The following is a 61,042-nucleotide window of genomic DNA, read 5'->3' on the forward strand; positions in this document are numbered from 1 at the left end:
CTGCGCGGAGGCAGTGGAGGGTCCCCTGGCGGAGGACCAGGGAGCGGAGCAGAAGAGGGCCCCAGTAGAAGCCCCCGCTCCTCCCTGGAGAGCCTCACCCAGGAGGACTCTTCATTCCTCCAGTTGTCCACCCGTCAGGAGCCCCAGGGCCAGGAGCACCATGGAGACTACCAGCACTCGGAGAGCAGCTACCAGCTCTACCAGCTCCACGGAGAGGAGCTGCCCACCTACGAGCAGGCCAAGGCCCACTCCCAGTACCTGGCTCAGCATTGGGCACCCGCCCCGGCCCCCCACAAGCAGCTCCGCGAGGGGACCCTCCTGCGTGATGCGGACTACCGTGCAGCGGAGGAGCTGATTGAGTTAAAGCGAGGGCACGTGCGGTCGCTCAGCGAGCGTCTCCTGCAGCTGTCTCTGGAGAGAAATTGTGCCATGGCGAAGTCGGAGGCGGCGAAGAGCTCCTCACAGAGCTACCCAGAGCTGGGTTACTACGCCCCCCCACAAGGCCTCCAGGACCAACACATCCCACACCCAGAATACTCATCGGTTACCATTATGTCCCAAGGTTATATGCCTATCCACGCTCAAGAGCCCCAGTGTGTGTACAGGGACATGCCCCAGTCACTCCAGATCCAGCAGCACAGGTACTAAGGCATTTCAGCAGTTGTGTGTGTGTGTGTGTGTTGGACATATAGAAAGATCATGCAAAGGTGTACCCACTGTTTGATTGTCATTGCCCTGAATCAACAGCCATCACACATTTCATAGTGTGTTAATTTCTGTGGGCAAAGCCGTGCGCATAATGGACTTCAAGCCGTGTGTCATTGGCTATATGTCATCGGTGCCTTGCATTCCAAACCTCCTAGCATGCGTTGTGAGTCATTACATGCGCAGGTTGGAATTCCAATTGCCTTTCTGAGAACACTTTGGAAGCCAACCTACCTAGGGTGGAGTTGATGTGTTCAGTCTAATATAGGGTGCTTGTAATACCTAGGATGCCTAACAAATGTAGGTTGCTCACGTAACCACGGTTCTATGAGCTAAGGGGCTATCTATATTAGTCACACTCATCGAAAGAATGTTGTAGTTGAAAATCTTTGGATATCTAGTGAACTCAACAACACACGTCCTTCCTCACAGGTATGCGGGCCCAGGCAGATTTGAGCCAAGGCAGATGGACCTGCTGGTGCTGGAGAACGAGAGGCTGAGACAGGAGCTGGAGGGCCACCGAGAGAAGGCCTGCCGCATCCACAAGGTGAGAACTGTTCTCCTTTTTTGTCCATCTCGAAGATGGCGACATGACATTGGAATGGTTTGTGCCGTTGTATGCGTGAAGGACTGATGTTAATTTTGGAGGACCTATTCACGAGATACAGGACAGGTGCATATCAGACTTTTTTTCACGTTTTCCTCAGTCATCAATGCATGATGAACTTTGAGTTACACAAAACACTTAACTTCCCAAGTTGGCATGCCCATACTGAATAACAACGTACTGAAGTCCACAACATGTGCCACTTAATGGAGGAAACACAAGCCAAGTAGCACTGTGCAGCGACCCCAGACACACTCCCCTATCTGTATATGGGAGATCATTACAACAGCTGCTACCATTGGCTGTACATAGAGACCCCATAGAGCCCAGAGGCTGTTACTGTATCCACACTCCCTGCATTGTTCTGCAGATGGGGGTCGTGCGTATGTGCTTGTGTGCCCTTTAGTTACAGAGAGGCCATAGATTTTCGGTCCTATCCAGGGAATGTCAGACAGCAGTCGATGGGTTTGTAACCCCTGGCACAGCTGACATGCTCAGAGTGCCGAGACAGAGACATTCTGCTAGCCGTGGCAGGTGGCAGGTCTGTGTGTGTCAACTGAAAGGACTCTATTGTACTTTGATCCCACTGCATTTTCACTTTTCATCAATCATCCTTTTTTTAATCCTCTTTTACTTTCATCCTCTTTCAACCCCATTTGTTTTTGTCACTTTTCGCGTCTCTTTTCGACCCTTTTTATTGACCAGCTCATAAAATGTTCCTGACAAAACTGTTTACTCCTCTTGACAACCCCATGTCAGTATGTTATTGTCTACTATTATGAATCAAGATGGTGGCAACAACACTGACTGATAAGACTTACCCCATTTATCTTGGTAGATAGAGCTAGATTGAGGACTCATCTTTAAAATGGTGGAAGCCCTCGATGGCCATGTCCATGCTAAAACGGGTTATATCCATCTTTCTATCTCTATGGTGAATGCATAAACTGCTGCTGGTCTCCTTTTGGAGTTACGTCACCCCGCCCCTCGTGCTCCCTCAGCCTTAAAGAATGATAATTAGCAGGGTTGGAAAGTTTCCCCGGACTGTCGGGCCACAGGCCTGAGTAGACATGCCCGAGTGGCTGCTGTAATGGTGGGCGTCTCTACTTTTCCACTTCTTTGCCTGTTTCGGTTTCCACAGGCACAGGCATGCACACCTTTCCCACACTGGCAACGTGCCCAGACCTCCATCTCTCTCTGTGTGAGTGAACTAGCCACACCTGGAAGGCAAGCGTGATTGTTAGATCCCAGGAATGCAGATATAAATCAGCCACACACACAGGGAGTAGTGTTTGCTCAAATTCCTCTGGATTATACTCGTATAGTGCTTGTACTGTGTATACACACAGTATGTAGACTATGTGCCCATATGTACAGAATGTGCTCCCAGGGATATTTATGTATATATGCCCATATGTATATACAGTTGAAGTTGGAAGTTTACATACACTTAGGATGGAGTCATTAAAAGTAATTTTTCAACCACTCCACAAATTTACTGTTAACAAACTATAGTTTTGGCAAGTCGGTTAGGACATCTACTTTGTGCATGACCCAAGTAATTTTTCCAACTATTGTTTACAGGCAGATTATTTCACTTATAATTCACTGTATCACAATTCCAATGGGTCAGAAGTTTACATACACTAAGTTGACTGTGCCTTTAAACAGCTTGGACAATTTCAGAAAATTATGTCATGTCTTTAGAAGCTTCTTATAGGCTCATTGACATCATTTTTAGTCAATTGGAGGTGTACCTGTGGATGTATTTCAAGGCCTACCTTCAAACTCGGTGCATCTTTGCTTGACATCATGAAAATCAAAAGAAATCAGCCAAGACCCAAGAAAAACAATTGTAGACCATAAGCCTGTTTCATCCTTGGGAGCAATTTCCAAACGCCTGAAGGTACCACGTTCATCTGAACAAACAATGGTATGCAAGTATAAACACCATGGGACCACGCAGCCGTCATCACTCAGGAAGGAGACGCGTTCTGTCTCCTAGAGATGAACGTGCTTTGGTGCGAAAAGTGCAAATCAATCCCAGAACAACAGCAAATGACCTTGTGAAGATGCTGGAGGAAACGGGTACAAAAGTATCTATATCCACAGTAAAACGAGTCCTATATCGACATAACCTGAAAGGCCGTTCGGCAAGGAAGAAGCCACTGCTCCAAAACTGCCATAAAAAAGCCAGACTACGGTTTTCAACTGCACATAGGAACAAAGATTGTACTTTTTGGAGTAATGTCCTCTGGTCTGATGAAACAAAAATGGAACTGTTTTGCCATAATGACCATTGAAAGGTTTCGAGGAAAAAGGGGGATGCTTGCAAGCCGAAGAACACCATCCCAACCGTGAAGCACGGGGGTGGCAGCGTCATGTTGTAGGGTTGCTTTGCTGCAGGAAGGACTGGTGTACTTCACAAAACAGATGCCATCATGAGAAAGGAAAAGTATGTGGATATATTGAAGCAACATCTCAAGACATCAGTCAGGAAGTTAAAGCTTGGTCGCAAATGGGTCTTCCAAATGGACAATGATCCCAGCATACTCCCAAAGTTGTGGCAAAATGGCTTAATGACAAAGTCAAGGATAAAGTCAAGGTATTGGAGTGGCCATCACAAAGCCCTGACCTCAATCCTATAGATAATTTGTGGGCAGAACTGAAAAAGTGCATGTGAGCAAGGAGGCCTACAAAGCTGACTCAGTTACACCAGCTCAGTCAGGAGGAATAGGCCAAAATTCACCCAACTTATTGTGGGAGCTTGTGGGAGGCTACCTGAAACATTTGACCCAAGTTAAGGCAATGCTACCAAATACTAATTGAGTGTATGTAAACTTCTGACCCACTGGGAATGTGTTGAAAAAATTCAAGCTGAAATAAATCCTTCTCTCTACTATTATTCAAACATTTCACATTCTTAAAATAAAGTGGTGATCCTAACTGACATAAGACGGAATTTTTACTAGGATTAATTGTCAGGAATTGTGAAACTGAGTTTAAATGTATTTGGCAAAGGTGTATGTTAACTTATTTCTACGCCTGAACCAACTCAGTTCTACGCCTGAACCAACACCCCCACCCCCTGCATCTCCAACGCATATAAAGATATTAAACCAACAAACAAGATGGCTGACCAAAAATGTCCTCCTTTCCCCTCTTCCTTCTATCTGTCCCTTCAGTTGGAGCAGGAGGTCCAGAGGGTATCCAAGGCCCATGAGACTCTGCTGCAGGGCAGCTGTAAGAGGGAGAGCCTGGAGCAGACCTTGAGGAGAAAACTGGTGGACGAGATCAGGAGGCTGCAGGAATTCAACAGAGACCTCCGAGGTAAGGACTACAAATAACACAAGCTCTCTGGTTTGTTAGACATTGACTGGCCAGGCTTGTTTGTATTTCGTTCATGCCCCAAAACTGGTCCAAAACCATTTTGGGGGATTATAATGGTTTATATTAGAGTGGGACTAGGGGCATAGAAATATTTTCACAAATCTGTTTTAGTGTAAGTGTATAGCAGTTTAGAAATGCTTCCAGTTTTCCTAAACTTTAAATATTTGCTTTACAGAAAGCCTGGAGAATGCGAGAACACACGCCGCCAAAGAAGTGGAAGCTGCCGACCACAACCAGCACATCATGACCAAACTGCTTGAGCAAAGTAAGTGTGTCATCCATTCCATCTCTCTCACACCACTCCAAGTCTTAGACCTTCAGCCATGTCACAGGATTGGAGCATAGCACGGCACCTTGTAGCCATGCTACATCCTCTATGCAGGAATTTTAGTTGTATAACCTCCGCTTATCTGGTGAGAACGCCTCAACAGTAAACACATGTAGCCTAGCGGTTAGAGCATTGGGCCAGTAACTGAAAGGTCGCTAGTTTGAATCCCAGAGCAGATGAGTGAATTGGTCCATGTACCTTTGAACAAGGCACTTAACCCTAATTGCTCTATCATCGCTGCTGATAATGGCTGACCCTAACCTTGACTCCCCTCTCCGAGGGTGTCTCGGGAGTTTGGATATGCAAAAAACAGGACAAATAGAAGCACCCACCAAATTATTATAATGTATTATCAGAAAAGGAATTATTAATGACAAAATACAGTTGACCTAACATCAGGTTCCTAGGGTTGTTGATTTACGTTGTCATTTTAAGCAGTGGGCCTTCCCCAAGGCTAGATGGGGTTGGAGGTGTACGGCCTTGGTTGGCGGAATGTTTCTTGTTAAGTGGGTCAAAGGGATAGGGGCTGCCCGCATCACTTCCTCTTCCTTTCCCCTTGACATTCCACGAGTGCTTGGGCAAATGAGGACCATCTGCCATGATGGGTGAATGCTGGGACGTATTAGCAGGGTTAAAGCGATGGTGGTGTGATGGCTTAAGACAGTCCAAGCTCTAATTTTCACCTTCGAAATAGCTCCATGTGGCCTTAGAATAAGACTGTTTTTCAGGTCTCGTGTTCAGCCCAGTACACAACACTAGCTTTTCATTGATGTATCTTCTAAATGTATCCTATGTGTGAATGTTGTACAGTTTGTAGCTTTTTGGCTATACCATATATAACCTTCTCTTCTCCTCTTTCTTCTCCTTCTCTTCTTCTCCCCTCTTCTTTCCTCCCATCAGACGAGGAGCAGCAGTTTGAGCGTGAGCGTGCAGAGCGAGAACTCCAGCGGCTCCGCAACTCCGCCGAGGAACAGTGCCTGAGGGCTGAGCAGCTGGAGGAGGCCCTGGAGGCCCAGCGGTGTAGGGGACGGCAGCTGGAGGAGGAGCTGCGCCTCAAGCGGGCCTACGTGGAGAAGGTGGAGCGGCTGCAGACCGCCCTGGCTCAGCTGCAGACCACCTGCGAGAAGCGCGAGGGCCTGGAGATGAGGTTGAGGACACGCCTGGAGCAAGAGCTGAAGAGCCTGAGGGCGCAGCAGAGGCAGTCTCACCCGCCGGGTGTGACGGTGGGCCCCCTGCACGAGCGTCTGAGGGAGAGAGAGGAGTGTATCTTAGCCCTGGAGGCAGACATGGTGCACTGGGAGCAGAAATACTTGGAGGAGAGCACCATGAGGCAGTTCGCCATGGACGTGGCCGCCAGCGCCGCTGCTCAGAGGTAAGGGTCAGAGGTTAAAAGTTAAGGGATTGATCCCTCAAAGGTTGTATTCTGTATGCACATACAGGAGAAAACATTTTCAAAACATGTAGGCTAAATGCGTTTTTATACTTTTTACCTGCATCCATTTCCTAAAAGAATGTATTTCCTCTGTTCCAGAGACACAACCATCATCAACCATTCCCCCTGCCACTCTTCCAACAACAGCTTCAATGAGGTCCTGCCTGTATCTGACTACAGAAACCAGGAGATGGAAAACCGGTATAAAGATTACACTTTTTTTTCTTTAAATCTATATTATTCAGAATGTATAATATTATTGCTGTTATGATACTTTGTATAATAAGTTTAATGTACTTTGTTGCATCAGATGGCGGCGATTGGAGATCTGACTCAATATTTCTCCTGTCAATAGGATCTGTGCTCTCTACACCCAAATTCTGGAGAAGGATGCTGTCCTCAATATCCTCCACCAGCATTTGCACCAGGAACAGATCAAGAAGGATGGGTCTTGTTTGCCTGCCACCACGTACACTACTGTCAGCACGGCCAAGTGCACCAGCATAAACAAAAGTAAGGATGAGGGTCAGAGACGAAAAAAACTTTTTAAAAAATCTATTACTTGTGCTTCTACATCTGCATTGCTTGCTATTTGGGGTTTTAGGCTGGGCTCTGTTCAGGGGCCACTGTTGTTCTCTACATACATGCAACATAATCAAATATTAAGTAAGGAGTTATTGTAAAATATAATTATAATAGTAATGAGCATTGAAGTGGATTGAGGTTAGAATGTCGGCACCTGTTTATCAATGAAATGCGTGCCAGTGGCTGATCTCTTTCATGTACTGCGTTGTAGGTAAGAGTTTGTCAGACGACCAGACTCTCTCTCTTCTCCGGTGCTCCTCCCCAGCTCACCCCAGCCAGAGCTGTGGATCAGAGGATGGCGCTAAGGCCAAGGAGCCAGCCACTGGTTCTAACCTCAGCATTGGTGAGTAGTCTATCTCTCTCTCACTCACACACGCACAGTCGCCCAAACACCCAAACCTTTCTCTGTAACTGCATCACATGCTGTGCCCTGGCAGTCATTGATTTACCAACCATACTCCCGTAGAAAGAGCCAATCGGCGATGGCTCTGTAGGTTAGAGGTCATTTGTGGGCTGCCGGAATGTGCTATGTTGTCGCACTTAGACCCGAGGATTGACTACACGTGTTTACCCGACTGGATCATCCCAATTTGGAAACGTCAGCATGTTTCTTTGGTTTCAGATAATGTACTGTAACTGTGGCTTATTTTTCCACTGTTTCCACTCCTCTAACACGTTTGCCCTCTTCTATTTTAAAGACAACGCTGCTGTGCAACAACATCGTGCCTCCTCCTTGAACACATTAAGAGGCCTGGATGACTTGGAGGCAGTGGAAATCTTCATTTGAGGAAGACTTTTGATCCTTGACAAGAGATTCACTCGAGGGTAGTGAACTCTCGGAAGCTGTGCAGAGCAACTGACTACGCCAATGGTCAGAGTTTCTCTGAAAAATGGACGGAAGACAAGAATGTTGAAGAATGAGAGGCGTATGTGTGGAATAAGGACGTGGGCTTTCACATTTAGAGGGGAGCGGTGCTCTTCCTCGATCTCTTTCTCTCTTAGCCAGGTGGCTGCAGGCTAGCTGTCTTGGTATATGAGACTGTGAAACTTTTGAGGTACTTGGGACAGTATTTCAGTTTTGTAACGGGAAACATCCCACTGTACTCTCAGTGTATGCCAAAGTATTTATATTTTCTGTGTACAACGAGTTCAGGAACTTATTCCCAAATATGAACTGAAGGCTTCACGCTTTTCCAAATAACCTTGTCTGTAGAATTTATCTTTGGACTTTTGACTGGCAAAAATGTGCCAATCTGGCCACATTCCTGTGCCATGGAATTCTTCAGAGTTAGGAGAACAACTCCCCCATCTCTATAATTGAATAAAAATGCCAAAATCTTAAATGTTCATATTTTCCTTGGCCATATTCCCTAAGCCCCAGTAGCTGTCTCTACCACAGGAAGTTGGTGGCACCTTAATTGGGGACTGTCATGGTAATGACTGGAGTGGAATGGAAAAAAAATACATATATGCATGGTTTCCATGGTTTCCATGTGTTTGATGCCATTCCGTTTGCTCTGTTCCAGACATTATTATGAGCCGTCCTCCCCTCAGCAGCCTCCACTAGTCTACAGATGTATAAATAGTTGTGATACAGTATGCAATGTATAGTCTGGTTTTTCTATTCCGACTTCTAAACATGAGGCCGGCGAGACCATTCTCAGCCTGGGGAGGGTGAAGAGTTTGTTTTGTTGCTTTTCACCGATAGTTTTTTTGTATTGTTCTTCATGTGTATTTTCTGATGTGGTGAATCCGCTGGTCAGATTCACCACATTGATTAAGCTGCAAACTCCACCAATTGGTTTTCGTTTACTGTGAGCCTTTTTCTGAACTAACAGGTTAATATATTTTATACAGACGTTTCTCTAATTATTTTAGATATGTTGTGCTATGAACAGAATGCCAAAGATTATTTTTTTTGTGTTTTGTAATTTATGTGCAGACAATCATGGTTATGTCCAGCTGTCCAACAGATAAAGCGTTGACCTCAAGCAAAGACATTTCTGTTAACTCCTAACAATATGAAGGTTGTGAATTTGAATTCAAACATTTCATGAAGCAATAAAATATTATAATATATAGCTCCTGTTTTACTTTGACATGTTTTATTCCTGAAAAAAACAACGATTTTGGTGAGTATGAATTTGAAAATTTGTTCTGTTGGCGGTTTTATTTTCTTCACACTTTTTATTTCCCTCACTTTACCTCTCATCTTCTCTTGTCACATTCATTCCTTCCAGAGAGTGAGAGAAAGAGAGAAATAATGAGGGCTCTCGTTAGTTAATGAAGGAAAACCTCTCTAAAAGGCCAAAACCTAGGAAGAAACCTAGAGAGGAACCAGGCTATGAGGGGTGGCCAGTCCTCTTCTGGCTGTGCCAGGTGCAGATTATAACAGAACATGGCCAAGATGTTCAAATGTTCATAAATGACCTGCATGGTCAAATAATAATAATCACAGTAGTTGTCGAGGGTGCAGCATGTCAGCACCTCAGGAGTAAATGTCAGTTGGCTTTTCATAGCCGATCATTAGGAGTATCTCTACCGCTCCTGCTGTCTCTAGAGAGTTGAAGACTGGTAGCACGTCCGGTGAACAGGTCAGGGTTCCATAGCCGCAGGCAGAACAGTTGAAACTGGTGCAGTAGCACGGCCAGGTGGACTGGGGACAGCAAGGAGTCATGCCAGGTAGTTCTGAGGCATGGTCCTAGGGCTCAGGTCCTCCAACAAGAGAGAGAATTAGAGAGCATACTTAAATTCACACAGGACACTGGAGAAGTACTCCAGATATAACAAACTGACCCTAGTCCCCCAACAGAAACTACTGCAGCATAAATACTGGAGGCTGAGACAGGAGGGGTCAGGAGACACTGGCCCCATCCGATGATACCCCCCGACAGGGCCAAACAGGAAGGATATAACCCCACTCACTTTGCCAAAGCACAGCCCCCACACCACTAGAGGGATAACTTCAACCACTAACTTACCATCCTGAGACGAGGCCGAGTATAGCCCACAAAGATCTCCGCCACGGCACAACCCAAGGGGGGGCGCCAACCCAGACAGGAAGATCACATCAGTGACTCAAGTGACGCACCCCTCCTAGGAAAGGCATGAAAGGGCACTAGTAAGCCAGTGACTCAGCCCCTGTAATAGGGTTAGAGGCAGAGAATCCCAATGGAGAGGGGAACCGGCCAGGCAGAGACAGTAAGGGCGGTTCGTTGCTCCAGAGCCTTTCCGTTCACCTTCACACTCCTGGGCCAGACTACACTCAATCATAGGACCTACTGAAGAGATGAGTCTTCAGTAAAGACTTAAAGGTTGAGACTGAGTCTGCGTCTCTCACATGGATAGGCAGACCATTCCATAAAAATGGAGCTATATAGGAGAAAGCCCTGCCTCCAGCTGTTTGTTTAGAAATTCGAGGGACAATTAGGAGGCCTTGTGACCGTAGCGTATGTGTAGGTATGTACGGCAGGACCAAATCGGAAAGATAGGTAGGAGCAAGCCATGTAATGCTTTGTAGGTTAGCAGCAAAACCTTGAAATCAGCCCTTGCCTTAACAGGAAGCCAGTGTAGGGAGGCTAGCACTAGAGTAATATGATCAGATTTTTTGGTTCTAGTCAGGATTTTAGCAGCCATATTTAGCATTAATTGAAGTTTATTTAGTGCTTTATCCGGGTAGCTGGAAAGTAGAGCATTGCAGTAGTCTAACCTAGAAGTAACAAAGCATGGATTAATTTTTCATTTTTGGACAGAAAGTTTCTGATTTTTGCAATGTTACGTAGATGGAAAAAAGCTGTCCTTGAAACAGTCTTGATATGTTCGTCAAAAGAGAAATCATGGTCCAGAGTAACGCAGAGGTCCTTCACAGTTTTATTTGAGACGACTGTACAACCATCAAAATTAATTGTCAGATTCAACAGAAGATCTCTTTGTTTCTTGGGACCTAGAACAAGCATCTCTGTTTTGTACGAGTTTAAAATTAGAACGTTTGCAGCCATCCACTTATGTCTGAAACACAGGCTTCTAGCGAGGGCAATTTTGGGGCTTCACCATGTTTCATTGAAATGTACAGCTGTGTGTCATCCGCATAGCAGTGAAAGTTAACATTATGTTTTTGAATGACATCCCCAAGAGGTAAAATATATAGTGAAAACAATAGTGGTCCTAAAACGGAACCTTTAGGAACACCGAAATTTACAGTTGATTTGTCAGAGGACAAACCATTCACAGAGACAAACTGATATCTTTCCGGCAGATAAGATCTAAACCAGGCCAGAACTTGTCCGTGTAGACCAATTTGGGTTTCCAATCTCTCCAAAAGAATGTGGTTATCGATGGTATCAAAAGCAGCACTAAGGTCCAGGAGCACGAGGACAGATGCGGAGCCTCGGTCTGACGCCATTAAAAGGTAATTTACCACTTTCACAAGTGCAGTCTCAGTGTTATTTTTTTTATATATATTTTTTATTTTATTTTATTTTTGCAGGAAATTAGATGGCAAGATCAGTCTGATTAGATAAGAGCAGGAAAGCTTCTATGGGAACTGGTGGTATGCGAGCGGCTATCAATCATATTTACGGACTGTGTGAGTTTTTCTTCCCCCTTGTACTGACAGTAGTTTGAGGAGGCGCCAACATTCCTTCTGTTTCACTGAGAGGCGGTTGGCATGTTTCAACAAAGGTTCTCTTTCCTGGATTTTTACATGATGAAGAAAGATCGTAATGTTGACGGGGTCACAGGTGAAATTCCGCAACGGGGCTAGCATGTCAGGAGATGTCAGAGCAAATGCATTTTGACATTCTTCTTCTGTTGCTCAACCACGTGAAAGCTCTTCTTCGGCCTCAACCAATTGTCTTTATAGGATCATATCGGTTGTGTTATACACGGAGATCATTTTTGTACACTTTTTGTTTTTGTAACATTTGTTTATTCTCTGAGCCCTTTACTGTTTTACAACATATTCCTAATAGTTCAGAAGATTCTTTGTAGTTTGAGGGCTTAGAATACTGATGGGAAACACTAATATAAGAGCAGTGAATTGAAAGGGAAGAGCTTTGGAAGTCAAACCGAGCTGAGCCAAGCCAAGCTGTACCAGGCTTGGCCTGGTTACGCCTCCACCATACTATAGTTCCTGGAACCATGCTAAAAGGACAATGTGTAAAGAAGATAACTGAGCCAGCACAGTATGGTTTGGGTCGTCGCTATGGTGTGAATCAGGCACTTGATATTAGATGTTTGTGAACAACTATAAATACCTAGGTGTCTGGCTAGACTGTAAACTCTCCTTCCAGACTCATATTAAACATCTCCAATTCAAAATTAAATCTAGAATCGGCTTCCTATTTCGCAACAAAGCCTCCTTCACTCACGCCGCCAAACATACCCTCGACTTCGGCGATGTCATATACCAAATAGCTTCCAATACTCTAGTCAGCATACTGGATGCAGTCTATCACAGTGCCATCCATTTTATCACCAGAGCCCCTTATACCACCTACCACTGCGACCTGTATGCTCTAATCGGTGGGCCTTGCAACATATTCGTTGCCAGACCCACTGGCTTTTCCCTCACTAACTTTAAACATCAGCTATCTGAGCAGCTAACCGATCGCTGCAGCTGTAGATAGCCCACCCAATCTACCTACCTCATCTCCATATTGTTTTTATTTACTTTTCTACATCAGTATTTGTACTTGCACATCATCATCTGATCATCTATCACTCCAGTGTTAATTTGCTAAACTATAATTACTTCGCTACTATGGCCTATTTATTGCCTTACCTCCTCATAACATTTGCACACACTGTATATAGACTTTCTTTTTTTTATTGTGTTATTGACTGTATGCTTGTTTATTCCATGTGTAACTCTGTGTTGTTGTTTGTGTCGTACTGCTCTGCTTTATCTTGGCTAGGTCGCAGTTGTAAATGAGAACTTGTTCTCAACAAGCCTACCTGGTTAAATAAAGGTGAACTAAAAACAAAATACAAAATTAGAGTACAATCTTTACATTGAGCTAATCAACATGTGTGTTTCCCTAACTGGCGGCCCGCGGGTGGTTTTATTTGGACCCCCAAGTTTTTTGAGCAACATTTTTTTAACAGAAATAAAACCTTCTGTACATAGAAACTTGCTACAATGGTCCAATTTGATACATCTTTAATACTGTTAAACAGAATGTTTCAGTGTAATTTGCCTCGAAGCTAGCATAGAAGTAGTTTAGCTCGTCTGGTAGGCTCGTGTCACTGGGCAGTTATTGGCTGTGCTTTCCTTTCTAGTCTGTAATGGTTTGCAAGCCCTGCCACATCCGGCGAGCATCAGAGCTGGTGTTGTACAATTTGATCTTAGTCCTGTATTGACGCTTTGGCTGTTTGATGGTTCGTCGGAGGGCATAGCTGGATTTCTTATAAGTCCCGCTCATTGAAAGCGGCAGCTCTAGCCTTTAGCTCAGTGCAGATGTTGCCTGTAATCCATGGCTTTTGGTTGGGGAATGTACGGTCACTCTGGGGATGATGTCATCAATGCACTTATTGATGAAGGCAATGGCTGTACTCCTCAATGCCATCGGAGGAACCCCGAAACATATTCCAGTCTGTGCTAGCAAAACAGTCCTGTAGTTTAGCATCTGCTTCATCTGACCACTTTTTTATTGATTTATTGATCTAGTCACTGGTGCTTCCTGCATCAGTGCACCAGCTGTTATTTACAAAAATACATAGCCCTCCGCCCCTTGTCTTACCAGATGCCCCTTTTCTGTCCTGCCGATACAGCGTATAACAAGCCAGCTGTATGTTGATAGTGTCGTCGTTCAGCCACGACTCCGTGAAGCATAAGATATTACAGTTTTGAATGTCCCGTTGGTAGTTTAATCTTCCGCGTAGGTCATCTATTTTATTCTCCAAAGATTGCACGTTTGCTAGCAGAATGGATGGAAGTGGAGGTTTATTCGATCGCCTACGAATTTTCAGAAGGCAGTCCGCCCTCTGCTCCCTTTATCCCACCTCCTCTTCACGCAAATCACGGGGATCTGGGCCTGTTCCCAAGAAAGCAGTATATCATTTGCGTCGGGCTCATCAGACTCGTTAAAGGAAAAAAAGGATTCTGCCAGTCCGTGGTAAGTAATCGCAGTCCTGATGTCCAGAAGTTATTTTTGGTCATAAGAGACGGTAGCGGCCACATTATGTACAAAATAAGTAAAAAAATAAGTTACAAACAACTAAACAAAATAAACGCAAATAAACAAACAAAAAAACACAATCGGTTGGGGACACGTAAAACGTCAGCCTTCTCTGACGCCATTGTTACTCTACTGTATATAAGGGAGATGGAGTTGACAGGTTATAATTGTAACCATGGTGAATTCAATAATGTTTGTAAATCTATCAAAAGTAGAGAACTTTTCAGACCGTGAGTGGTCTTCCCTGAGGGGAATATTTTCCCTTAGAAAATTCCACTAAATGTCATTTTTCCCCCCGTTAAATAATGAAACAACTATAAAAATGAAATTTCCCTGCCAGACAAGGATTGTCCCGACTTTCAAGGATCCCTGTATGACAAGAAGTGCTGTTAAAGTACAGTATAATCCTTGAAAGGGGAAAGCGATCCAAGAGAGAAAAAAGCATGCTTAATTGTTCATTCATTTATATTCCAAACATTAGCCAACACAAATAAATACGGAATATTTCAGCTAACTGCCTTTGTCAAAGGATGGGCTCACTGCTCTGTGCTGGTTGGAATGCTGTGAAGTGTAACAGTATAACTTTAGACCATCCCCTCGCCCATACCCGGGCGCGAACCAGGGACCCTCTGCACACATCAACAACAGTCACCCACGAAGCATCGTTACCCATCGCTCCACAAAAGCCACGGCCCTTGCAGAGCAAGGGGAACTACTACTTTCAAGGTCTCAGAGCAAGTGACATCACCGATTGAAACGCTATTTAGCGCGCACCACCGCTAACTAAGCTAGCCGTTTCACATCCGTTACAGAAGCAATATCATTTCCAGTCATCTCTGTTTTATGTATGCACAAACCAGTTAGAATGTGTAATATTTAGGTCTTCCAAACACAGATTGTGTCCAATAAAGTCCCCATGCAGTGCTCTGGTGGGGCTGAGTTAATAGAAGGTTGTTGTGGTACTTTCAGTGGTGAGATTGACTCACTTTCCCAAGGGCAGACATATCCATGTTGATTAATGGACATCTGGAACAACTTTCAGAGCCCAGGTCTGCTCCAGCAAATAGGGATTTCTAAAACACCCGAAGGAGAAATGGATTGACGTAGCCGCACGCCATTTGTCTTTCTTGTTGTCGAACCAAAACATATTTTGGACATTGGGTAATTAAGGTGTAATGTGTTATGGTGGCTTTAGAGCAGCAGGGAGGTAACACGCCCCACCTATTAGCCTACTAAAGCCAAAAGCTGTTAAAGAGCGACTGCCCCTAAAACCCAACTAATCCATTTGAAAACGGCCTGTGTGGCATTGATATGAGTCCGAAACATTTATTCTAGTGTCAAAATTGACTACATAGTCTAAATAGGATAATTTTGGTATAAAGTTAGTCTAATCCAGTCTCATTCAAAACAGAGTTTAGAACCTGTGAGTGTGTCACAATGGTAAATGAAGGTTGGGTTTGGATTACAATTATGTCAACAATTCATGCCCACGTTTGCCTATTAACACATAGTGGCACTGTGTTTTCTGGGAAAGGACTGGGCGAGTTTTCATTGCATGGCCCAGTGCCCCAGGCGGGCGGAAACTCCTCCTTAGGAGGAACAATTGAATGATTGAAAATGAGCAAACCCGGCCCACCAAAGGCACTGGGTCACACAAAACAAACTCTTCTAGAGACAAGACAGGTGTGTTTAGTACTTGCCCTTGCTCAGGAAATAACTACTGTAGTGAAAATGGGCTTTCCATAACCCTCATGAAACTACTCTAGATACACCAGTATAGTTTTGTAATGTTCGGTAGGAAAACAGTAGTGTTTCCAGTAATAATCAGGTAGTTTTTACTAATTGATGTTGATAGTAAATAAGTAGTCACAACACTATAGCCAGATTACACAGCTTTTTCGCAACAGTAGAAGAAGACAAAACAGGAAGTAGTTGGTTGTTGTTAGCTAGCAATTGTTGACAATCCCAAATGTAATTATCTTCCATCTTTCCTAGTCCTTATACAGGCACCATCTATAAATTGTTTTATGAATACCTTCATGTTGTTGATTAGCCGTTAATATAACTTTTTACCATGTCAAAAAGATTGCTAGTCAAATCAGTCTTGTGTGGAGCCTAGCTGTTTGCTAGCCCTATTGAAATGTAGCTATGTAGCCTCTGTTTTTGTTGTGCTAGCTAATAAGTATGTGTGTTTTTATGCAAATGTACAGTATGTTCATATTGGTATACTTCCCCATACTACTTACCTCTTTTGTACAGGAGGCTGCTAAAGGGAGAATGGCTCATAATAATGGCCTGAACAGAGCAAATGGAAAGGCATCAAACACTTGGAAATCATGTGTTTGATGTATTTGATACCATTCCACTGATTCCGCTCCAGTCATTACCACAAGCCCGTCCTCCCCAATTAAGGCGCCACCAACCTCCTGTGTGTTTTGACCATTTGACGAGGAGGTCCTCGACATAAGACTGGAAGCCATTGTTGGTAAGATTAACATTGTTTATCAAATGTTTTTCTGTGTTAGCCGATGATTGATATGGCTTATAATTGGTTGTCTCTTGTGCTTGCCTTTATTTTCTTAAAAGTTATGTGGTGGAGATATGTGGCTGCAACTAAAAAGAGGATCTGAAGATAGTTAAGTCAAAGCTGAATGAAGGCAAGGCCTCAAAGGGATTAACAAAAAAGTGTAAATATGTAATTTAATATGTGATTAATTTAATAAAGACTGAATGTGCAATTACATTTGTACAAGGCTTTAATTTACAGTTAGAAACTTGAGGAAATAACACGTGAATAGGCAAACAGTAGTAAATATGTCAGTTTTCAATAGCAATTTAAAAGGGTTTATGTAGGAAATGAAAGAGGATGTAAGAAGGGCTATATAAATACATTTGATTTGATTTGAAGAGGATCAGGAGCAATTCAGTAGTTGTCAGTAGTGACAACACTACACACACACAAATGGCAGTAGTAATTCAATAGGATTGATTAGGCATACAGCAGTAATATGTAAGCATTACGTAGTAATTCAATAGTGAACATGTAGGAATTGTCTAGGTATGTGTAGGTTTTAAGTAGTTGATACTCAAAAGCTCAGTAGTTACACAGTAGTCATTAATGGAGAATTCTGTAGTGATTTGAGTAGGAAATATGCAGTGTTCACCAGTAGTGAAACATCCTAATTTATCACTCATTACTACAGAAATCACAACGAGTAGTAAAAGCAGTAGGTTTTGTGTAGATCTTCCACAGTAACATGTATTTACATGACTTGTTGAAATTAAGCTACTTTCAAGGCAAGATGTTGTAGAACGAGTGTCTTATGAAACACATTCCAGACACTGTCTCTTGCCATCTTGCCATAACTGATTTGACAGAGCTAGCAGGCTTTGGCCTACACGTAGAACTGAATTAGCTGACCATCTTGACATGGCAAGTCAGTCGGGAGGGGAGAAGTCCTCAACTTCAAAACTTTGTTGTCTCCATGGCTAAGCTAGCTTAGCTTAATTCTTTGTACTCGCTACGGCCCTTGTTTGTTGTGATTGAATGGCAAAGACACACCCAGGAAACACCCACATGAAACCACATCCCCAAGTTAACTCTTGTTTGCCTTCAGTCATGGCCCTAAAGAATGAGCCATCGTGTATTTTCCTTGGACTTCTTTTTTTCCACTACACACCCACAGTGTAAACACAAGCAAAGTGTTATTTTACTTTGGGCCAAAATTCTGGTGTTTACCACCCTTCCTTAACACACAAATACTGTTCTGGGACCCACCTCTCACTGACATCATTTCCCCTCTCCACACAGTGAAACGTTGTCCAAACGTCCCTCAGTCAAGAGCGAATGAAGCTTAGCTTATGGCAAAGTATGTGTAATGTCTCTCAGCAGTATGGGGTATGCGGCCCAAAATCAATGACCACCAGTCTCTACGATTTAACCTTTTCAGGGAGCATAAACATTTTTTTTAAAGGGTGAAATCTATACCTCTACATTGTGCGAATGGTCCTCATCACTGTTCGTGCCCTTGACATGCAGTTCTACTGAAGATAAGTACTGCCACCTAGTGGCTCTGACCAGCTTGGTTCATAATGTTTATTTCATAAAGCCCTTTTTTGCATCAGCAGTTGTCACACAATGCTTTATAGATACCCAGCCTAAAACTCCAAAGAGAAAGCAATGCAGATGCAGAAGCACAGTGGCTAGAAAGAACTCCATATGTCATCCAATATAGTAAACTCTTTCTTGTATTTCAATACACATTTTATGTGCAGGTCTGGCTGTGGACCAGAATGACAACCCAAACTCTGAGGAGTTAGGCAGGGTTGTGTTCCAAATGGCAAATAGGGAATAGGGTGTCATTTGGGACACAGATCAGGTTATGTATATTTCCGACAGTCAAGAAACAGTAATTTTGTCCTGAAACCCTTTAGTTTTCACATTGACAACAAACCAACTAGTCTTTTGACACGTTTCTTTCTTGATGGCACTGAATACATTTTTGGTAAACAATTGCAGCATAAAAGACAGCTGCAATGCACGTAAGTAAACGTTGAAGGAGTTGTGGTCCTGCTCTCTCTCCTAATGAGCCTCCCTCCATATTTACTCCTAAGAGTGTTGTCCACATCCTGCTTTCTTATTCCCATCTTAGATATAATCTATTTTTGTCCTCTTTATTTTTTAAGTGTTCCTCCCATAGTTTATTTCATTGTGGGCGTTATTCACAAACTTCAGTAGGTCACCTTTCTGGGTGAATCTTCTACCACAGACAGAGCACCCATGTTGTTTCTCCTCTGTGTGAGTCAGTAACCATGGTTAAAGTCCCCTTCTGATGGAAACTTTTACCAAAACGTCTGTTTGGGTCCGAAACTGTTTTGGTCAGGTTCTCCTTGTCCTTAAAACTTTTCCCACAGTCACCAAAGCTAAAGGGGATTCTCCCCTGTGTGTCCGTATATGCGCGGTTAAGGTTCTCTTCTGATGGAAACTGCTGTCTCCACAGCTAAATGGTTTCTTGCCTGTGTGGATCCGTTCATGTGCTTTCAGGTTTTTCTTGCGATTGAAGCTTTTTCCACAATCACCACAGCTAAACAAGTTCTCCCCTGTGTGATTCATAATTTGCTTGGACAGATTTCCTTTGGGTTTGAAGACTTGCGACAAATGGGACATGGGTACGATTTCCCAAGAGTAACGTGCCTCAGCAGGTCAACTTTCGGAGCAAACGTTTTGCCAAAGCCACAGCAGCGATAGATTCCCTCCCCTGTGTGAATCCTTGTGTGCAGCAAGGACTGAAGTGGGTCCTCCTGCTCATATTTACGTTTCACTTGGGGAGAGCCAATTAATATTAACTCAATGATTTTAGCCTCCAGCCCTTGCACCTGCTCTCCCTCCTGAATGGTCTGGAGTTGCCTCTTTAATCTGTGTGGGCTCTGAGTCCTCCTGGTCCACCCTCCTGCTCACAGTGCTACTGCTGCCCAGAGGAAACAACCTTTTCAGAGACAGGGAGAGAGAGCTGCAGAGTTTCTGAAGGGAAATAGAGAGGAACAGAGGTATTTCTAGTATGTTACATCTTTAGACATTCCCTGGCCTAATGCTTAGTGGCATGACTTGCCATTTCAAACTGCTGACGCAGACAATTTTGCACACAGATCAAAAACGATTTCCTAAACAGTTTATTGAGTGCTTCTTAACAGCTTCTACCCCAAGCCATAAGACTCCTGAACAGCTAATCAAAGGGCTACCCAGACCCCTCTTTTACACTGCTGCTACTCTCTGTTTATTATCTATGCATGGTCACTTTAACTCTACCTACATGTACATATTACCTCAATTGCCTCGACTAATCGGTGCCCCTGCACATTGACTCTGTACCGGAACCCCCTGTAAATAGCATCGCTATTGTTATTTTACTGCTGCTGTTTTAATTTGTTACTTTTATTTTCTATTTTTTACTTAGGACTTAACTTCTTAAAGCATTGTTGATTAAAGGCTAGTAAGTAAACTTTTCACTGTAAGTATTCTGCGCATGTGACAAATGCAATTTGATTTGATTTGATAATTTTCCACCTGGTATTCCGCTTTTGCTTTTTCAAGTACCCCTTGTATATAGCCTCATTATTGTTATTACATTTTTTTACTTTAGTTAATTTAGTAAATATTGTCTTAACTCTTATTTTTCTTGGAACTTCAATGTTGGTTAAGGGCTTGTAAGCATTTCACGGTAAGGTCTACACGTTGTATTCGTGCATGTGGGGGGTTCCCCCAGTGATTTTTCTCACACACCACTAATGTCTCCTGTAGACCTCCACTCTCCCATAGACCTCCACTCTCCCATAGACCTCCACTCTCCCAGAGACACTATCTCACATGGACAAACAGTTGAAGTCGGAAGTTTACATACACCTTAGCCAAATACATTTCAACTCAGTTTTTCACACCTCTTGACATTTAATCCAAGTATAAATTCCTGTCTTAGGTCAGTTAGGATCACCACTTTATTTTAAGAATAATAGTAGAGAGAATGATTTATTTCAGCTTTTATTTATTTAATCATATTCCCAGTGGGTCAGAAGTGTACATACACTCAATTAGTATTTGGTAGCATTGCCTTTAAATTGTTTAACTTGGGTCAGACGTTTCAGGTAGCCTTCCACAAGCTTCCCACAATAAGTTGGGTGAATTGTGACCCATTCCTCCTGACAGAGCTGGTGTAACTGAGTCAGGTTTGTAGGCCTCCTTGCTCACACACACTTTTTCAGTTCTGCCCTCACATTTTCTATGGGATTTAGGTCAGGGCTTTGTGATGGCCACTCCAATACCTTGACTTTGTTGTCCTTAAGCCATTTTGCCACAACTTTGGAAGTATGCTTGGGGTCATTGTCCATTTGGAAGACCCATTTGCGACCAAGCTTTAACTTCCTGACTGAAGTCTTCAGATGTTGCTTCAATATATCCACATAATTGTCCTCCCTCATGATGCCATCTATTTTGTGAAGTGCACCAGTCCCTCCTGCAGGAAAGCAGCCTGGGATTTGCTTCGACCACAAGGAATGTTCAATTCTACTTTCTTCTTCAGATTTTATTGACAGTTGGAAAACAAATTCAACGTTGCATTATTTACCATTATTAATTGGGCTGGAGCATGGACCAGTGGCAGGGAAGATCTAAACCTTGTTGATATGCTTCTAGAACTCTTTGCCCACCTATCTCCAAGAAAACAAATTACAAATATATGAATCATCTCCGGTGGTTTACTAAGCATCTCTTTCATATCTGCCTCCTGAATGCTGTTAAACTTACCTGGAAACATTCTCTTTCCCTCCCATATTGCTGACATGTTCCACCATCTCAACCTCCTGCCAATAATCACACCTCCCTGTTGACTGCTACCTATAATATTCAATGTAGTATTCCTTCAACCTTGTATGCCCCAGTCTCAGCCTAGAAACTATGGTCTCCCTTCTGTCTACCCGAGGACCTCCCTGCCCTCGCCTTTCCCTGGATCTTAAAAAAGATGTAGGCCCTTTCCCTCCATTTCACACAGGGGCGGACTGGGATCAGAAATCGGCCCAAGCATTTCTAACGCACTGGCCCATTCCGTCCCTTGAGGCCCCCACACCGACCCATTATTTTTTGCCTACCCCATTATAAGCCAAATAATGATTTTGCGCAAAACCCCCAATTTAGACCGGCCAACTGGGCCAAAAATGAATCAGCCCATATAGCTTTTGCCTGAACTGCCCAATGGCCAGTCCGCCCCTGATTCCACATCTCCTGCCACTTCTTAATAACAATCACTTTCCTAAAGTTAGCCACTTGGCCTCTGCTTTACTGGGACAACATTAGTATGTCTAAGACCCACTGGACACACAATGGTTGAATCAATGTTGTTTCCACGTCATTACAATGAAATTACGCTGAAACAACGTGGAATAGACATTGAATTGACATCTGTGCCCAGTGGGGAGCTTTGTTGTTGGCCAAAAAATATCCATCTCTTCATTCCCATCTACTCCTTGAAATAATCCTTTCAATTCACACATACAGCATGAGCTGCCATCTTATATTTCAGACCTGCTTTAGTTTGAATTCAGTCATCCTTGTTGTTTGTATATAGGCCTACACATGACATTTTTGGGGGGTTTCACACTGTGGATACCGGTCATCAAAATTGCTATGAGAAATCTTTTACACACATACACACACAAACTGGTCGTGCTGCTGCTCCAGTTTCAACTGTTCTGCCTGCGGCTATGGAACCCAGACCTGTTCACCGGATGTGCTACCTGACATCAAGAGCGGTAGAGATACTCTGAATGATCGGCTATGAAAAGTCAATTGACATTTACTCCTGAGGTGCTGACATGCTGCACCCTCGACAACCACTGTGATTATTATTATTTGACCATGCTGGTCATTTATGAACATTTGAACATCTTGGCCATGTTCTGTTATAATCTCCACCCGGCACTGCCAGAAAAGGACTGGCCACCCTTCATAGCCTGGTTCCTCTCTAGGTTTCTTCCTAGGTTTAGGCCTTTCTAGGGAGTTCTTCCTAGCTAACGTGCTTCAACACCTGCATTGCTTGCTGTTTGGGGTTTTAGGCTGGGTTTCTGTACAGCACTTTGAGATATCAGCTGATGTAAGAAGGGCTATATAAATACATTTGATTTGATTTGAAACAAGGCACAGTGTCAATTCAATACAGCATTTTAATGACAAAGCTAGGCAAAAGGTTTTAGACCAACTGAAAAGCAATATAATAATTAAATTGCTCCATCAAATTACTAGTTCTATTAATTAAATGAATCTTCCTTGTCCTCCATATTTCCGTATTTCCCAGCATTCATTAGGTAGGGAACATGGAGTTATTTCTGGGTCGCACAGCCTGCCTCTGCATCTCGTACATGTTCACATAAGATGATAAGAGGTCATCCATTTTGTAACCCTGAAGAGCAGAGTCAAATAGAGTCGTTGGGGTATGAACATAGAGGCAAAGTCACATCACATTCTGGCTCTTGTGAATAAGTCACTACAATGCAAGTGTTTGTGAAGGTCATTTAGTACACCCTCAACAAACACTACTTTCGATTTACACAAAATTGTAATTTATTGGTTTAAAGAAGGAAACATCTTTAATTTTGCCTCAAGGACATAATGGCCACTCACCAATGAGGTCTCACAAAGTAAAGTGTTCCCTTTGACCAGGTTGCCAATGGTGATGTGGAAGTAAGTGCTCCCGCTGGACCAGTTGGTGATGCGGTTGAACGGGTGCATGACCAGAAACTCCTGAGGTTTAGGTAAAGGTCAAAAGGTCATGTTTGGTTAAACAGAAAAGGTAAATACTTTATAGTGCTGATGGTGGCAGAAGCATGATGTTGTCTTAATGTTGTGGTGCAGCATTTGGAGAACAAACGTGAGGGACAATGTTGTTGTCTGAAGAGATAGCATTGTATTGTACACAGCATCTCCTCTCTCTCCATCTTGGTTCGTGCAGGTGATTGTGACCTCCTCAGACCAATTGGCAGTACACCCAGAACATTGTTCTAGGAACCAAAAGGGATCTCAGTTTCAAGGTCTCAGCTTGGAGAGAAGAAGCCTCGTGAGGTATTGGTCGGTCACATGCAGGAACCAAATGTTAATGATGAATAATGTAAATCATGCAAATATAACTTGTCTGTGTAAGCAGTATATAAGAGAACTAACGGGACTGCCCCGGGAGAGCTCCCAACCGACGTGTACTATGGTGCATTAAGTTGTTGGACTCTCCCCAGCTTGCTGATAATACAGAATGATTACTTTAAGTTTGACTTTGAGTCCCTGGTGGTAATTTCCATGGCACACATGTAAGCATTCATATTTTTAGGAAACTGCACCTGATGTCAGCATAATTATATGACAATCTGTCAGTAAATGTACTATAGATTAAAGTAAATACTCTGAATGTTGATCAAATCAAAATAATCATATAAAAAACAATGGTACGTTTACCTTTGTTTTGGGGTTGATGAAGTTGACTCCTTGCTTGCTGATTGCAATCTGGATGATACTCGGGTAACTTGGCTCAGAGGTTTGCTGTGAAGGAAGAGCACACAGAAATTCACCAATGGGATGGTTGGTGTCTGTAGGTATCATTTTTGTATCGACTTGAGCTGTCTGCTAACGTACCTTAACTTCAAAGAAAGCACAGCCGAACGTTGGCCAGTGGCAGATGCCTTTTAGAAAGGCCACTTTAGCCTCGTCCAAGGTGATCCCGGCCTGCTTGTTGTAGGAGGCGATGATGTGCTATACGGGAAGAAGAAAACAGAAAGATTCAGAAATGTTGGTATTTCTTTATTATTATAGTACATACAGTTGAAGTCGGAAGTTTACATACACCTTAGCCAAATACATTTAAAATCAGTTTTTCACAATTCCTGACATTTAATCCTAATAAAAATTCCCCTTTAATCCTAGATGTCCTAACCAACTTGCCAAAACTATAGTTTGTTAACAAGAAATTTGTGGAGTGGTTGAAAAACAAGTTTTAATGACTCCAACCTAAGTGTATGTAAACTTCCGCCCAAATCTTTTGTCATAATGGTGCGCTATTAATTTACTAAGAACACTGTTTGGGTAGTGGCTGAATAACTTGTCTTGAGATCATGATGGCAGTTCTAATTGCAGAAATGATGCTTTATGGGAATGAGCCATCTGCTTTGTAATGGAGAGAGCAAGAGATGTCTGCCAAATATCATATAAAGCTCAATAATATGAGAAGGACTGACAGTGTACCATAGGTGTCTGTTATCTCCTCATCCTCCTCCTCCTTACCTTCTTCCAGTCCTCTGGGGACATGGTTTTCATCTCGTCAGCTGGCACCAGCTCCTTCAGCATCCTGGGAATCATGACAAACTGGGACCTGTCCGTGTCCACCTTGACCCGGAACAGCAGGCCAGCCAGGCTGGTCATTTCCTCCTTGGTACACTTGTGGTAGCCACGCAGGTACTTGGGCAACTCCTGAGAGGAGAGGTTTGTGTATGAGTTATGAGTAACTGGGTTCTGGGTTCACCATGCTTACTCACTATTTACAGCGGTTTGAATAACAGGTTGAGATGCGTAACTCTTTAGCGTAATCACTACCCATTGACGCACGCCGATGGGAGATCTGAATGATGAATAAAAACAAAATCTACTACTAGAAATGTACAGTAGTCTGTGTGTGTGCCTGTCTGTCTGTGTCTTTCATGTCCGACCTGTGGGAAATGGAAAGTGAGGTCAGCGGTCAGGTCTCTTCCTGGGGTCACGTTGAACCACAGCTTCCTCATGAATATAACCAGGTAGGGCATGGTGGCTGGACCTCCTGAAACACAAATGTTCATCAGTCCTTATAGCATAGCATAGTATAGTTTAGTATAGCATAGCTTAGTATAGCATAGTGTAGCATAACATAAGTTTCATCCACTGACAACTTGGTGGGAGTACTTTGACCTTTTGCTAAACATTATATGATGTTTTTGACTATTTTAGGGCAATATGGTGGATGCTAGATGTTATTGTACAGTGGTTCTTCCTTTAAAAGTCGTGGCGTACTGCAGCACAGCTTGCGAGGTGCCGTAGAGTTCTATGGCACGTTATTTAAGTATCAGCCATTGTTGCCTGAATGACGCAATCTGCCACAATCTGCCACAATCTGCCACAATCTGCCACCATCTACCACAAATGGTTGCGGCATGAGCTCAAAACTTTATCTGTTAAATTCAGGACTGCGCCTTACCCTCTGTTTTACCTCCTTTCTTCACCTCTCTGGCTCTCTTCGTTTTCTTAGGTTGGTCTGTCGTCTCCCTCAAACTGTCAAAGAAGTAGTTTTGGTCGTGTAAGCTCACCACCTGAAAGCAACAAAGAGAGAGAAAAAATAAACATACATTCACTTGCACTACCCGAACTAAACCAGTTAAATGAGCTTGAATTTAACCTTGTTTGGCGTTTTCATGAAGAGACTGTAACCGTCAGCTGAGGCCAGAATGAGCTTGTAGGCAATGCTACGAACAAGGTCACGAATCCTAGACGTTGATGTCACCTCGAAGAGCTAAATAAAGAATTGACACATTTCATTTATTTCATTAAATTTATTTCACACGGACAATGAGCATAATTAATCAACATTTCTGTGTTATTATATTTCTGTAGGTTTAGCCAGCCAGATAGTTTCCACTGTGACAAAAGGTCAGATACCATATGAAAGTGGATTTGAGAAATTCATAGTGATCATAGGGATCAGTGACCATAGGGATCCGTGACCATAGGGATCAGTGATCATATGGATCATAGGGATCAGTGATCACAGGGATCAGTGATCATAGGGATCATAAGGGTCAGTGATCAAAATAATCATAGTTATCAGTGATCATAGTGATCATATGAGGCAAAGAAGAAGCTATCTACCTCAGCTCTGTCGTTAGGGAAGTGGACTTTATGGAAGATCTGGTTGCTGTCCTGTTGAATGGCGTCCACCTCCACCTGATGGGGAGGCAGCTTCCTGGGCTCCATACTACAACAAGAGGACAGTATAGCGTTCATTTCCCCCCAATCATTTTAGTATTTAACATCTCAATACCATATTTTGTAGCGTCCTCAGCACAACTCCAGCAACCTCATCCAAGATATTCAGATTGAGACCTCTTGGTGTCATGGCTTTGGTGTTGGATTTGTAGGGACATTTAGTTCAAGACCTTTTCCCACTGCCTCCCAAATTCACTACAGTGTGCTTTGGAGCCCCACCTGACTAGCATTTGTAGCCGTTGCAGGCAGTCTGCAGCCAGGGGCTCTCTGGGCCGTGACTCTAGGAAACGCTGGGTGTACCTCAGCAAGATCTGACTGGGGGGGAAGAGGCCGGTACATAGCCAAAGGAGCTGCCAACCATAGTCTACACTCATTCTGTGAGAGGGAGGAGGAGAGAGGGAAGGTGAGATGGATATAATAGAGAGTAGAGAGAGATTAGAGTGAGGGGGGGAAGAGAGTAGAGCGAGAGAGGGAGAGAGGAGAGAGGGGGAGAGAGAGAGTAGAGCGAGGGAGAGAGAGAGGGCCAGGGGGAGAGTAGAGAGGGGGGAAGAGAGTAGAGGGGGGAAGAGAGTAGAGAGAGGGGGAAGAGAGTAGAGGGGGAAGAGAGTAGAGCAAAGAGAGGGAGAGAGGAGAGAGGGGGAGAGAGAGAGTAGAGCGAGGGAGAGAGAGAGGGCCAGGGGAGAGTAGAGAGGGGGGAAGAGAGTAGAGGGGGAAGAGAGTAGAGAGAGGGGGAAGAGAGTAGAGAGAGAGGGGGAGAGTGAGAGAGAGAGGGGAGAGTATTATAATTATAATACAAATATAATTATAATTAAAAATAGAACATCAGACATATACTGTACATCTCTGTGGTTATTTCCGAGTAATACATGAGAAATAGCTGACATGGCAGTATATTACCACACATACCTGCTGTTGTTACTGGTCATCTGCCTCATGATCTGGCAGTAGACCTCGTCCTGTAAAGGTACATGCTGAGTGGCCGCGCCAAAGATCTGGTCAGTCAGCTCTATGGGCTGGCGCACCTGTTTGATGGGGTAATCTCCCATGTACTTTAGGATAGGTGAGGGAAAGGCTAAAGACAATAGCAAACGTTTAGAAAACTCCACTTGGAGAGACATATTTATTAGGATAAGTCGGTAACTGCTACGCCATTGTAAAAAAAGTATTTTTATTTATCGTTTAAAGGTCTCCAGTAACAAAAAGTCCAGGTGTAATCCCTCCCTAGTGTCTTCAACACCTATTAAAAATCTTCCTTGTTGTTATCCAGTGTTCGCCTCAATATCAATATGAACATCAACCGTACATTAAAGTGGAAGTTCAGGATTTTACAACTTGATGTTAGATGGTTTCTCAACCTGAAAGTAGCTGAAGTTGGCTAAAGTTAACTGAAGTTTGTAGTGGCTGTTTAAAGAAAAAACCCGAACCAGTTTGTCGTGGCCCGTAGACTACTTCAGGGCGAGGAACCATCTAACATCAAGTTGTAAAATCCTGTACTTTCCCTTGAACAAATATTTATTTGATATAAGATAAGTATTTGAGTAAAGGATATCAGTGAAGGAGATGCAGGCCAGATGGCTGAGGTCGGTGTTGCCCACCAGACTCTTCAGTAGGGGCTGTTTAATGGGTTCTTTGGAGGCAGCCCAAAGTTTCTCCCTGCCTCTGGCCTGCGCCCCGCGGCCCCCTTCTTTACCAGGCTGCCTAAGGGAAACCAAGGAAATAGCTACGGTTAACTTGCTGTCTTGAGAATAGTATAACCAGAAAACATACTGTTAACCCTGCAAACTGTAGTAGTGAGATAACTGGTCAGATTACTGTCACATTGGAATACTCCTTTGTTAAATCGATGATTCATTTACAAATGTTTGTGGTAAATATTAAAGTTAAAGTGGTTATTGGTGTCATTGAAATAGTAGTGAGAGTGGATTCTACCTGAAGTAGTCATAGGCAAACTCTTTCAGTGAGACGGGGGACACTGCCTCTTCCCTGGCGGGTGCGTTCTGAGCCACTGTCCTCTGATCTGGGCTCAGATTCAGCAGACTCTTGTGGTTCAACCAAAGAAAAACACAATGTTAAAACGACCACAAGATGGTAGTCTTCCCCTTCCACAATCCCTCGAAGAATAGGGACTTGATGTCGACTTGCCCCACGGTCTAACAATGCTCACAAGTCCGCCCAACATATGGGCAGCATTCCAACTGGTTAGGTGTAAGGAATAAATCCAATAAAAGGGACCATTTCGTTGTTTCCCGTAGGGACAACTATCTGTAACGGAATGCATCCATGTTCACTTATTAGCTTATAAGAATCGTATCATAACTAAGGCACTACATCGCAGTGCTAGCTGTGTCACTAAAGATCCTGGTTCGAGTCCATGTTCTGTCGCAGCCGGCCGCAACCGTGAGACCCATGGGGCGGCACACAATTATCACAGTGTTGTCCATGTTAGAGGAGGGTTTGGCCGGCATTGATGTCCTTGTCCTATCGCGCACTAGATGTTTCCTCCGACACATTGGTGCGGCTGGCTTCCGGGTTTAAGCGGGTATTCTGTCAAGTAGCAGTGCGGCTTGGCTGGGTTGTGTTTTGGAGGACACATGGCTCTCGACCTTCGCCTCTCCCGAGTCCGTACGGGAGTTGCAGCGATGGGACAAGACTGTAACTACCAATTGGATACCACGAAATCGGAAAGAAAAAGGGGGAAGAAATTAAAAATCTAATCAAATAAAGAATCTTATCATGCACAATCCCATTTGTATCACCCTCTTATTTGTACTATGTGTGCACGGTTTAATTAGCCTAGTCCCAGACAACACAAACAGATCTGGGACCAGACTATTATTCTATGACCTGTTCTTCTAACCATATGAATTGAAACATCACTCAAGTGAAGTTTTCAATAAGTCTTTTAAGTCTAGAACATTCTGTTAGAGTCTAGAACCGTCTTACCAGTGTGGTATCGCTGGGCTTGTCAAGGGTTGGCAGAACCAGGACGGTATCCGTGGAGACGGCGCCGGTGTTCCCGGTGCGCTCGTTAGTGCCTTTGATCCAGCCCCGGTCAGAGGAGTACTCTCCGTCCTTCAGGATGACCAGCATGTCCCCTCGCTTGTAGCTCAGGAACGTGGGGTCGTCTGCAGTTTGAGAGAGAGAGAGAGAGAGAGACACAGAGAGACACAGAGAGAGAGACAGACAGACAGAGACACACAGACAGAGAGAGAGACAGAGAGAGAGACAGAGAGAGCGAGAGAGAGAGAGAGAAAGAGAGAGACACAGGGCGAGAGAGAGATAGAGAGAGAGACACACAGAGAGAGAGAGAGAGAGAGAGAGACACACACACACACACACAGAGAGAGAGAGAGAGACAGAGAGACAGACACACAGACAGACACACAGACACAAACTCATGAGAGACAATACAGCCACATTACCATAATCATGTTTATACATGAGTCTCCGTTATGAGGCTTACATCTAATGGTTGTATAAAATGAATGAGTAAAGATGAAACTATTTGTGAAATTATGTAATGTGATTTTAGACTGTTTAACTTCTTCGAGATAGGGGGCGCTCTTTTAATTTTGGGATAAAAAAACGTTCCCGTTTTAAACAAGATATTTTGTCACGAAAAGATGCTCGACTATGCATGTAATTGACAGCTTTGGAAAGAAAAAACTCTGACGTTTCCAAAACTGCAAAGATATTATCTGTGAGTGCCCCAGAACTAATGCTACAGGCGAAACCAAGATTAAATTTCATACAGGAAATGGTCCAGATTTTGAATGCCCTGTGTTCCAATGTCTCCTTATATGGCTGTGAATGCGCCAGGAATGAGCCTGCACTTTCTGTCATTTCCCCAAGGTGTCTGCAGCATTGTGACGTATTTGTAGGCATATCATTGGAAGATTGACCATAAGAGACTACATTTACCAGGTGTCCGCCCGGTGTCCTCCGTCGAAATTATTGCGTAATCTCCAGGTCCATGCGTGTTCCATTTCTTCAGAGGAGAAACCAAACTGCCACGAATGATTTATCATCGATAGATATGTGAAAAACACCTTGAGGATTGATTCTAGACAACGTTTGCCATGTTTCTGTCGATATTATGGAGTTAATTTGGAAAAAAGTTTGCGTTGTAATGACTTAATTTTCGGGTTTTTTCTTACCCAAACGTGATGAACAAAACGGAGCGATTTGTCCTACACAAATAATATTTTTGGAAAAACGGAACATTTGCTATCTAACTGAGAGTCTCCTCATTGAAAACATCTGAAGTTCTTCAAAGGTAAATGATTTTATTTGAATGCTTTTCTTGTTTTTGTGAAAATGTTGCATGCTGAATGCCAGGCTTAACGCTATGCTAGGCTATCAATACTCTTACACAAATGCTTGTTTAGCTACGGTTCAAAAGCATATTTTGAAAATCTGAGATGACAGTGTTGTTAACAAAAGGCTAAGCTTGAGAGCAAATATATTTATTTCATTTCATTTGCGATTTTCATGAATAGTTAACGTTGCGTTATGGTAATGAGCTTGAGGCTATAAATAGGATCCCGGATACGGGATTGCTCGTCGCAACAGGTTAATGAAGGAAACTCCAATTCCCATTGAAGTTTAACTAAATCAGAGGACCGCCCCCTTGAGCACAGTTAGGACCCGACGTCATGGGACAGCCCTTTTCTATGTTCCGAATAAAACCCCCACCTGGGTTTTCCCACCTTAGACCAGCTTACCTCGATAACTACGAGAGTCCTAAGGTTTGAGTAGAGACCAGCCTACCTCGATTTCCACGAGAGGGCTAAGGTTTGAGACCAGACCATAAAACCTGAGTATAAGCTAAGGTTGTAATGGTTGTTGAAACTCTAGGACTATCGATACTGACAGAATAAGAACAAGTCTTTGACATTAATTACTAGTCTGCAGCTAGGAATTCGGTATCATTGAACGCAAAGACCGACAACACCAAAACATATAACGATATGAATGAATGTTACTCTGAACTATCCATTCTAACCACAGCAGAGAGAGAGAGAGAGATAGAGGGCGGGCAAACTCTCCAACAGAAATTAACTTTTCAACAGAGATCCCGACAACACACTGAGTGTAAATGTACATACAGTGCCTTGCGAAAGTATTCGGCCCCCTTGAACTTTGCGACCTTTTGCCACATTTCAGGCTTCAAACATAAAGATATAAAACTGTATTTTTTTGTGAAGAATCAACAACAAGTGGGACACAATCATGAAGTGGAATGACATTTATTGGATATTTCAAACTTTTTTAACAAATCAAAAACTGAAAAATTGGGCGTGCAAAATGATTCAGCCCCCTTAAGTTAATACTTTGTAGCGCCACCTTTTGCTGCGATTACAGCTGTAAGTCGCTTGGGGTATGTCTCTATCAGTTTTGCACATCGAGAGACTGAAATTTTTTCCCATTCCTCCTTGCAAAACAGCTCGAGCTCAGTGAGGTTGGATGGAGAGCATTTGTGAACAGCAGTTTTCAGTTCTTTCCACAGATTCTCGATTGGATTCAGGTCTGGACTTTGACTTGGCCATTCTAACACCTGGATATGTTTATTTTTGAACCATTGCATTGTAGAGTTTGCTTTATGTTTTGGATCATTGTCTTGTTGGAAGACAAATCTCCGTCCCAGTCTCAGGTCTTTTGCAGACTCCATCAGGTTTTCTTCCAGAATGGTCCTGTATTTGGCTCCATCCATCTTCCCATCAATTTTAACCATATTCCCTGTCCCTGCTGAAGAAAAGCAGGCCCAAACCATGATGCTGCCACCACCATGTTTGACAGTGGGGATAGTGTGTTCAGGGTGATGGGCTGTGTTGCTTTTACGCCAAACATAACGTTTTGCATTGTTGACAAAAAGTTCAATTTTGGTTTCATCTGACCAGAGCACCTTCTTCCACATGTTTGGTGTGTCTCCCAGGTGGCTTGTGGCAAACTTTAAACGACACTTGTTATGGATATATTTAAGAAATGGCTTTCTTCTTGCCACTCTTCCATAAAGGCCAGATTTGTGCAATATACGACTGATTGTTGTCCTATGGACAGAGTCTCCCACCTCAGCTGTAGATCTCTGCAGTTCATCCAGAGTGATCATGGGCCTCTTGGCTGCATCTCTGATCAGTCTTCTCCTTGTATGAGCTGAAAGTTTAGAGGGACGGCCAGGTCTTGATAGATTTGCAGTGGTCTGATACTCCTTCCATTTCAATATTATCTCTTGCACAGTGCTCCTTGGGATGTTTAAAGCTTGGGAAATCTTTTTGTATCCAAATCCGGCTTTAAACTTCTTCACAACAGTATCTCGGACCTGCCTGGTGTGTTCCATGTTCTTCATGATGCTCTCTGCGCTTTTAACGGACCTCTGAGACTATCACAGTGCAGGTGCTTTTATACGGAGACTTGATTACACACAGGTGGATTGTATTTATCATCATTAGTCATTTAGGTCAACATTGGATCATTCAGAGATCCTCACTGAACTTCTGGAGAGAGTTTGCTGCACTGAAAGTAAAGGGGCTGAATAATTTTGCACGCCCAATTTTTCAGTTTTTGATTTGTTAAAAAAGTTTGAAATATCCAATAAATGTCGTTCCACTTCATGATTGTGTCCCACTTGTTGTTGATTCTTCACAAAAAAATACAGTTTCATATCTTTATGTTTGAAGCCTGAAATGTGGCAAAAGGTTGCAAAGTTCAAGGGGGCCGAATACTTTCGCAAGGCACTATATATTGATTGCAATTATTCCCAAATGAGTGAGCGTTCATGTGCAAAGGATTAGCATTTCAATTGTTATAATTGTCAACTTTGTAGTGTCTCATCTCAGTAGACCCGCTCTTCCCTTTTGTCTAACAAGCCGCGATGCCAGTTTAGCCCACTAGGGCACATTCCCCTATCATTTCCTTGTAACCATATCTACTGTTTGTTTATGCATTTCTGTGAATTACTTAGTTAGTAAATAAAGGATTTAAGACAATTGATGTATGGATGACTCATAGTGAAGACTGGGTTCGTGTGGATAACCAACTATTTACGACGTTTGGAATGAAACTAACGTGAGGTAAATAATAATTCATTAAATCAAAGACTAATTGATCAGATGTTAAAATATCTGAAAGTTATATTAGGAAAATTATAACTTTGTAATCTGAATATTTTCCTTGATGTGTTGTCGGACTTCCTAGTTAATTACAGTTACATGATTAATCAGTTTAATTGCGTAATAATAATTACAGAGAGTTATTTGATAAATAAGTCTTCAGTTTTAATGACGCCAAAGACACGACAAGAGACTTGTCCCGAAGCCACTCCTGCATTGTCTTGGCTTTCTGCTTGGGGCCGTTGTCCTGTTGGAAGGTGAACCTTCGCCACAGTCTGAGGTTCTGAGCAGGTTTTCATCAAGTATCCCTCTGTACTTTGCTCCGTTCACCTTTCCCTTGATCCTTACTAGTCTACCAGTCAATACCGCTGAAAAACATCCCCACAGCATGATGCTGCCACCACCATGCTTCCCCGTAGGGATGGTGCCAGGTTTCCTCTAGACGTGATGCTTAGCATAATAGCCAAAGAGATCAATCTTTGTTTCATCAGACCAGAGAATCTTGTTTATCATGGTCTGAGAGTCTTTAGGTGCCTTTTGGCAAACTCCATGCGGGATGTCATGTGCCTTTTACTGAGGAATGGCTTCCGTCTGGCCACTCTACCATAAAGGCCTGATTCATGGAGTGCTGCAGAGATGGTCGTCCTTCTGGAAGGTTCTCCCATCTCCACAGAGGAACTCTGGAGCTCTGTCAGAGTGATCATCGGATTCTTGGTCACCTCAACGAAAAAGGCCCTTCTCCCCCGATTGCTCAGTTAGGCCGGGCGGCCAGCTCTAGGAAGAGTCTTGGTGGTTCCAAACTCTTTCGATTTATGAATGATGGAGGCCATTGTGTTCTTGGGGACCTTCAATGCTACAGAAATGTTTTGGTAACCTTCCTCGCATCTGTGCCTTGACACAATCCTGTCTCGGAGCTCTATGGACAATTCCTTCGACCCCATGGCTTGGTTTTTGCTCTGCCACGCACTGTCAACTGTGGGACCTTATACAGACAGGTGTGTGGTTTTCCAAATCCTGTCCAATCAATTGAATTTACCACAGGTGGACTCAATTTCGAGTCTCATAGCAAAGGTTGTGAATACTTATGTAAATAAGGTATTTCTGTTGTTTTTTTATATACATTTGCCAAAATGTCTGTTTTCACTTTGTCGTTGTGTGGTATTGTGTATAGCTTGATGAGGAAAACATTTTCATTTAATCCATTTCAGATTAAGGCTGAAACAAAATGTGGAAAATGTCAAGGGGTCTGAATACTTTCCGAATGCTCTGTATATAACAGAAACCATATTAGGTCATGCATGATCCCCAGCCAAAAACACTTGCTGTATATGAAGGGTTCTTTTATTGTTTTCTGTTAAACACTGACTACCTACTACCTGTTGTTATCTGATGGGGACAATTATATTGTTTTCCACTCCAATTTACAGCATTAGAATTCAATGGAAAACATCCAGATACCCACCCCTCTTAAGCAGTGCTACGCAGCATGGCCTTCACCCATCTCATCCAAATGGATGAACCTCAGTTATGAAGTGTCTGCTGATATACTAGTAAGTATTATGATTCTGACAAATACATCCATCTACTGTAACTTACCCTCTGTAGCTCAGAGATACAAAGCTTAACCCTAAAAAAATCAGTGAACCTCACCTGTGAGGTGAGTGATCAAGTGATTTATTGTCATATTCTTACCCTGTCTGTTGATGTCCTGCAGGGCCACTGCATAGACGGAGCGCTCCCTCAGGCCCTCCAGGTACCACTGGATCAGGTCAGCCATCTCGCCTGCCTCCACAGACTGCAATAGGAACTGCCCTCTCAGCGTGGCCAGGCTCACAGACTGACTGTTGTCGATCCTGCCGTCATCACTGATGAACATATGAAACGTATGTGAAATGTATGTAATAACTTCATGGTGGATTGAATGTCAGTATCAGGGAGTATGTGAACCATGACGACCACCGCTACCTGACAGCTGATCAATAAACAGCCAGTGTATAAAACTAGTTTCTGGCTATGAATTCTGGGCCCTGTTGGAATACTTAAGAAATGCATCTTTCCTTGTTTCCTTGAGGTAAACAGACCTATAAGTGATTGGATAGCTGTGAGTAAGGTTATCACTCCATTACCTCAAAACCCACCAATTCAGATCAGTGATCACTTCGAAGGGGAGAAGGAAGGAGGGATGCATTTCTGAAATATGTAAACAGGGCCTTGGAATAGCCTGTTCATACCTGGACTTGTTCACCCCAGTCACCTCTGGGTAGGGCAGCTCGAGGAGCTTCTTCTCCTTCTCGTCCTGAAAGGAGATCCCATTCCAGTTGATGGCCACAATAAAATTGCTTTTTGATAGAGGAGGTCCTGTGAGTATACAAATACCTTAGTTATAAAAATCGTCTTTGACAAATAAAATAAATATTTTGCCTGATTTAAAACCAACTAAAAGCTTCATCGTGAAAAATGATAGAAACTTCACTTGGTACATTATGCGGACATATTCCTGTTAGACTTACCTGACATTTGCGTAACCTCGTAGAACTTGGAGAAGAAGATGGGCCATTTCTGACGAGCGTAGTCAACCACGTCCCCCTTCACGCTGTCTGTGCTCCTTCTGCTGTTTATGTAAGGACCCTGTGAGAATGATTAGGATCATTATTAGTTGAATAATTTAGATGGCATTATTAACTTTCCTTTATTCTACTTAACTTAACTTTTCAATGTAATTATTTATTTAACTTTGCTTTACTTTACTTGATAGGGATAGCACACTGAATAGCAGGATTTTTAGAACAGAATATACGACAGGTGGTCTGGCCATTACTTATTGCACCAGTGAGTAGCAGTACCTGTGTATGTGCTGCGGTGACCAGCTGAATCCATTTTCCTTGTGACTTGGTCTCAATAAGTTCAGTAGTGATGCATTCCCCCACCACATTCTTGGCACTTTCTACACTGTTGGTCGACCCAAACGTCACATAGTAGTACATCGCTGCCAGCTGGACAAAGTCATCCTCCTGGATGACAAAAACAAATAAACACAAAGTCTGTTTAGGTCCAATTAATAAAGAAAACAGTTTAGTTGTTTAGTTAATATAATTTCCACTTCAAACATATGCAGTCTTTATATCTTTTCTTTTTTTCAACAATAGTGGTAATTGATTTTTATTATTTTATGATTTCTTACATAGAGTTCAGTGAGACATTGTGACTCCTAAGATTCATGCTTGGTTCATGGTCAACCTACCCTCGAGAGTAGTGGAGGCTACTTTCACAATGTCACCTTCAGTGATATGATATCCACATTGTCTGGGTGGGTGGAGTCTTAGGTGTTGTACTGTTTTTTACGATTGTGTTTTGCTTTCCATGTATTGTATAATAATGTTTATTTTAATGTGTATATGTGTGCATTGTATTTTGATGTGTATTGTTGTGCTAAACAGGGCTCATCTGGAAAAGAGACCTTGGTCTCAGCATTAACTCCCTGTCAAAATAAAGGTTCAATCAAATAAATAAAACAACGACGCACCTTCTCAGAATGGTACTCACCTTCTCAGAATGGTACGCACCTTCTCAGAATGGTACGCACCTTCTCAGAATGGTACGCACCTTCTCAGAATGGTACGCACCTTCTCAGAATGTTACGCACCTTCTCAGAATGTTACGCACCTTCTCAGAATGTTACGCACCTTCTCAGAATGTTACGCACCTTCTCAGAATGTTACGCACCTTCTCAGAATGGTACTCACCTTCTCAGAATGGTACTCACCTTCTCAGAATGGTACTCCCCAGACTTGAGGCCTCTGATGACCTGTCTGTAGATGAGATCTGTGCTGACGGCATCTATCGAGGAATCGTGCCAGGGCGTAAACAACTCCTTGCGGAAGTAGAGTCTCCAGGAGGCATGCTGCTCCTCCAGAATGGTACGCCCTTCCGCCTCACTTCCAGAATGGTACTCCCCAGACTTGAGGCACTCTGTAGATGAGATCTGTGAGATAGTAGAGTCTCCAGGAGGCATGCTGCTCCTCCTCGCCCTTCCGCCTCACTTCCTGCTCGCACTGCGAGATAGCGTCCATCACGTGCTTCCCGCCACTGCCCAGGGACCACACCTGGAAACAGCAGTGTCAAAACATGTCAGAGCTAGTCAAAACATGTAACAAGCCTAGTCAAAACATGTCACACGGCTAGTCAAAATATGCCAGGGCTAGTCAAAACATGCCAGGGCTAGTCAAAACATGCCAAGGCTAGTCAAAACATGTCACAGGGCTAGTCAAAACATGTCAGACCTAGTCAAAACATGTCACAGGCCTAGTCAAAACATGTCACAGGCCTAGTCAAAACATGTCACAGGCCTAGTCAAAACATGCCACAGGGCTAGTCAAAACATGTCACAGGCCTAGTCAAAACATGTCACAGGGCTAGTCAAAACATGTCACAGGGCTAGTCAATGCAAGTCAATGTTAGTAAATGGTAGTCAAATGCTATCAAGTCAATGTTGTCTGACACTGAGCAACTTCAATTTCTCAAAAATGGCTCAAATTAAGATCCTAAGAAGAGTACCTATTGACACTGTATTTATTATATCTTCTTTGTCAAAACAGATGTAGGACCTTAATTTTAGTTGCATGGCTAGGAAAAATATATCAACCCCTACAAAAATATCCATTCATTATAATCCACCCAATAATTCACATTTTCCTGTTGCTGCAGGATTATTTTCCTGCTGGAGCAAAATGGCTCAAATTAAGATCCTACGGCTGTATGTACTCGTTTTAGTTGCATGGCTAGGTATCCCCAAAACCCTTGGGGGTTTCCTTCACCTTCTCATAGAAGCCGATGTAAAGAGAGAATCCGTAGGTATCCTTGATGTTGACTTTCTTGGCCAAAGCCTGGCACACCTCAGCAGAGGTACAGGCTGAGTCAACAGGCAGGCTGACACTAAGGCCGTCCATCAGGGCCACAGATACTTGTGTGGGCTTCTTGGTCTTGACGGCCTACATGTGGGAAGGTGGACACATGGGAATAATTAGTCCTTGCAGTATGGTTGGACAGGTTGGAACAGGGGGCTAACACACTGGGCCCCCGTGGAGCAATTGTTGTGTGGGGTTTAAATGCCATGCTCAAGGGCACAACGGCAGGCACTAGCATCTAATATTTGATACCAGCAACACTCTGGTTGCCAGCTCACTTCCCAACAGATTTTTCCAGGCAGATCCAGGATTCGAACAGGAAATCCTCCGGTTGCTGGCTCATCTCTCTAACAGCTAGGCTACCTGCCGCCATAAAGATATGTCCGCAGAGCAAAAACAGAGAATCGATTTCATATGTTGGAGTAGGTGGGATATTAGCAGTGGTTGGCACATGTAGCTGTAGTTTAGCAACGGTCTCTCACATAACTCTGATGCGACCTCTCATCAATTAACATGAGTGCCAGTCTGTTTCTGATCAGTCAATGTATTGTTGTCTGACCAAACCTGCTCTGATGGTGATTTCAAGACAACTGGGAACTCAGAAAAATACGAGGTCAAATCATGACGTCAGTTGTAAAGTCGGAGCTCTAGAAAGAGACCTAAGTTCCTGAGTTGGAATTCCGAGTTGGATGCCCGTTCGAAACGATTTTTCCTAATCTGAGCACTTTTTTTCAGAGTTCTCAGTTGTCTTGAACGCACTGAAGTCGGAAGTCAGAGATTTCCCAGTTCCCAGTTCTGAGTTCCCAGTTGTTTTGAATGCGACATTTGTCATGAATACTGTCCATGACCTGTAGTGTTGATACTGCTTAACAGCAGCAGTAGTCGACACCTAGCAACATCGTCAAGAGATTCTTTGGCTAGGGTGTTGGACCCGGGTTTGAGTCCTGACAGGCCTACCCCCCAATTCTGTTGCATTGTGTCAGAAGGGAGATGGCACCCAGATGAGTATGTCTCTGTCATGGATCTTACCTGGAGCTCTATCCAACAAGGCAGTTCGCCTCGCTCCCCATTGGCCACGATGCGACGGAGGCGCTCAGCACAGTACGGACAATAGCTACTTGGCCCTCTGCGCAGGAAGCTCTCCAGATACTGTGGAATAGAATAGAATTACAGTGTATGTAATTGATTGAGTGGGGCCTGGGTTATAAATTCAGTACAACTATACGTAAAAACACAGCGCCTTAAGACATACAGCCACAGGTGAAACAATGTCCACTTTAGCCTGACCTGTATAAGGAGTTCTGTTGGGGGGAAGATACCAAGACAGATGGACAGAAGGACCCAGCCTCTGAGGGAACTCTTCTGGTTCTTATTGTTCACCAGCTGTTTAATGATCTGACAATAGATCTCATCCCTACACGGACAAACAAGGACAGACAAGGCTCAAGTAGATATCCATCAGTTTTGATTGGATCCAATTCATTTGCATTGCAACTGTAGCTGTAATCCTTTATTAGTTCTGAATGAAACAGTTGTGAGATGACAAACAAATTATTTTTGTAGACATCAATTAATCTGGGTAATATTGTTTACGTGTTGTAATTCGGTTTGTTACCTTATATCTCGTCTGGATAGGGCGTATCCAACAATAATGTGCAGTTTTTCCAGGTCGGATATTGGCCGATCCAAAGTGCGCCCCTCTCCAATTAGAATGTCTTTCTCCTCCTCCGTCATATTCTCCGGCTGGAGGAGATGAGGAGCACAACGAGACAATTAGCCGGTTTTGTCTGGAGCGGATACAGCTTCTGTCATATTTGCCTTTTCATGGCAGGTTAGGAAAACTTAGGCAGCATGTTAGGAGAAAGGCAGTTTAGGAGAATTAGATTAAGGTTAGGAAAAGAGTAGGGTTAGCTAAAATGCACAACAACAAAAAAAATCTACTTTTGACATCAATTTGACATAAACTGTATCCCATCTGGACAATTAGCCTGCGTTGTTACATCATGGATATTCAGACTAATTTTAGTTCTGAGGACAAAATAATGTGTATGTAACATACCTCATCTACAATGGTCGAAGCTTTTCTGTTCCCCATTCCTTCTTTCTTTCTATTTTTCCTTAGTATTTTCTGATGGAAAAATGTATAGGACGAATTAGACATCTGACAAACTGTTTAGTGGGTGAATTCAGTCAGCAAAAACTCAGTACAACAGTAAACTATTAGAAACACACAAAATGACACAAGTGTCTATTGTCATCACATTAAGGGAATCAGTGAGTAGCGATATTTTTCCTGCTGCCCGTAAGGGATGAATAAAGTCCTATTGAACTTAGTTGAATGTAAGGTTAAGTCCCAGTAAGGCCTTATGTTCAGTACCTGATCCAGGCCCACTAGATTGCTGAGCCTCCTGTTCTGCCTCTGGCCAAGGTTCTTCTGGATGATGGTGGAGGGCTCCTGGTTGATCTGTTTAGGCTCAGCGATGTCCCCCATGAACCTCAAGATGATCCACCACACTGTCAGACAGGCCTGGAGAGGAGCAGAGAGCAGCGCAGAGGAGAGGAACGGAGAGGAGAGGAACGGAGAGGAATGGAGAGGAATGGAGAGGAGAGGAACGGAGAGGAATGGAGAGGAATGGAGAGGAGAGGAACGGAGAGGAGAGGAGAGGAGAGGAACGGAGAGGAGAGGAACGGAGGAGAGGAACGGAGAGGAGAGGAACGGAGGAGAGGAACGGAGAGGAGAGGAACGAGAGAGGAGAGGAACGGAGAGGAGAGAACGGAGAGGAATGGAGAGGAGAGGAATGGAGAGGAGAGGAACGGAGAGGAGAGGAATGGAGAGGAGAGGAACGGAGAGGAGAGGAATGGAGAGGAGAGAGAGGAACGGAGAGGAGAGGAACGGAGGAAGAGAGGAGAGGAATGGAGAGGAGAGGAACGGAGAGGAGAGGGAATGGAGAGGAGAGGAACGGAGAGGAGAGGAATGGAGAGGAGAGAAGAGAGGAGAGGAGAGGAACGGAGAGGAGAGGAATGGAATGGAGAGGAGAGGAACGCAGAGAGAGGAGAGGAATGCAGAGGAGAGGAGAGGAACAGAGGAGAGGAGAGGAAGGAGAGGAGAGGAATGGAGAGAGAGGAGAGGAGAGGAACGGAGAGGAGAGGAGGAGAGGAAGGGAGAGGAGAGGAATGAGAGGAAGGAGAGGAACGGAGAGGAGAGGAATGGAGAGGAGAGGAACGGAGAGGAGAGAAGGAGAGGAGAGGAACGGAGAGGAGAGGAACGGAGAGGAGAGGAACGGAGAGGAGAGAAGGAGAGGAGAGGAGAGGAGAAGGAGAGAGAGAACGGAGAGGAGAGGAACGGAGAGGAGAGGAACGGAGAGGAGAGGAACGGAGAGGAGAGGAATGGAGAGGAGAGGAACGGAGAGGAGAGGAACGGAGAGGAGAGGAACGGAGAGGAGAGGAACGGAGAGGAGAGGAACGGAGAGGAGAGGAACGGAGAGGAGAGGAGAGAGAGGACGGAGAGTAGAGGAAGGAGAGGAGAGGAACGGAGAGGAGAACGGAGAGAGAGAACGGAGAGGAGAGGAACGGAGAGGAGAGGAACGGAGAGGAGAGGAACGGAGAGGAGAGGAACGGAGAGTAGAGGAACGGGAGGAGAGGAACGGAGAGGAGAGGAACGGAGAGGAGAGGAACGGAGAGGAGAGGAACGGAGAGGAGAGGAATGGAGAGGAGAGGAATGGAGAGGAGAAAGAAAGTGGGGAATTTAAGGGAAAAGAAAATAATGGGGTGAAGTGAGGAACAAAACAAAAACAGCAGGGGGAAAATGAAGAAGGAGGAGAGGAGAAAGTACAGTAGAAAAAGAGAAAAGAAGAATTAAGAAATAAGGCCCATGGGGGTGTGGTATATGGCCAATATATTATGGCTGGACTGTTCTCATGCACGACGCAACGCAGAGTACCTGGATACAGCTCTTACCCATGGTATATTGGTCATGTACCACAAACCCCAGAGGTGCCTTATTGCTATTATAAACTGGTTACCAATGTAAATAGAGCAGTAAAAAGACATGTTGTGTTATACCCGTGGTATATGGTCTGATATGCCACGGCTTTCAGCCAATCAGCACTCAGGGTTCGAACCACCCAGTTTATAATGTCGCATATGTGACAGAGGAAGAAAAATTCCATCCTTGCTTTGGATCCCTCTGAGAGACACAGAAGCCTGATGTTGACTTCTCACCAGTGTGTCCCCCTCGTCCTCGTGGTGGAGCAGGGGCTGCCGCAGCCTTTGGGTGATGTGACTGTGGGTAGCAGAGCCCTGGAAGTGCAAAGCACTGAACTTGATGAAGGAGAACTCCTCATCCTCATCATCGTACTCCACCACTGGTAGTTCCACTGGTACTGGCGCTGGTGCAGGAGTTGGTTCAGTCCGAGCTAGTACTGGTACTGGTACTTGTACTACTACCGGAGCTGGGGTTTCTACTGGGCTCTCATCTCTGCTCTCATCTCGACTCTCCTCTCGGCTCTCCTCAGTCACCTCTGGGATTGTTCGCGTTCTCTCCAAGTCCTGAGGATGAATAGGGAGAGTGCAGTTGGATACTCAGTTAGATACTTTCTTCTTGGAGTTGGAGAGAATAGTAGAATATTATAATGCTTCTTCAATGAGAAGATTAGATGGATGTGGTCATTCTGTTAGCAGTGTTCATCACTGAGGTATTAAGACATATAAGACTATAGCAAATGGAAACCTATGTTAACATGACATTAAGATCCACCATTGGTTGTGAGCATCACCTCAAAGCCCTCTGGAGCCGGGCCCTCCCGCCCTCCTACTGACACTTTGTGGGGCAGGAATTCAAACATTGTTTCCACCATTTCCTGCTCACTGACTGGCTCTGGCTCGGCAGCAGCCTGTTGTGATTGGTTGAGGACCTCCTCTAGCCTACGCTGGAGCTCTGCGGCTGTCTGCTCTCTCGCCTCCCGCTCCTGGGCCGATAGGAATGCCTAACACAGACACACACACACAAACACACACACAGATATATTGAATTTGCACACAGTTGGCAAAACAGGCTTGCAATCACACACACACACTTTTCTCAAATGTCAGAACTCACATCTGTCCTCATCTTGTTGGTGGTCTTCCTAGCCAGCATGCCTCTGGTGTGTGCCTGCAGGACAGTCACAGCTTCTCTCTTGCTCTTATAACTCTTCCTGGCCAGGTACCCGCGCACCTGGGACTGCAGAGTGACGGCTGCCGCCAGCTCCTTCAGGTAATGCAGCCGGGATAGACGACCACGGATCGTAGACTGCAGACGCTGAAAGCCGTGCTGGAGCTAGTCGAACGAGACGGAGAGGAGGATCAATTATGTTTGTAGAAGGTAAATGTGAGCAGCAGAGAGAAAACCGAAAGATATGTTAAAAGCTGATCCAGCCTATAAAAAAAAAGAAAATGGGAAAATCTCTATCAGCACAATAATGTGCACTCCTTAGCTAGGGCATTTAATCAATATCACCTCAGTTTGTCTACACCTCAGTTTGTCTACAGATACACAAAAGTGTATCTGAGTTGACTCCTTACCAGTGTTGTGGTGTAGTGAACTATATGTAGTTCAACTAGTAATTTAATAGCATTTTGCTGTAGCTTGGACTCAATTCAAATATTGGTAGTGTTTTCAGTATTTAATTACTTTTTTACCATGTAGTGGTGTAGCTAAATACTAGAACTTCACACAAATTTTTTGGCAAAAAGAGGAACAAATATTGGTAAAGTAGACAAGAATTGTCTTTCTTTTTCGGCAGTAGACCTCCCTAATTGCCACTTGAAACTGAGCCAGTAACTTACCTTTCTATATTGATTCTTGTCTTTGTAACCTCTCCAATGCTTCTGTACCACCACAGCGGCTCTCCTTTTCTTTACAAAGCTCTTCCTACAAGAGGAATACATTTCAACAAAACATCAATAGCGCAGACTGTAAGAACTACTGTATTAAAACAATAGTAACAACTGTATGTAACTCTGTGGTAAACCTTTAGATTGGGGTATTAGAGAGAATAACAGATAAACCCATGTCAGTGACCACTGCCAGTGTGCTATTTAAAATATATATATATATTTCACCTTTATTTAACCAAGTTGAGAACAAGTTCTCATTTACAATTGCGACCTGGCCAAGATAAAGCAAAGCAGTTCGACACATACAACAACACAGAGTTACACATGGAGTAAAACAAACATACAGTCAATAATACAGTAGAAAATAAGTCTATATACAATGTGAGCAAATGAGGTGAGATAAGCGAGGTAAAGGCAAAACAAAGGCCATGGTGGCAAAGTAAATACAATATAGCAAGTAAAACACAGGAATGGTAGGTTTGCAGTGGAAGAATGTGCAAAGTAGAGATAGAAATAATGGGGTGCAAAGGAGCAAAATAAATAAATACAGTAGGAGGAGAGGTAGTTGTTTGGGCTAAATTATAGATGGGCTATATACAGCTGCAGTAATCTGTGAGCAGCTCTGACAGCTGGTGCTTAAAGCTAGTGAGGGAGATAAGTGTTTCCAGTTTCAGAGATTTTTGTAGTTCGTTCCAGTCATTGGCAGCAGAGAACTGGAAGGAGAGGCGGCCAAAGGAATCATTTGTTTTGGGGGTGACCAGAGAGATATACCTGCTGGTGCGCGTGCTACAGGTGGGTGCTGCTATGGTGACCAGCGAGCTGAGATAAGGAGGGACTTTACCTAGCAGGGTCTTGGAGATGACCTAGAGCCAGTGGGTTTGGCGACGAGTATGAAGCGAGGGCCAGCCAACAAGGGTGTAAAGGTCGCAGTGGTGGGTAGTGTATGGGGCTTTGGTGACAAAACGGATGGCACTGTGAGAGACTGCATCCAATTTATTGAGTAGGGTATTTGAGGCTATTTTTAAATGACATTGGCGAAGTCGAGGATCGGTAGGATGGTCAGGTTTTCAAGGGTATGTTTGGCAGCATGAGTGAAGGATGCTTTGTTGCGAAATAGGAAGCCAATTCTAGATTTAACTTTGGATTGGAGATGTTTGATGTGAGTCTGGAAGGAGAGTTTACAGTCTAACCAGACACCTACTTATTTGTAGTTGTCCACATAATCTAAGTCAGAACCGTCCAGAGTAGTGATGTTGGACAGGCGGGCAGGTGCAGGCAGCGATCGGTTGAAGAGCATGCATTTAGTTTAACTTGTATTTAAGAGCAATTGGAGGCCACGGAAGGAGAGTTGTATGGCATTGAAGCTTGCCTGGAGGGTTGTTAACACAGTGTCCAAAGGGCCAGAAGTATACAGAATAGTGTCGTCTGTGTAGAGGTGGATCAGAGACTCACCAGCAGCAAGAGCGACATCATTGATGAATACAGAGAAGAGAGTCGATCCAAGAATTGAACCCTGTGGCACCCCCATAAAGACTGCCAGAGGCCTGGACAACAGGCCCTCCAATTTGACACACTGAACTATCAGAGAAGTAGTTGGTGAACCAGGCAAGGCACTTATTTGAGAAACCAAGGCTATAGAGTCTGCCGATGAGGATGTGGTGATTGACAGAGACGAAAGCCTTGGCCAGGTCAATGAGTACAGCTGCACAGTATTGTTTCTTATCGATGGTGGTTAAGATATAGTTTAGGACCTTGAGCGTGGCTGAGGTGCACCCATGACCAGCCCTGAAACCAGATTGCATAGCGGAGAAGGTATTGTGGGATTCGAAATGGTCGGTAATCTGTTTGTTGACTTGGCTTTCGAAGACCTTAGAAAGGCAGGGTAGGATAGATATAGGTCTGTAGCAGTTTGGGTCAAGAGTGTCCCCCCTTTGAAGAGGGGGATGACCGCAGCTGCTTTCCAATCTTTGGGAATCTCAGACGACACAAAAGAGAGGTTGAACAGGCTAGTAATAGGGGTTGCAACAATTTCGGCAGATAATTTTAGAATTTTTGTAGGGATCCAGATTTTGCAGCTCTTTCAGAACATCAGCTGACTGGATTTGGGAGAAGGAGAAATGGGGAAGGCTTGGGCAAGTTGCTGTGGGGGGGTGCAGTGCTATTGACCGGGGCAGGGGTAGCCAGGTGGATAGCATGGCCAGCCGTAGAAAAATGCTTATTGAAATTCTCAATTATAGTGGATTTATCGGTGGTGACAGTGTTTCCTATCTTCAGTGCAGTGGGCAGCTGGGAGGAGGTGTTCTTATTCTCCATGGACTTTACAGTGTCCCAGAACCTTTTTGAGTTTGTGATGCAGTAAGCAAATTTCTGCTTGAAAAAGCTAGCCTTGGCTTTTCTAACTGCCTGTGTATATTGGTTTCTAGCTTCCCTGAAAAGCTGCATTTCACAGGGGCTGTTCGATGCTAATGCAGAACGCCATAGGATGTTTTTGTGTTGGTTAAGGGCAGTCAGGTCTGGAGAGAACCAAGGGCTATATCTGTTCCTGGTTCTAAATTTCTTGAATGGGGCATGCTTATTTAAGATGGTGAGGAAGGCATTTAAAAAAAAACAGGCATCCTCTACTGACGGGAATAGGTCAATATCCTTCCAGGATACCCCGGCCAGGTCGATTAGAAAGGCCTGCTCGCTGAAGTGTTTCAGGGAGCGTTTGACAGTGATGAGTGGAGGTCGTTTGACCGCTGACCCATTACGGATGCAGGCAATGAGGCAGTGATCACTGAGATCTTGGTTGAAAACAGCAGAGGTGTATTTAGAGGGCAAGTTGGTTAGGATGATATCTATGAGGGTGCCCGTGTTTACGGCTTTGGGGTGGTACCTGGTAGGTTCCTTGATAATTTGTGTGAGATTGAGGGCCTCACGCTTAGATTGTAGGATGGCTAGGGTGTTAAGCATGTTCCAGTTTAGGTCGCCTAGCAGCACGAGCTCTGAAGATAGATGAGGGGCAATCAGTTCACATATGATGTCCAGAGCACAGCTTGGAGCAGAGGGTGGTCTATAGCAGGCGGCAACGGTGAGAGACTTGTTTTTAGAGAGGAAGATTTTTAAAAGTAGAAGTTCAAATTGTTTGGGTACAGACCTGGATAGTAGGACAGAACTCTGCTATGTAATGTCAACATCCCAAACATTACACCATCCCAAACATTGAAGTCCCTGTGTAAGGTATGACATGTCGCATGCCATTTTATATCCTGTGTTCCCTCCAAGCTGTGTGTCTCAGTGTTCCTCATTTACCTGTCTCTGTGGCCAAGAATGACCCTCTGGATGATGAGGGCTTTCCTGTTGAGCTCTCGCTCTCTTTCCCACTCCAGTAGGGAGTCATGGGCATCCTGAATGGGAAGAGGGTGGAGACAGGTTACAGAGGATTCATCTGGACCTTTTCAAAAACATAGACCAACATCATTGTAACATATTCTAATTGCTTTAAGTGACATTTGGGATTCCATCACTGCTGTTACAACATGACCAATGTTTGTGGTTGTCTAGTGTGGTAGGCTTTAACTTAGCTAAAACTTAGTCAAAACAATTTTAAGCCGTAATGTGGACACCACCCAGCCGGGGAGGGATATGGCTTGAAAACGTACCTCAATCCAGGGGTGGAAGATGACGCTGTACTCCTAGTTATGCCATTATCCGAACAGACAAATGGAGAAGATTGAAATACTGCTAGTCTCTGCTAGCCTTTGGTTTAGTCTCTGCTAGCCTTTGGTTTAGTCTTTGCTAGCCTTTGGTTTAGTCTTTGCTAGCCTTTAGTTTAGTCTTTGCTAGCCTTTAGTTTAGTCTCGCTAGCCTAGCATGAGGATGAAAAAGGGCCATTTAATTCAAAACTAGCAATCTTCTCCATTTGTCAGTTCGGATACTGGCATAACTAGGAGTACAGTGTCATATTCCACCCCTGGTTTGAGGTACGTTTTCAAGCCATATCCCTCCCCGGCTGGGTGGTGTCCACATTACGACTTAGAATCATTTTGACTTGGATGGGAAAATCCAGGTTTAACTGCACCTTTAGGAAGATCTTAGTCGTGCCGATCTTCCAGTCGTTATGTCCTGTGATCACGGCCTTGCAAATGGCAATACAGCAGGCTGATGCTGACTCCTGGGTTAGGAGAGAGAGGAGGATATTGGAACCATAACCATAAAACTAAAAGCAACGACAACTTTGGAGATTTCAATGCTAACAAATGTCATTATCTCTGTCATCTTTATCATCATCATCATCATCATCATATTCTAAATAATAATGTCTTACAGTTTTGGGGTCACAGACGGTTGTCTTTAGGAGCACTCTGTACCGCTGCAGGAACTGCTTGAACGTGTGACGGATTGGATATCCCAGTTTCCGGATTCTGATGGTATCAATCATTCCAGAATACCGCAGCTGACGTATGCACAGGTCTCTGTCAAAACACTGAGGAAGACAGAGACATTCATTCGCTTGTTTTAGTAGAGTGGAGTCCACTGTAGGATGGAAAAAGGGGACTTCAGTGGAATTGTAAAATGTTTATGGTGTGAAACTGCCATTCTGTTTTGTGTGAGTTGGACCTCCTATGATTGTGATATTGCACCATCAATGAATCCTGTCTGGCTGTATCTGGCCCAGTGCTACAAATGGCTGTCTTGTTCACCATGGATTTCTTGTTGTCATTGGGCTTGAAGCAGCGGATAAAGTGTGGCTGGCAGATGGACAAGGCCTTCATGAGGGAGTCCAGGGACTGGCGGAACTGACCGCTCAGCGTGGACACCTGTTTCCTGCCGTCCGTCTGGGCCGCCTTTGGGGAGAAAAATCACAATGTCATCTGTGTGGAATTTTGGACCGTTGTCAGTGACCATATATATAGGAAAACCATGTGGAGAAACTGGAATTCCCCCAGTGCAATACTTTTTAGATGACCCCAAATCTAACCATTGGATATTACCAAAGCACAGATTACTTGATGAATAATGGATAGAAAATGTATGAATAATTAATAATACTGCTAATCTACATGACATACGGCCAAATATATGACAAAGGGCCTCCCGGGTGGTGCAGTGGTTAAGGGTGCTGTACTGCAGCGCTAGCTGTGCCATTAGAAACTCTGGGTTCACGCCCAGGCTCTGTCGTGACCGGGAGGTCCGTGAGGTGCCGTCGTTAGGGAGGGCTTGGCCGGTAGGGAAATCCTGCTAGGATATGCATATACTTGGTAACATTGGATAGAAAACACTCTGGAATATTTCTTTGAGGTCACAGGCTGTGTGCTTGCCTTTGGGAAATAGAAATAGATAGGACCCATATTGCAGTTCCTATGGCTTCCACTAGATATCAACTGTCTTTAGAAAGGGTTTCAGGCTTGTTTTTTGAAAAATGAACAACTAGTTGGAAGAACTACAAGGTGTCTCTCATTAGAAAAGTGGTCTTGTTGGAGCGTGAATGAGGTGTGCACTCTTCGTTATTTATCTTCCCTATTGAACATACTATTCTCCGTCTTAAATATTATAGTTTATTTAGATATTAGAGTACATGAGGATTAATTAGAAACATTGTTTGACTTGTTTGGACGAACTTTACTAGTAACTTTTTGGATTAGTTTTGTATGCATGTTGAAAGAGTGGATTACTGAGATCATTGCCGCCAACTAAACTGACTTTTTTGGATATAAAGAATGACTTAATCGAACAAAATTACCATTCATTTTGTAGCTGGGACCCTTGGGATTGAAAACAGAGGAAGATCTTCAAAGGTAAGGGATTTATTAAATCGCTATTTGTGATTTTGTGAAGCCTGTGCTGGTTGAAACGGTATTTTGATGTGGGGCGCTGTCCTCAGATAATTGCATGGTATGCTTTCACCATAAAGCCTTTTTGAAATCTGACAAAGCGGTTGGATTAACAAGAAGTTAAGCTTTTAAATGATGTATGACGCTTCTATTTTCATGAATGTTTAATATTACGATTTTTGTTTTTGAATTTCATGCTCTGCAATTTCACTGTTGTTTCGTTGCTGTCCCGCTAGCGGTTCATGTGCCAAAAGAGGTTAAACATGTACACCTTGTGCTGGGGACAATTAAAGGCCACTCTAACATTTGCAGTTTTGTCACACAACATAATGCCACAGATGTCTCAAGTTTTGAGGGAGCGTGCAATTGGTATGCAGACTCCAGGAATGTCCACCAGAGCTGATGCCAGAGAATTGAATGTTCATTTGTCTACGATATGCCCCCTCCAACATTGTTTTAGAGAATTTGGCAGTACGTCCAACCGGCCTCACAACTACAGACAACGTGTAACCACCCCAGCCCAGGACCTCCACGTCCAGCTTCTTCACCTGCGGGATCATCTAAGACCAGCCCCCCTGACAGCTGATGAAACTGTGGGTTTGCACAACCAATTAATTTCTGTACAAACTGTCAGAAATTGTCTCAGGGAAGCTCATCTGCGTGCTCGCCGTCCTCACCAGGGTGTTTATCTGACTGCAGCTCGGCGTCGTCACCAACTTCAGTGAGCAAATACACACCTTCGATGGCCACTGGCATGCTGGAGAAGTGTGCTCTTCATGGATGAATCCTGGTTTTAACTGTACCAGGCAGATGGCAGACAGCCTCTATGGCGTTGTGTGGGCGAGCGGTTTGCTGATGTCAATGTTGCGAACAGAGTGCCCCATGGTGGCGGTGGGGTTATGGTATGGGCAGGCATCAGCTACGGACAATGAACACAATTGCATTTTAAAGATGGACATTTGAATGCACAGAGATACCGTGACGAGACACTGAGGCCCATTGTCACGCCATTCAGCCGCCACCATCGCCTCATGTTTCAGCATGGTAATGCATGGCCCCATGTCACAAGGATCTGTACACAATTCCTGGAAGCTGAAAATGTCCCAGCCTGCGTACTCACCAGACATGTCACCCATTGACCATGTTTGGAATGCTCTGTATCGACCTGTACGACAGCATGTTCCAGTTCCTGCCAATATCCAGCAACTTCGCACAACCATTGAAAGGGAGTGGGACAATATTCTACAGGCCACAATCAACAGCCCAATAAACTCTATGTGAAGGAGATGTACCTCTCTGCATGAGGCAAATGGTGGTCACACCAGATACTAACTGGTTTTCTGATCCAAGCCCCTACCTTTTTTTAAGTATCTGTTACCAACAGATGCATATCGGTACTCATATTCATGTGAATTCCATAGATTAGGGCCTAAGTTATTTATTTCAATTGACTGATTTTCTTATATGAATTGTAACTCAGTAAAATCTTTGAAATTGTTGCATGTTGCGTTTTATATTTTTGTTCAGCGTAGCTAACGGGAGTTGGATATTCAGAATCCAAATAATAACAGCTGCTACAAACCCGTAGAGAGCTCTTGGGTGTCATAACGACCCTGTTGTTGCTGGCAGGGTTCTTCACGACATTAGCACTGAGCTGCGTCTCAAAGATCTGCCTCAGCAGCTTGTTGGTTGTCGTGTCAATCAACTTGATAATGTCAGAGCTGAGAGTATCTCTGTTCTTCTCCAGGAATCCTGAATGAAAAACATACAGGATCAAATGGTGAGTAAAAAAACACATATTCCTGTGTCCCAGCAAATCAACTAATATTTTATGTGATCTCTTTTTCTTCTGGTTACCTCTTGAGTCGTAGTAAACAACCCCAGCAAAATGGCGGATCCCAAACTCCATGTCGTGGGTGTTCTTAGACGGAATGTAGATGTTGCACTTGGCATGAACCTGGTTCATCTTGTTCAACATGGTGACATCTGTGCCCTGGAAGAAACATTCAAGGTTGTCACAAACCTCACCAATTCAGATTGCCTCCACAGCAGGGTTTATTAGAGACATTTGAGATAGTTTACCTTGGGAAAGTGGCTCTCCTCATCAATCAGAGCCAACACATTGAGGGGCTTCCCAACCAGGAGATCAAGGGTTTGCGTGTTGTCATTGAAGGTGATGTTTTTCCAGACAATGTCCTCCTTAGTGTACTCCTCCTGCTCCAGCTTGAACACATGACGCACAAAGAACTGCTGCAGCTGCTCATTGGCAAAGTTGATGCACAGCTGTTCAAAGCTGTGAAAAAAGCATGTGGAAAAAGCTTATGTTATTGACCAGTTGGTTACATAGGATCGGGGAGAGAGCATGAAGGACATACAAGCCTGTATTTAACTACCTGTGTGTCGACTGTTGCAAACAACAAGGGAAATTAGTATTTGATATTGACTGGAATACCTGTTTGAGGCAAAGTTCTCAAACCCAAAGATGTCCAGCAAGCCAATGGAGTTCTGGACGTATTTGGGACCGTTGGTGGGAGTCTTATGGATGACACTGTTGATTCTCCCAACAATCCAGATAAATAGTTTACCATATATTGCCTGAAGAAATCATGACACAAACAACACACATACTCTTGAATAGAATATGGACCAAAACCTAGAGCGTTTAACTCAACAATCAAGTAAATCGTGCACTGATGACAATGGAAGACTCCAGTTACGTCCATTCACCCACGGATCTTAAGTAAGGATTAAGGTTTATGTGCCTTTGTGAATATGTATGTTGTCTTCCCTCTTCTTTCAGGTGGTAGCCTACTGTATATCTTTCCTTGGCACCTTCAAACAGGTGTGGCATCATTACCTTAACGAAGGCGTCCCTGCAGTCGGCTGCCTGTTCAGAGCTGAGGGGTTTGGATACTCGCTCTCTGTTGGTCATGAAGGAGCGGTAAGTCAAGCTCACACCCAGAGACGCAGGCTGCACCTGTAAGGAAGATATGAAGATATATGTATATCATGTAAACTGTACTGTATATTCATAATAATAATATATATATATATTAATAATATGTTATTAAATATTTAGTTATTATATATATATATTCATAATATGTTATTAAATATTTAGTTATTATATATATATATTAATAATATGTTATTAAATATTTAGTTATTATATATATATATTAATAATATGTTATTAAATATTTAGTTATTATATATATATATTCATAATATGTTATTAAATATTTAGTTATTATATATATATATATATTAGTAATATGTTATTAAATATTTAGTTATTATATATATATTAGTAATATGTTATTAAATATTTAGTTATTATATATATATATTCATAATATGTTATTAAATATTTAGTTATTATATATATATATTCATAATATGTTATTAAATATTTAGTTATTATATATATATATATATTAGTAATATGTTATTAAATATTTAGTTATTATATATATATATTAATAATATGTTATTAAATATTTAGTTATTATATATATATATTCATAATATGTTATATTTAGTTATTATTAAATATTTTAGTTATTAAATATTTAGTTATTATATATATATATTCATAATATGTTATTAAATATTTAGTTATTATATATATATATTAATAATATGTTATTAAATATTTAGTTATATATATATATATATATATTGGTAATATGTTATTAAATATTTAGTTATTATATATATATATATATTAGTAATATGTTATTAAATATTTAGTTATTATATATATATATTAGTAATATGTTATTAAATATTTAGTTATTATATATATATATTCATAATATATTAAATGTTATTATTAAATATTTTATGTTATTAAATATTTATTATATATATATATTCATAATATGTTATTAATATTTAGTTATTATATTAATATATTATGTAATTAAATATTTAGTTATTATATATATATATTTATAATATGTTATTAAATATTTAGTTATTATATATATATATTAATAATATGTTATTAAATATTTAGTTATTATATATATATATTCATAATATGTTATTAAATATTTAGTTATTATATATATATATTAATAATATGTTATTAAATATTTAGTTATTATATATATATATATTAATAATATGCTATTAAATATTTAGTTATTATATATATATATTCATAATATGTTATTAAATATTTAGTTATTATATATATATATTAATAATATGTTATTAAATATTTAGTTATTATATATATATATTAATAATATGTTATTAAAAAACATCCCAGAAAAAAATGTCATGGAAACAAATATGCCTACCTCCAGCAATTTGGCTGCAATTGTAAAGTGATCCGATGAACTGACATCAGAGCTCTCCATGTTATCCAAGATGGAGGCTGTAAGGCAAATAACAAAAGAAAACTTGGTCAATCAGAGCTTTCAACATAACAAAAAAAGAATAACAACAACAAAAACACATCAACATTCAAGTATTTTAGGATCTGAAGAAATATGGCCATTTGGGTTGGGGGGGATTGGGTAAGGACAAGGCCCAGGTCATATTCCCCAAGAACACACTCAGACATCAGGTCATAGACCCAGAGAGGACTCCACCTTCGAAGCTGACATTGCCCAGGTGGAGTAGTGCAGCAAGCAGCTTGAGGATCTCCCAGCAGTGGGTCTCGGTAAAGGTGAGGATCTTCAGGGCCGTGCGGATACGTGTGTAGTCCTTAGCATCGTCACGTCCATCGCAGACAATACAGTCCCCCTTTAGAACACAGGGTCTAAGGTTATACAGTTTCCTTCAAAAAGTATTCAATCCCCTTGACCTACTTCACATTTTGTTGTGTTATAACCTACATTTAAAATGGATTAAATTGAGATTTTATTTCACTGGCCTAAAAAACAATACACTATTATGTCAAAGTGGAATTATGTTTTTAAAAATGTTTACAAATTAATTTAAAAAGGAAATGCTGACATTTCATGAGTCAATAAGTATTCAATCCCTTTGTTGTGGCAAGCCTAAATAAGTTCAGGAGGAACAAGTGCTTAACAAGTTACACAATAAGTTGCACAGACTCTCTCTGTGGGCAATAATAGTGTTTAACATGATGTTTGAATGACTACCTTATCTCTGTACCCTGCACATATAATTATCTGTAAGGTACCTCAGTCGAGCAGTAAATGTCAAACACAGATTCAACCACAAATACCAGGGAGGTTTTCCAATGCCTTGCAAAGGGAACCTATTGGTAGATGGGTACAATGAATATATTATTATTTGCACTTCGGATGGTGTATCAATACACACAGTCACTACAAAGATACAGTCTTCTATCCTAACTCAGTTGCCGGAGAGCAAGGAAACCGCTCAGGAATTTCACCATGAGGCCAATGGTGACTTTAAAACAGTTACAGAGTTTAATGGCTGTGAACAACATAGTAGTTACTCCACAATACTAACTAAATGACAGAGAGAAAAGAAGGAAGCCGGTACAGAATATAAATATTCCAAAACATGCATCCTGTTTGCAATAAAGCACTGAAGTAAAACTACAAAATTAACTTCATGTCCTGAACACAAAGTGTTGTGTTAGGTGCAAATCCAACAAACCACATCACTACCACTCTTCATATTTTCAAGCATGGTTGTGGCTGTATCATGTTATGGGTATGCTTGTCATCGGCAAGAACTAGGGAGTTTTTGTTGGATAAAAATAAACGGAATAGAGCTAATCCTAGAGGAAATCCTGGTTCAGTCTGCTTTCCAACAGACACCGGAAGACAAATTCACCTTTCAGCAGGACAACAACCTAAAACACAAGGCCAAATATACACTGGAGTTGCTTACCAAGACATCATTAAATATTCCTGAGTGGTCTAGTTACAGTTTTGAATTAAATCGGCTTGAAAATCTATGGCAAGACTTGAAAATGGCTGTCTGCAATGATCAAGAACCAAGATATTTCTGTATTTCATTTTCAATAAATTTGCCCAAAGTTCTAAAAATTTGTTTTCACTTTGTCAATATGGGGTATTGTGTGTATATGGGCGAGGAAAACAACCACAATTTAATCAATTTTGAATTCAAGCTGTAACACAAGAAAATGTGGAATAAGTGAAGGGGTATGAATACTTTCTGAAGGCACTGTCAATCAAAACTAGACGTTGAACTGACATCTGTGCCCAGTGGACAGTTACTTAGTTGTACCCAGTAAAAATGTAATGTATTAATGAGCTAGATGTATACATGTGAGTAGGAAAACCTGTAAGTGGTCGGGTTGTAGCAGTCTAGTGATATTACCCTCTTGAGGTAGTTGAATTCAGAGGCATCTCCCAAACACAGATTTTTTTTCTGTTCTGTTGTCATCCCCGTTAACATGCAGTAGAATATGTGGTAGTTCCGTTCCTCCATGGCCTAGGGTTAGTTAGTCAAAATTATAACAGTAGTGTTGCATATATCAATATATCAAAATCTCATGACATTAAAACTTTTTGCCTTGATACTGGAAAATCCAACAATGAATTTTGTCCTCTTCCAAGTACAGACACAAAAACAATTATCTTAAATTAGACAAACCTGTTGTTTACCAGAGATAGTTTCGATGGTGTTGGAATCAATTCCCTTTATGAAGCAATTAGCTATGATATTACCTCATGTTCTACATATTATTAAACAATACTGCCTTTGCTGCCCTACCTGATGGCAGACACGAGACTTCTCCAGTAAGTACTGTTCCAATCGAGCCCCTTCGATGACGCCATCTTTGTTGAAGAAGATTTCCACGTATTTCCCAAAGCGACTGGAGTTGTCGTTGCGAATTGTTTTGGCATTCCCAAATGCTGGGGGAACGCAGGAATGGGAAGGTTGTCATGAGTAACAACAAGTGTGTGTGTCTGTGTAAAAACACACAGACCCCTCTTAGTCTCATGTGTGTGTATGTATGTGTGTGCATGTGTCCGTGTGTGTGTTCGTGTGTGAGAGGTAGCACGAGAGAGAGACAGAGAGAGACATAGATAGAGAGACAGAGAGGGGCATAGAGAGAGAGAAAGAGAGGGAGAGAGAGAGAGAGTACAGAGCCTACCTTCTAGTATAGGGTTAGCCTCCAGTATCTGCTGCTCTATCCAGGAGTGCTGTCCACTTACTGCAGCCAGGAACTGAAGTACCAGCTTGGTACTCTCAGTCTTCCCTGCACCCGACTCCCCACTGACAGAGAAAAGAGAGAGACAGTCCATCAGTTCTTGGATTTCAGGTGTATATCCAATGTAAATGTCAATGTAAAAAGTAGGACTGAACCCCTCCAAAGAGCATCTTCAAATAAAATACAATTTAAAAAAACATATTCCACAATAATAATAATAAAAAAGTGACACTTCTGCTTTGGTTTCCTATTGCTCAACCGAATGACTTGAGTGTCTGATAAGTGGAATGCTGCCAGTCTAACCTGATGATACAGCACTGGTCTCGGTTGTGGCGGCGCATGTTGAAGTAGCAGGTATCTGCGATGGCAAAGACGTGTGGGGGTAGTTCTCCCAGCCTACGCCCGTGGTACAGCCTCACCTGGTCGGCGGTGTAGAGAGGAAGCTCCTGGTAAGGGTTGACTGCCACCAGCACAGAGCCTGTGTAGGTCTGTGCGCAAGACATTAACAGAGGTTTAGGTTTAGGCTTGCGCAGCCCACTTTTTTGGGGGGCACCACATTAATAATTCTGTGAACGTCTTTCATGAACCTTTCATATTTTTCTGCTTGTTTCCAACATAAACTAAATAGTCCAACATCCATAGCGTAGAAAGGGTCTGAATGTACAGCAAGCATGTGTAGGATGGGTGTATTGGTACGGAGATGGGTTACGCTTCAAAAGATTCAAAACATCAAGACCAAACCTTTTATTGTTACACCAAGCATTATGGGTAGTGTAGTACAATAGGGGACTCACATAGATAATGCCTTGTCTGTGTCGGACCAGCAGGTTCCTGAGGAGCCCGGCCTCGTTGAGGTCCCCCAGGCGGATCATGTCGTCCACCCCCTCCACCGAGGTGGGGTGCATCACCCTTATGGAGTCCTCCTTCTGGGAGAGCTTGTGTTCCTGGGAACAATACAGGGACAATACACAGAACTTTAGGCACAGATTGACATCAATTTTTTATTTATTTTTTATTTTTTACCTTTATTTAACTAGGCAAGTCAGTTAATTAAGAACAAATTCTTATTTTCAATGACGGCCTGGATTCAATACCTGATTTGTTCGATATCTTAAGTTACATAATGTCACATTTTGAGGTCTGAAGGTCTGAAAACTTTAGCTTTGTTTTTAAACTGTCTCTTTAAGTTTTTGGTTTAGGCTTTACATCATTTTATAACAGAGCAGTGCAGAATGCAAAAATAAAAAAACAATAATGCAAAAATAAAAAGACAATAATGCAAAAATAAAAAGACAATAATGCAAAAATAAAAAGACAATAATAAACAAATGTTTTTAATGTTCTAAATTATGTCATTTGTAAATGAGATAGTAGTTCGATAGATTATTCCCTGAAGTGATTGATTTATATCTTGAGCTAATTTGAGACCAGCAGTACATTAAAATACCAGAGTCATACAATTCAATACAATACAAGTATAATGAAGTACCACGGTCACCTTTCCTTCATCGTCCACCAGGAGCTGGTGTCCAGTGTCGGTCACTTTGACCCGGGCTCCGATGGGCACCCCGGTACCAGAGTCCATCCACACCCACTCACCCTGGGAGCAAGAAGCTTAGTGGTTCACAATCATACATTTGAAAGAACGCAGATTTTGCCCTTACATTCAAAGGCTTGTTACTCTATTGATAAAAAAAAGGATAGTGTGCAAAGACCTATTGCAAGAAACTCCATCACACTGGTGACCGTAGGATCATTGTGTAAGATCTAATAAATTGTTTGTGGAGCATCTAAGATTGCCAGTGTGCTAAAGCTTACAATTCAACATAGGTATTTTCTAGCACAGATCTGTTTACACTGTCTTCCCAACTCCATGACAATGACAATAGGAGATTTAAGAAATGACCGTAAGGCGCTACAGAGGGTAGTGTGAACGGCCCAGTACATCACTGGGGCAAAGCTTCCTGCCATCCAGGACCTATATAATAGGCGGTGTCAGAGGAAAGCCCATAAAATTGTCAGAGACTCCAGTCATGCAAGTCATAGACTGTTTTCTCTGCTACCACACACGGCAAGCGGTACCGGAGGGCCAAGTCTAGGACCGACGCCATACACTGCAAACAGATTTGATACCAAAATAGGGATTTTCCCATTTCAAGCCATTTTCTGAATTGAATGGCAATGGCATTGTCCCAGACCCCTAGATAGATCACATTCAGACATAATGCCAGAGCGAATTCCTTGTCCGGTATCACATTTGTTTGCACTGTATAGTCATCTCCAATGGTCATTTTCAGGCCCAAAGGAGTTGGAATGACTAGGCAATGGAAGTGCTGATCACATAACACTATTCTATTTCAAAAACCTTTATAACCAAAGGATGGCATCCGGGTTACATTGATCAAATAGTCAACATAGATCATATCGAGGATTACCTTTCTCAACATCACCATGATAGAACCCTCCTATTTCCTAAATTCAAGAAACAAGAAAGACAGGAGTCATGCATTTTTTTCAAGAAATATATGTGGATTGTATAATGTAAACCGGGAGATACTGTGATCTCGATGTCTGTGATCTCCATTTTGTAAGAAAAGATTCCAATGGTGATTATATGGAGATAATGGTGCTCAATAACTACAATCATCCATTCTAACAACATATTATACAAGACGAACAATACAGAACTCAAGACCTTTTATCGCCTTCTAGAAGGACAGCTGAAATGACAGCAAATCGTTACTCTACACCATTCAGCCTACCCACTGGGCACACACTGGTTGAAGCAATGTTGTTTTTGCGTCAGTTCAATTAAATTACATTGAACCAACGTGGAATAGATATAGAATTGATGTTTGTACCCAGTGGGTAATGGCTATTGCCACATTTCATAACTCCACAAAAAAATACCACAAAAACACACATCTGCCAACTTACTCGTAGCAACTCAGGTGATGGTCCTCATTGAAATCCCAGTTCTTCAGTTAGTCCTGTACAGTAGATGTGGAGCTCATATGTTTGTTAGATGATGTTAACACAACCCTACCAGGATAGCACAAGGAACGAGGAAACGACTGAAACTCCTGGCCCTGACACATCTCCTTTATGGCACTTTGACTTTGACCTGACATGTTGCAGACTCACTGCTCAAGAAGACAGGAGCAAAGTCAGCTCCTACCCACTCACTCTCCTAGTGCGTTTGGACCAATACGCCCTTCAATTCTGGGCCTGCTTCCAGACGTTAACCTGTAACCTAAATAATCCATATCAAAATCTACAAATTGAATCACAGAACATGTTAGAAAGAGTTTATGAGCTGGGAGCTCTTATGAAACTATAGTAGTGCTCTTTGGACCTGTGTTAATGGCAGCAGACACTGGTCTGGTTTCTGTATTGATACAAAATCAAATAACATTTTATTGGTTGCATACAAATATTTAG

At 42.7% G+C, this 61,042-nt stretch overlaps 2 protein-coding genes across 3 annotated transcripts in view; one reads left to right on the plus strand and one right to left on the minus strand.

The window, feature by feature from the left end:
* The window catches only part of LOC112227121 (angiomotin-like 2a), a 10,279-nt gene extending 1,151 nt beyond the window's left edge, over positions 1-9,128 (plus strand). For both annotated transcript variants that reach the window (XM_024391967.2, XM_024391966.2), the window contains exons 2-10: positions 1-641; positions 1,138-1,252; positions 4,498-4,642; positions 4,878-4,967; positions 5,931-6,402; positions 6,562-6,663; positions 6,818-6,975; positions 7,259-7,390; positions 7,746-9,128. The exon at positions 1-641 is cut by the window's left edge. In XM_024391967.2, the coding sequence (XP_024247735.1) occupies positions 1-641; positions 1,138-1,252; positions 4,498-4,642; positions 4,878-4,967; positions 5,931-6,402; positions 6,562-6,663; positions 6,818-6,975; positions 7,259-7,390; positions 7,746-7,834 (1,944 nt within the window). In that variant the 3' untranslated portion in view covers positions 7,835-9,128. The remainder of the gene's footprint in view (positions 642-1,137; positions 1,253-4,497; positions 4,643-4,877; positions 4,968-5,930; positions 6,403-6,561; positions 6,664-6,817; positions 6,976-7,258; positions 7,391-7,745) is intronic.
* Positions 9,129-22,916: 13,788 nt separating this feature from the next.
* On the minus strand, positions 22,917-60,698 carry LOC112227122 (unconventional myosin-VIIa). Its single transcript, XM_042308195.1, has 49 exons — positions 60,539-60,698; positions 60,037-60,073; positions 59,100-59,201; positions 58,396-58,545; positions 57,905-58,089; positions 57,545-57,666; positions 57,160-57,302; positions 56,764-56,877; positions 55,071-55,224; positions 54,777-54,853; positions 53,324-53,443; positions 52,919-53,061; positions 52,549-52,759; positions 52,324-52,459; positions 52,049-52,218; positions 49,336-49,479; positions 48,960-49,118; positions 48,714-48,806; positions 47,945-48,039; positions 44,603-44,687; positions 43,875-44,093; positions 43,552-43,761; positions 42,998-43,324; positions 41,154-41,303; positions 40,836-40,904; positions 40,392-40,519; positions 40,064-40,190; positions 39,806-39,925; positions 38,687-38,860; positions 37,892-37,975; positions 37,636-37,779; positions 36,716-36,883; positions 36,383-36,500; positions 36,104-36,230; positions 35,565-35,737; positions 29,707-29,888; positions 28,693-28,802; positions 28,313-28,461; positions 27,670-27,823; positions 26,983-27,138; positions 26,647-26,752; positions 26,177-26,290; positions 25,979-26,090; positions 25,458-25,564; positions 25,036-25,221; positions 24,391-24,507; positions 24,214-24,297; positions 23,392-23,511; positions 22,917-23,170 (listed from the first exon to the last, which is right to left on the minus strand). Exons 2-49 carry the CDS (start codon positions 60,052-60,054, stop codon positions 23,072-23,074), a joined length of 6,555 nt encoding a protein of 2,184 aa, XP_042164129.1. The 5' UTR covers positions 60,055-60,073; positions 60,539-60,698; the 3' UTR covers positions 22,917-23,071.
* Positions 60,699-61,042: the final 344 nt, after the last annotated feature.

The sequence above is a fragment of the Oncorhynchus tshawytscha genome, linkage group LG28 (assembly GCF_018296145.1).
Source record: "Oncorhynchus tshawytscha isolate Ot180627B linkage group LG28, Otsh_v2.0, whole genome shotgun sequence".
Taxonomy (NCBI): domain Eukaryota; kingdom Metazoa; phylum Chordata; class Actinopteri; order Salmoniformes; family Salmonidae; genus Oncorhynchus; species Oncorhynchus tshawytscha.

What these genes read in the sequence shown, in the direction of transcription:
- LOC112227122 (XM_042308195.1), bottom strand. An exon ending in AGGAGAGCCACTTTCCCAAG is followed by an intron (nt 52,460 to 52,548) that starts GTAAACTATCTC and finishes TGTTTCTTCCAG; the next exon opens with GGCACAGATGTCACCATGTT. An exon ending in GAAAGGAGGTAAAACAGAGG is followed by an intron (nt 25,565 to 25,978) that starts GTAAGGCGCAGT and finishes TTTGTGTTTCAG; the next exon opens with GAGGTCCAGCCACCATGCCC.